Genomic DNA, 72,089 nt, shown 5'->3' with positions numbered 1-72,089 from the left:
CAACCATAAAGTCCCGCTTCTCACAGTCTTCTCTGGACAGTTGATGTTCAGATGTGTCTGCTACTTGATACCTGTGCATAATTTATGAGGTGCTGTTAGTTTGCAGTTTTGAGGCTGCTGACTCTGATGAACTTATCCTCTGCAGCAGTGGTCTTTCTTGGTTTTCTTTAACAGGGTGGTCCTCATAAGAGCCAATTTCATCAAAGCAATTTGATGATTTTCATAACTGCACTTGACGATATCTTCAAGGTTTTAGCAATTATCCGAATTGACTGAACTGTCTGCATTAAATTAATTATAGACTCTCGTTTCTCTTTATTTTGTTAAGTAGTTCTTGCCATATTCTAGCTTAGAAAAGTTGTGAAAGCGCTCAGCACTGTATGGAGCAGTGTACCAACACTGCCTCAGCAAAACACACCTGATGGTCACAAACACTTTATGAAGGCCGGCGATTCCACATATGAACATCCTAGCGGATGTATGGAATGTAACTGCTTGAAAGAATACCAAAGGTATGTAAAGCTGCCATCAAAGAGAATCTAAGGTTTAATACACTTTCTGGTTTGTTTTATGTTTTTTACTCCTTGGGTCTAATTCATAATTTGCCATTTATTAAAGTCACTTTTCTTTTTTTGTCTTTTGGTATTCGCTGACTTTGTTTTGCTCCAAGTTCTTCAAAATAGCACGCGTGGTTCATGAATTTGGCACAAAATAAAAAAAAGCCTCTTTATTTTTGTCTTTGAACATTTTTTGCGACTTTTTAACACCAAAAGTTGCAAATCTTTTAAAAAGTTGCAAAAATATGCCAATTTGAAAACTCCAGAAACCTTTCTCTAGTTATGGACTCAAATAAGATGCGCTAAAAAAATGTGACATTTGGTAAAAGATTCATTTCATGAATCTGTCTATAACATCTGGTTAAGCAAAGTTTTTGAGGATAAATTAAAAGAAGACTTAAATTAAAGAGAGACAACTTAAAAAGTGGCCCAAAACTTTTAGAGAATAAGGTGCAAATACTAAAGATACTAATAAGGAGCAAATTGCTCCAGAAAAATGAAGACACAGCAATGATGGATCGGGGACATTGTCTCTCATATGGAAGGCTCTGCTTGATCAAGTGACAAATCCACTTGTTCGAATTTCTTACCACCTACTATCTTTTCAGATCACCTCAGTAAGGTCAATGGTGTAAATATTTTTTATCTCCTACTTGTTTCTTGTGACTAAATCCTGTGCTGTGTAGGGTCCATTATTTAAGTGACTTGAGAGTTTTTCCTTGCTGATATATGAGGCTTCTCTGAGCGAAGTGTATGTAATGATGAAATGTTCTCCGGCTATATGCGATCATGCCGCTGAAGCATCTGCTTATTTGAATTCTACAGCAATTTCTCAGATGAGATAAAATTTGATAACAAACAGAATATTTTGCATCTTTTTGCGTAATTTACAGAATGTGCAATTTATCAGGAAAATCTGATGGAGTTGAAGAGAGATCAGGCGACAGTATCCAAATGAGTGACATTTATGGTGGAGATTAGTCATAGAGATGGCTCCGGAGATTATAAGTAGCTGCTGCCAGGCTCTGACCTACAGATTAGTAAATAAAATCCACGTGAGTGGAATGCAGAATAGACTCGGACATATCAATTCTGGACACCGGCAATCATTTACCCTCTGTCTTCACTATAAAATATAAGTAATATACAGTGATAGAGAAGCTTGCTTTCTCCTGTGCCCCATTCTAGCCACGGTGAGGGGAGTACCGCTGGAGCACTTTGATCATCCCCTTAGGTTATAAAGGTAAATTTACACTGCATGATTATCGTGAGTGCGTACTACTAGGAACACTCGTTTCACGGTGATTGAACAGTGTAAACAAGCTGCCAATCAACCGACGAACAAACTAAATGCTCGTTCATCAGAGAAATGATTTCTCGGATGGCTTAAAATATCTTCATTTTCAAAAGCACATCTTAGGGATATGCATTGCAGAGAACAGTGGCAGCTAATGTGCAGAGAAAGATCTATGAATGATCAGTCTATCTTTAAAGAGAACCTGTCATCAGGATAATAATAATAATTTTATTTTTATAGCGCCAACATATTCCGCAGCGCTTTACAAATTATAGAGGGGATTTGTACAGACAATAGATATTACAGCATAACAAAAATCACAGTTCAAAATAGAGGAGTGAGGGCCCTGCTCGCAAGCTTACAAATCTATAGGAAAAAGGGAGACACGAGAGGTGCATGGTAACAATTGCTTTCGTTGTTCGGACCAGCCATAGTGTAAGGATCGAGTGTTCATGTAAAGCTGCATGAACCAGTTAACAGCCTAAGTATGTAGCAGTACAGACACAGAGGGCTATTAACTGCATGAAATATATGAGAACATCATGTGAAGAACATGATTAAGGTTTTTTTTTTGAATGGGCCACACAGGGATAGTTAGGTTAATGCGTTGAGGCGGTAGGCCAGTCTGAACAAATGCGTTCTTAGGGCACGCTTAAAACTGTGGGGATTGGGGATTAATCTTATTAAACTGGGTAGTGCATTCCAAAGAATTGGCGAAGCACGTGAAAAGTCTTGGAGATGGGAGTGGGAGGTTCTGATTATTGAGGATGTTAACCTCAGGTCATTAGCAGAATGGAGGTAGGGTGGTAGACTGAGACCAGGGAGGAGATGTAGAGTGGTGCTGAGCCATGGAGTGCTTTGTGGATGAGGGTTATAGTTTGGCACTGGATTCTTGAGTGGATGGGTAACCAGTGTAATGACTGGCACAGGGTAGAGGCATCGGTGTAATGGTTGGTGAGGAATATAATCCTGGCAGCAGCATTCAGGACAGATTGGAGCGAGGAGAGTTTGGTAAGAGGGAGGCCAATTAAGAGAGTTACAATAGTCCAGACGAGAATGAATGAGTGAAACAGTAAGGCTGCCATCACACTAGCAGTATTTGGTCAGTATTTTACATCAGTATTTGTAAGCCAAAACCAGGAGTGGAACAATTGGAGGAAAAGTGTAATAGAAACATATGCACCACTTCTGCATTTATCACCCACTCCTCGTTTTGGCTTACAAATACTGATGTAAAATACTGACCAAATACTGCTAGTGTGACGGCAGCCTAAGAGTTTTCACAGTGTCGAAAGTAAGAAAAGGGTGAATTCTAGAAATGTTTTTGAGATGCAGATAAGAAGAGCGAGCCAATGATCGGATGTCGGGGGTGAAGGAAAGCTCAGAATCAAGGATGACCCCAAGGCAGCGGGCATGTTGCTTGGGAGTAATGGTGGAACCACACACAGAGATGGCAATGTCAGGCAAAGGTAGATTAGTAGAGGGAGAGAACACGAGGAGTTCAGTTTTTGACAGGTTCAGTTTCAGATAGAGTGAGGAAATGATGTTAGAGACGGCGGTAAGACAATCGCGTGTTTTCTAAAAAGGCAGGCGTGATATCAGGAGAAGAAGTGTATAATTGGGTGTCATCAGCATAGAGATGGTACTGGAAACCAAATCTACTGATTGTTTGTCCAATAGGGGCAGTATACAAAGAGAAGAGGAGGGGGCTTAGGACTGATCCTAGAGGAACCCCAACAGTAAGGGGAAGGTGAGAGGAGGAGGAACCAGCAAAAGATACAGTGAAGGAGCGGTCAGAGAGGCCGATGGAGCGGAGCATAGTGAGGAGGAGCTGATGATCCACAGTATCAAATGCTGCAGAGAGATCCAAGAGAATTAGCATGGAGTAGTGACCATTAGATTTAGCTGTTAGTAGATCATTAGAGATTTTAGTGAGGGCAGTTTCAGTGGAGTGTAAAGAGCAGAAACCAGATTGAAGAGGGTCGAGAAGAGAGTTATCTGAGAGATAGCGGATTAGACGGGAATGGACCAGGCATTCGAGGAGTTTAGAGATGAAGGGAATATTAGAGACAGGTCTATAATTAGCGGCGCAGTTTTGATCGAGGGATGGTTTTTTAAGTAATGGGTGTATGATGGCATGCTTAAATGAGGAGGGAAAAATACCGGAAGAGAGAGAAAGGTTGAATATTTTTGTTAGGTGAGAGGTGACTGCCGGGGAAAGGGACTGGAGGAGATGTGATCACTGGTGCAAGTGGTCGGGCGAGAAGATGCAAGGAGCTTGATTACTTCTTCTTCTGTAACTGGTTCAAAGTCAGAGAGTGAACTGGATGCAGTGGGGGAGGGAGGACAGTGCATGGTATGAAGGGATTGGGAGATAATTTCCTGTCGAATGTGGTCAATTTTTTCTTTGAAGTAATTGGCCAGATCGTCAGCGCGGAGATCCATGGTTGGGGCCTGCACTCTTGGGTTGAGTAGGGAGTGGAAAGTGTCAAAGAGACGTTTAGGGTTATTGGACAGCGAGGTGATGAGGGTGTTAAAATAGGTTTGTTTGGAGAGGTGAAGGGCAGAGTTGTATGTTTTAAGCATAAACTTATAATGGATGAAATCTTCGGGTAGATAAAATTTTCTCCACAGACGTTCGGCGCACCTGGAGCACCGCTGTAGGAAACGTGTTTGCAGCGTGTGCCATGGTTGTCGCCATTTGTGCCAAGTTGTTCTATGTATAGGAGGTGCAATTTCATCCAGGGCACTTTGGAGGGTTTCATTGTAATGCTTCAGTGCAGAATATAGGATTATATATACATATACATATTAGTATGTTAAAATAAAGGTATTGATAATGGCGCTGTTATACTGAATTAATTGATACCTGCAGTGAAGAATCCCATAGCCTGGTTGTCGTTTAATCATTAGAAGCTTTTAGTGCATTGGGATGGGACTGTGGACCAGGACTGTCTGTCAGGACTAGGGTAGGGTCTTCGGCTCTGCTCCGGCCCCTCTGCTGCCTCTGGTGTCTGTATCTTTTTACTGTTTTAAATTTTGCGCCAGCACCATTCTATTCACAGACGGCGCTTGCACAGATTCATCACGTGAAGGGCTTCAATAAATTGGTGCCAGTGGCGGCACATGCTCACTTAGACTTCCGATAGTCTTCACTAAAATTGCGCCAATGGCGGCACATGCGCAGATTGAATAATAAATAATAATGGGCCTAACTTTTATGTGCTCTTTAGACTCACCTCACATCCATCCATCCATCCATCCATCCATCCATCCATCCATCCGAAAACTCTTTTAATTGATGTGTTTATCATGTTTAATCTAGAAGAAAACATAGTCACACAAATTTCTATCATTTTCTGTTGAGGTGAGATATGCAACCTTTCTACTTATCTTTTATATTTTAAGTCCTAAGCAAAATGTTTTTAATAATTTTCCATAATTTTGTAAATGTGTTTTTTCTGATGTTTGTATTATAAGATGTGTATGAGAATCAAGTGTTGATAATGAGGAGCGCAGGCTCCGTGTCCCCAGTACTATCCCAGCAATATGTATTTATACCTTTCATATGTATTTTTAGATCAAACCTTTTAGTGGCATAGACATTTGTTTCTATAGAAACAGCCACAGATTTTACTTCTGCACTTAGTGCCTAAAATTTGAGTATTTGTTGCTATGAATTAGAAATTTTAAGTAAATCCACCTACTCACATATGCTCTGGATGAAACTGGAGAATACACTGGGAATTCAGAATATAGCCATATGTTTGGGAGAACGTAATATGACTGAAATGTGACAAAGAGGAAGCATTACAGAACTTACAGTGTATTTGTAGTGTATGAGGAAGCGACGTCAGATGTACGGATGTTAGCTGTATGTTTGTTAGAATCGGGTCAAAAACAAACCTATATAAATGACGGCACCAGTAGGTATCAGTATACTAATAACAGCTGTGTGCAATAGCGTTTCCTTATTGTTGTTACAGAGTTACTATTTTACTTTTTACTTTATGTTAATGTACATAAAAAGATACTATTCGTAATCAGTACACGATAAATAATGTAAAGTACTGTATGTAGACAGTGACTTCACCAGCAGAATAGTGAGTGCAGCTCTATAATACAGTATGTAATTCAGGATCAGTACAGGATAAGTAATGTAATGTATGCACACAGTGACTGCACCAGCAGAATAGTGAGTGCAGCTCTGGAGCATAATCAGGGGCGGATTATAATAGGGTCAATCTGGGCGGTAGCCCAGGGCCCAGCTGTGTGGGGGGGCCCTTGGCTACGGCTCAGATTGCCCGCCGCCAGTCAGGGCATTACTGCCCTGACTGGCGTATGGGCCTGGTGGGCAGAGGGGGCCCGCATCGGTCTCATCTGCTCACCGGGCCCCTACCGGCGCTGCGGCAGTTTCACCTATTGACGTGCGGGCGCGCGCCCGCACGTCAATAGCTAACAGCCGCCAGCCAATTGGAGGCTGGCAGCTGAAGCTGGCTGCAGGTGCAGCACGCACGTCGCCGGCGTCTGACGTCATTGTCAGTCGCCGGCGAGTGCGAGCTGCTGGAGGGAGCTCGCCGCTGGAGCGCACAGGTCAGGTGAGGAGAACTCAGTTTTTTTTTTCTTTGCGAACGGCCAGATTGCTGGACACAATGGGGGCAATGCTGGAGAGGAGACACTGGGGCAGATTGCTGGACAGACTGGGGGCAATATTGGAGACACTGGGGCAGATTGCTGGATCATGCACTGTGGGCAATTTGCTGGACAGACTGGGGGCAATATGCTGCAGACACTGGGGCAGAATGCTGGACACACTGGGGCAGATTGCTGGACAGACTGGGGCAGAATGCTGGACACACTGGGGCAGAATGCTGGACACACTGGGGCAGATTGCTGGACACACTGGGGGCAATATGCTGGACATGCTGGGGGCAATATGATGGCGACACTGGGGCAGATTGCTGGACACACAGGGGGCAATATGCTGGAAAGACTGGGGCAGATTGCTGGACACACTGGGGCAGAATGCTGAACACACTGGGGCAGAATGCTGGACACACTGGGGGCAATATGCTGGAGACACTGGAGCAGAATGCTGGAAGCACTGGGGCAGATTGCTGGGCAGAATGCTGGACACACTGGGGCAATATGCTGGAGACACTGGGGGCAATATGCTGGACACACTTGGGCAGAATGCTGGACACACTAAGGCAGATTACTGGACACACTGGGGGCAATGCTGGAGAGGAGACACTGGGGCAGATTGCTGGACACACTGGGGGCAATATGCTGGACACACTGGGGGCAATATGCTGGACACACTGGGGGCAATATGCTGGACACACTGGGGCAGAATGCTGGACACACTGGGGCAGAATGCTGGAGACACTGGGGCAGATTGCTGAACACACTAGGGCAGATTGCTGAACACACTGGGGCAGAATGCTGGACACACTAAGGCAGATTACTGGACACACTGGGGGCAATGCTGGAGAGGAGACACTGGGACAGATTGCTGGACAGACTGGGGGCAATATTGGAGACACTGGGGCAGAATGCTGGACACACTGGGGGCAATATGCTGGACACACTGTGGCAGATTGCTGGACACACTGGGGCAATATGCTGGACACACTGGGGGCAATATGCTGGACACACTGGGGCAGAATGCTGGACACACTGGGGCAGAATGCTGGAGACACTGGGGCAGAATGCTGGAGACACTGGGGCAGATTGCTGGAGACACTGGGGGCAATATGCTGGAGACACTGGGGCAGAATGCTGGACACACTGGGGCAGATTGCTGGACAGACTGGGGGCAATATTGGAGACACTGGGGCAATATGCTGGAGACACCGGGGCAGATTGCTGGACACACTGGGGGCAATATGCTGGACACACTGGGGACAATATGCTGGACACACTGGGGGCAATATGCTGGACAGACTGGGGCAGAATGCTGGACACACTGGGGCAGAATGCTGGACACACTGGAGCAGAATGCTGGGGGCAATATGCTAGAGACACTGGGGCATATTGCTGGACAGATTGGGGGCAATATTGGAGACACTGGGGCAGAATGCTGGACACACTGGGGCAGATTGCTGGGCACACTGGGGGCAATATGCTGGACACACTGGGGGCAGGACTGGAGGCATGGGCAGAATGTAGATACGGGGCATGATTGGAGACACAGGGCAGAATGAAAGATATGGGGCAGGATAGGATCATGGGGCAGGATGGATACGATGGAGACAGATGGGGCAGGATGGGGAGACACTGGGGCAGATTGCTGGACAGACTGGGGGCAATATTGGAGACACTGGGGCAGATTGCTGGATCATGCACTGTGGGCAATTTGCTGGACAGACTGGGGGCAGAATGCTGGACACACTGGGGCAGAATGCTGGACACACTGGCGCAGATTGCTGGACACACTGGGGGAAATATGCTGGACACACTGGGGGCAATATGCTGGACATGCTGGGGACAACATGATGGCGACACTGGGGCAGATTGCTGGACACACAGGGGGCAATATGCTGGACAGATTGGGGCAGATTGCTGGACACACTGGGGCAGAATGCTGAACACACTGAGGCAGAATGCTGGACACACTGGGGGCAATATGCTGGAGACACTGGAGCAGAATGCTGGACACACTGGGGCAGATTGCTGGACAGACTGGGGGCAATATTGGAGACACTGGGGCAGAATGCTGGACACACTGGGGCAATATGCTGGAGACACTGGGGGCAATATGCTGGACACACTGGGGCAGATTGCTGAACACACTGGGGGCAATATGCTGGACACACTGGGGGCAATATGCTGGACACACTGGGGCAGAATGCTGGACACACTGGGGCAGAATGCTGGAGACACTGGGGAAGATTGCTGAAAACACTGGGGCAGAATGCTGGACACACTAAGGCAGATTACTGGACACACTGGGGGCAATGCTGGAGATGAGACACTGGGGCAGATTGCTGGACAGACTGGGGGCAATATTGGAGACACTGGGGCAGAATGCTGGACACACTGGGGGCAATATGCTGGACACACTGGGGCAGATTGCTGGACACACTGGGGGCAATATGCTGGACACACTGGGGGCAATATGCTGGACACACTGGGGCAGAATGCTGGACACACTGGGGCAGAATGCTGGAGACACTGGGGAAGATTGCTGAACACACTGGGGCAGAATGCTGGACACACTAAGGCAGATTACTGGACACACTGGGACAATGCTGGAGAGGAGACACTGGGGCAGATTGCTGGACAGACTGGGGGCAATATTGGAGACACTGGGGCAGAATGCTGGACACACTGGGGGCAATATGCTGGACACACTGGGGCAGATTGCTGGACACACTGGGGGCAATATGCTGGACACACTGGTGGCAATATGCTGGACATGCTGGGGACAATATGATGGCGACACTGGGGCAGATTGCTGGACACACAGGGGGCAATATGCTGGACAGATTGGGGCAGATTGCTGGACACACTGGGGCAGAATGCTGAACACACTGAGGCAGAATGCTGGACACACTGGGGGCAATATGCTGGAGACACTGGAGCAGAATGCTTGACACACTGGGGCAGATTGCTGGACAGACTGGGGGCAATATTGGAGACACTGGGGCAGAATGCTGGACACACTGGGCAATATGCTGGAGACACTGGGGGCAATATGCTGGACACACTGGGGCAGAATGCTGGACACAATAAGGCAGATTACTGGACACACTGGGGGAAATGCTGGAGAGGAGACACTGGGGCAGATTGCTGGACAGACTGGGGGCAATATTGGAGACACTGGGGCAGAATGCTGGACACACTGGGGGCAGAATGCTGGACACACTGGGGCAGATTGCTGGACACACTGGGGGCAATATGCTGGACACACTGGGGCAGAATGCTGGAGACACTGGGGAAGATTGCTGAACACACTGGGGCAGAATGCTGGACACAATAAGGCAGATTACTGGACACACTGGGGGCAATGCTGGAGAGGAGACACTGGGGCAGATTGCTGGACAGACTGGGGGCAATATTGGAGACACTGGGGCAGAATGCTGGACACACTGGGGGCAATATGCTGGACACACTGGGGCAGATTGCTGGACACACTGGGGGCAATATGCTGGACACACTGGGGGCAATATGCTGGACACACTGGGGCAGAATGCTGGACACACTGGGGCAGAATGCTGGAGACACTGGGGAAGATTGCTGAACACACTGGGGCAGAATGCTGGACACACTAAGGCAGATTACTGGACACACTGGGACAATGCTGGAGAGGAGACACTGGGGCAGATTGCTGGACAGACTGAGGGCAATATTGGAGACACTGGGGCAGAATGCTGGACACACTGGGGGCAATATGCTGGACACACTGGGGCAGATTGCTGGACACACTGGGGGCAATATGCTGGACACACTGGGGGCAATATGCTGGACATGCTGGGGGCAATATGATGGCGACACTGGGGCAGATTGCTGGACACACAGGGGGCAATATGCTGGACAGACTGGGGCAGATTGCTGGACACACTGGGGCAGAATGCTGAACACACTGAGGCAGAATGCTGGACACACTGGGGGCAATATGCTGGAGACACTGGAGCAGAATGCTGGACACAGTGGGGCAGATTGCTGGACAGACTGGGGGCAATATTGGAGACACTGGGGCAGAATGCTGGACACACTGGGGTAATATGCTGGAGACACTGGGGGCAATATGCTGGACACACTGGGGCAGAATGCTGGACACACTAAGGCAGATTACTGGACACACTGGGGGCAATGCTGGAGAGGAGACACTGGGGCAGATTGCTGGACAGACTGGGGGCAATATTGGAGACACTGGATAAGAATGCTGGACACACTGGGGGCAATATGCTGGACACACTGGGGGCAATATGCTGGACACACTGGGGGCAATATGCTGGACACACTGGGGGCAATATGCTGGACACACTGGGGCAGAATGCTGGACACACTGGGGCAGAATGCTGGAGACACTGGGGAAGATTTCTGAACACACTAAGGCAGATTACTGGACACACTGGGACAATGCTGGAGAGGAGACACTGGGGCAGATTGCTGGACAGACTGGGGGCAATATTGGAGACACTGGGGCAGAATGCTGGACACACTGGGGGCAATATGCTGGACACACTGGGGCAGATTGCTGGACACACTGGGGGCAATATGCTGGACACACTGGGAGCAATATGCTGGACACACTGGGGCAGAATGCTGGACACACTGGGGCAGAATGCTGGAGACACTGGGGCAGAATGCTGGAGACACTGGGGCAGATTGCTGGAGACACTGGGGGCAATATGCTGGAGACACTGGGGCAGAATGCTGGACACACTGGGGCAGATTGCTGGACAGACTGGGGGCAATATTGGAGACACTGGGGCAATATGCTGGAGACACTGGGGCAGATTGCTGGACACACTGGGGAAAATATGCTGGACACACTGGGGGCAATATGCTGGACACACTGGGGGCAATATGCTGGACCGACTGGGGCAGAATGCTGGACACACTGGGGCAGAATGCTGGACACACTGGAGCAGAATGCTGGGGGCAATATGCTATAGACACTGGGGCATATTGCTGGACAGATTGGGGGCAATATTGGAGACACTGGGGCAGAATGCTGGACACACTGGGGCAGATTGCTGGGCACACTGGGGGCAATATGCTGGACACACTGGGGGCAGGACTGGAGGCATGGGCAGAATGTAGATACGGAGCATGATTGGAGACACAGGGCAGAATGAAAGACATGGGGCAGGATAGGATCATAGGGCAGGATGGATACGATGGAGACAGATGGGGCAGGATGGGGAGATCATATGGGGTAGAATGGATACTCGTGAGGGCAGGATGCGAGAACATATGGCTGGAGCCAGGAATGAGATACACGGGGCAGGATGGGGAATATTATTACCATAGGGGCTAATTAAGGGATATTATTACTGCAGTGATGTATTTATTTTATTTTTTGAGTATATTGTCTTAAATGGGGGGGCGGTCCTGTTACTGTGCAGAGTGACACTATATCGCATTTTTTTCTTCATGTGGTGTAATGTAGAAGTTGGGAAAAATTAAGTAATGTGTTCTGCAAGCGGAGCTCGAGATAAACTGTGTTATTTCCTGCAGAAATGAGCCCTGGCTGGAAGAAATTATGGCGGTCTGTGCTGGATGAAGGACTTCACCTAGAGACGTCAGTGGTGAGTCAGTGTTACCTATACACTGAAACTATACACTGTATACTATATACAGAGGTCCTGTGTATAATGTCACCACTCACCAGTGATCACTGTATAACCTCTACACAGACACTGCATACTAAGTACAGATCTCCTGTGAATACTGTCACTTATGGTGATAGTATTGTGTTTTTTTGTTTTTTTTTATCACTGATCAGTATTGTAGTATTCAGTCGCTATGTGGTGGTAATATGTGGTATGGAAATGGTGTAGCGGTATTTGTTCCTTGTATGTGATATTATTCGATCACTGTGGTTGTAATTTGTGGTCTGGTCATAGTGCGGTGGTATTTGTTCCTTGTATGTGATATTATTGGTCATTTTAAAAATTGAAAAATAAATCATAATATACCTAAATTGTATTGCATATTTTAACAAATATTTAATAGGTTACAGTAGAGTAGGGCCTGGCCAAAAGTGTCTACCGTGTTATGGTGGCGGCTTACAAAATCTGTGTCACATGACCCCATCACATGACCCCGTCACATGACCGGGGGGGGGCCACAGTGTCTGAACAGCCCGGGGCCCTGGCTACCCTTAATCCACCCCTGAGTATAATACAGGATGTAACTCAGGATCAGTACAGGATAAGTAATGTAATGTATGTACACAGTGACTCTGCCAGCAGAACAGTGAGTGCAGCTCTGGGGTATAATACAGGATGTAACTCAGGATCAGTACAAGATAAGTAATGTAATGTATGTACACAGTGACTTCACCAGCAGAATAGTGAGTGCAGCTCTGGAGTATAATACAGGATGTAACCCAGGATCAGTACTGGATAAGTAATGTAATGTATGTACACAGTGACTCCACCAGCAGAATAGTGAGTGCAGCTCTGGGGTATAATACAGGATGTAACTCAGGATCAGTACAGGATAAGTAATGTAATGTATGTACACAGTGACTCCACCAGCAGAATAGTGAGTGCAGCTCTGGGGTATAATACAGGATGTAACTCAGGATCAGTACAGGATAAGTAGTGTAATGTATGTACACAGTGACTGCACCAGCAGAATAGTGAGTGCAGCTCGCATAATACAATAATGTAAAGGCTTTATTTTCTGAGCACATGTCTAATCTTTCTGCTTCAGCTACTCAGAATCATGTAGATAAGTGTAACTACTAGTGATGAGCGAGTGTACTCATTGCTCGGGTTTTCCTGAGCACGCTCGGGTGACCTCCGAGTATTTGTTAATGTTCGGAGATTTCGTTTTCATCACCTCAGCTGAATGATTTACAGCTATTAGCCAGGCTGAGTACATGTGGGGGTTGCCTGGTTGCTAGGGAATCCTCACATGTAATCAAGCTGGCTAATAGCTGTAAATAATTCAGCTGCGTGATGAAAACTTAAATTATCTCCGAACACTAACAAATACTCGGGGGTCACCCGAGCATGCTCGGGAAAACCCGAGCAAGGAGTACATTCGCTCATCACTAGTAACTACTTTTCAGTGCAACAAGCTTCCTTTTATAACGTACTGTTATCCCCTCCTTCAGCTCTGAGACCGCTACATTTGTAAATAATAGGATACATTATTGCGACAGATCATTTTTTTGTTATGTGAAATTATTCTTTTTTCACTCTATCTTGTTCTTTGAAAAGTGAAAATGTTCTCCTTGCTGTCCCACACAGCCAATATTTCTTGCCAGCTGCTATTTGCGGCATGCAGGCCCATGGCATTCTTAGCTGTTCTGTAATAAACAAAGCAGAAGCCATGGCACGTAGGGGTAGTAAAAGTTGACTAGAAACTGTCACTGGAATAATTTTTTAATAAATTATAGTAACAAGTGTCTGGTGTTTTCATTGTACTTTACCTGCAGACTTCGATGCACCACCTGACGTTACCTATAGTATATTTGCGTGTATCCCTCCCTCACTTAGTGTGTTGTAGGGCAAATGTGTGACAGGTCTCATTGCTCAGGTAGAAATTAAAATAGCAGCCTAATGGCTTCCTGTTATCTCCATTGACCCCGCATTCACCCGCTCATATCATGAAATGCTGTATTTGAATGTATTATTGCCTTTAAATGTCAATGGAAGGAAGATGTATGAATAACACTCATTGTGAATGCTAAGTGCTTCCACCAGCGCTGAGTGCCCTTCCAATCTGAGCCATACATGACATTATCTGACTGAAGCTTCATCAGTCCAAGAAAAGTGGCTTTATAGACAACAAACGATGAGTAAATACTGGTTTTGTTATTTGGAGGAATATTTCACCGACTGTTCCTGAAGCTGCAGGTCTTGTGGATTCCTTGATGTAAATCCAACTTCAGTTGCAGAGCAATTTACAGCAAAATATAATAGACCGGGCATGCTACTTTGGCCTAAATGCCCCATTAAGACCAGATGATAATCGAGAATAAGTGTTTGTTAGAAAACTCGTTTGCTGATTATTGGTTTGTGTAAACATCCCGGTAATCACCCGACAAACGAACATAATTCTTGTTTGTTGGGTGATTGAATTGTTCTTCTATTCATTAAAATCATCATTATTAGCACTCATGCACATGGCCGTATTTGTGGACTGAGTACGATCTGACAAAAACATTAGATCAGACACACACGGACCAATGTTATTCTGTTGAGTCGTACACATTTCTGATATTTTTTCATCAGTCTGGCTCTTTCAGAACATGTCTGAGTTTTATCCGATATTTAGATTGCACAATCGGCAATGCAAGTCAATGAGTCCATTAAAAACTCAGATGACCTCTGTGTGCAGCTCGATTTCCACGAGCTGATAGAATGGAGAAGAAGGAGACATTTTTCTCTCCATCTTCTCCTTATCTGAGAGAATCAGATCACACTATGAGTTTAATCAGATTTTGATTTGCAAAATTGACCCGATTCTCTTGGATGAGAGAATATACAGTTGTGTGATCCTAGCCTTAGTAGCATAGATTATCATGTTACGGGTGGCACAAAAAATGATTAAACAGGACAATCTGACTGAACATGACACTGAACAAAGAATTGAACACCTCACCAGTTATCTGAATAAATATATTTCTAAAGTTGTTATTGACATGAAATTCTCACCATATGTCGGTAACAACTAGTGTTGAGTGATACCTTCCTATACTTCCGATACTTGAAAGTATCGGTATCGGATAGTATCGGCCGATACCCGAAAAATATCGGATATCGCCGATACCGATACCCAATACCAATACAAGCCAATGGGACTCAAGTATCGGAAGGTATCCTGGATGGTTCCCAGGGTCTGAAGGAGAGGAAACTCTCCTTCAGGCCCTGGGATCCATATTCATGTAAAAAATAAAGAATTAAAATAAAAAATATGGATATACTCACCCGTCCGGGGGCCCCTGGACCTTACCGATTGTAACCGGCAGCCTCCGTTCCTAAGAATGAGCAGTTTAAGACCTTCGATGATGTCGTGGCTTGTGATTGGTCGCGTGCCGCTCATGTGACCGCTCACGTGACCAATCACAGGCCGCGATGTCATCGCAGGCCCTAAACTGAGGAGTTTAGGACCTGCGATGATGTCGCGGCCTGTGATTGGTCGTGTGAGCAGTCACATGAGTGGCACGCGACCAATCACAAGCCGCGACGTCATCGAAGGCCCTTCACGCGCTCATTCTTAGGAACGGAGGCTGCTGGTTACAGCGGTAAGGTCCAGGGGCCGCTGGAGAGGTGAGTATATCCATATTTTTTATTTTAATTCTTTATTTTTTACATGAATATGGATCCGATTCCGATTTCCGATATCACAAAAGTATCAGAACTCGGTATCGGAATTCCGATACCGCAAGTATCGGCCGATACCCGATACTTGCGGTATCGGGATGCTCAACACTAGTAACAACCCATCCAATCCACACAAGCAAATAAATTAAATCATAGATATCCATAAATTAAGTTATGTGTAATAATTATAAATGACAAAGGAAAAAGTATTGAACACATGAAGAAAGAGAGGTGAAAAAAGCCATGGAAAGTCATGACACCAGCTGAACTCTATGGCCATGTTCACACGCTGCGGTTTTTACCGCGGAACCGCCGCGATTTTGATGCTGCGGGTCCGCAGCAGTTTCCATAGCGTTTACATTAACATGTAAACCCTATGGAAACCGCAAACCGCAGTGCACATGCTGCGGGAAAAACCGCGCAGAAACGCAGCGGTTTACAACCCGCAGCATGTCACTTCTTTGTGCAGAATCGCTGCGATTCTGCACCCATAGAAATGCATTGAACCGCTTACTTCCCGCATGGGGCTGTGCCCACGTTGCGGGAAGTAAGCGGATAATGTGCGGGTGGTACCCGGGGTGGAGGAGAGGAGACTCTCCTCCAGGCCCTGGGAACCATAAAATAGTGTAAAAAAAAGAATTAAAATAAAAAATGAAGCTATACTCACCTATCAGCGCTGCCCGCGGCCGTCCGGTCTCAGTTGCTGTGCCGAACAGGACCTGTGGTGACGTCGCGGTCACATGACCGTGATGACGCCGCGGTCACATGACCGTGACGTCACGAAGGTCCTTGTCGGCACAGCCGCTTGCAGCGCCGGGGAGATCGCGACGTCAGAGGGTGAGTATAGCCAATTTTTATTATTTTTTACATTACTATTGATGCTGCATATTGCTGCATATGCAGCATCAATAGTACAGCAGTAATCCCGCAGCGGAAACCGCGGAACAAGCCGCGATAAATCTGCAGGGATAACCACAGCGGTTTTGCCCTGCAGATTTTCAATTCCGCTGCGGGATTAACCCGCAGAGGAACCCGCAGCGTGTGAACATGGCCTAACATTAGAAAGCAATCCTTCAACTTAGGGAAAAATAATATCTGCTGGTTCAACTGATAAATAGGTGTCTCATTACCAAGGTGACACACAAGAAACATCTCATGATGGGTAAAACCAGTGAGCTGTCTCAACGCCTTAGCAACCTTATTGTTGCAAAACATACTGTCATGCTGCTGCAATCCTGGTAGATGCAGGCTTCACTAGATTGCAATAGAGAGGAAGCAGGTCTGCACCTAAACAGAGCTAACCTGCAGTGCAACAGTGAGGCTACAAAAGGTGGCAGAAAAATAGTCAAAACAGGCAGGGTCAAATCCTAGACTATAGCACAATATAAAAAGAATAAGCAAACTCGCAGTTAGAGACAAGCCAGCGGGTCAGTAACAGTCAGGAGCGGATAAGTCAAAAGACAAATGGCAGAAACCGGTCAGGATACACGCCAAGTCAAAACCAGTGAGTCTGCACACTAAATGGAAACACTGAGTCAAGACGGAAATGGGAAAACAGAGACACGGGTTCAGACAAGCAAACACAGCAGGACAAATCGGAGCAATCAGAGTCAGCTTACAGCAGCACTAGGCAGAAACTATAACTGACATGATCTGCAGGACACAGTGAGGCTAAATAGCAAACTTGAGACCAGACTGACGCTGAGAAAAGTTAACCCCTGACATGATCAGAGCGGGAAAAGGGGAGACAGGACTCAAAACACAGTCTGGATCATGACAGTACCCTCCTCTCAAGGGGGGCCACCGGACCCCCAGGTTTCCCAGATAAACACATATGAAGCGCCCGAACCAATCGATCAGCATGGACAGATCGCACTGGAACCCAAGATCGATCCTCAGGACCGTAACCCCTCCAATGGGCCAAATACTGAAGTGAATTGCCAACCATGAGAGAATCCACAATCCGCTCAACTTCATACTCTTTCTGACCATCCACAGAGCCAGGAGGCGGAGGGGATGGAGATCCAGCAGAGGAAGGTACAAATGTCTTAAGAAGGGACTTATGGAACACATTGGGGATCCGAAGTGACGGAGGTAGGTGTAAGCGAAAGGCAACTGGATTGACCATCTCAATGATCTCGTAAGGACCAATAAACCTGGGCCCTAGCTTAGTAGAAGGAACTTGCAGACGAATGTTCTTGGTAGACAACCACACTTTATCTCCTATCAGGAATATAGGTCCTATCGACTGTTGCTTGTCAGCAAAATGTTTACGTTTGCTCTGAGCCTCCCAAATGTTCTTCTGGATCTCCCCCCACACCTCCCCAACCGTTGAACTGCCATATCAGCCCCTGGACATCCTGAATCCAGCCTAGAAAATTCACCAAAATGGGGGCGAAAGCCGTAACTACAAAAGAACGGAGAGGTGCCAGTAGAATGGTTAATCTGATTATTACATGCAAACTCAGCCACTGGCAATGAAGAACATCAATCATCCTGATGAGACGTAGCAAGACACTGCAAAATCTGTTCAAGTGACTGATTGGTCCTCTCCGTCTGACCGTTGGTCTCGGGATGGTAGGCAGAGGAGAAGGTCAAACAAATACCCAAATTTTTACAAAATGCCCTCCAAAATGTGGAAACAAGTTGTACCCCTCTATCAGAAACCACACTCAAGGGCAATCCTGCCAGAGGTACAAAATGCACCTGTTTACTGAATATCAGTTCATTGCATAAGAAAGGAAGGAGGGCACTCACCGATCTGAAGCTTGACTTTGCTTTATTAAATGTGCATTAAAACATCATGACCGAAGGGCATGACCAAATTTTCATACAGCCTCTCGGAGGTGAGAAATGCTGTTTTCCAATCATCTCCTTCCCGAATGCGCATAAGGTTATATGTTCCCCTTAGATCGAGTTTGGAAAACCACTTAGCCCCAGACAATTGGTTATAAAGATCTGGAATGAGTGGGAGAGGTTAGGTATTTCTCACCGTAATTTTATTTAGTTCCTGGAAATCGAGGTACAGGCATAAACCACAATCTTTTTTCTTAACAAAAAAGAATCCAGCGGTCACAGGTGAAAAAGAAGGATGGATGTGACCTTTACGTAGACTATCAGAGATATAATTTTTCATACCGGTACATTCCGGGCCAGAAAGATTGTACAAATGAGCTTTGGGCAATTTAAAACTCAGAATAAGATTAATAGTACAATCATATGGACAATGTGGTGGCACAACCTCAGCCTCTTTTTACCCTCCAGATTAATGGCAGACACAAAACAGCAGAAAGACAACCATTGGAACAATTAGGACCCCATTTAACAATATCTTGAGATCCCCAGTGTATAACAGGATTATGCCTCTGTAACTAGGGAAACCCCAACACCACTCCCACAGGAAGATTATTCATAACATAACATGAGATTTGTTCCTGGTGCAAGGAACCCACCTTGAGGAGGAACTCCTCAGGTACAAACTTAATAACATTTTGAGCCAATGGTGTCTTATCAATGGCAATGGAATGGATGGGTGTCTCTAGCCTAACTGTCCCAAACTTTAACTTGGACACCAGACTAGAGTCATTGAAGTTCATGGAAGATCCACAGTCCACAAAAGCTGAATTGGATATGTAACCACCTCCATAACACAGTTCCACCTCTAACAACACTTTTTGAAATGATGAAAATGGTACCTGAGCGTCTGGGTGACTTCCTCGACAATCACCTAGACTCGGAAGCTTGTTAATCAATGGACAAGAGGGGCAGTCCTTTTTCCAATGTCCTGAATCTCCACAGTAAAAACATAATTTCCCATCATGTTGTCGCTTTCTCTCCTTCTCCTTGGAGTTGGTGGCCCCCACCTCCATAGATTCAAATGGTGGCAAAATAACAGGATTAGCAGGGAGCAACAGAACCTCTCGCTGTGTAACACTTCTTTCCTGCAGCCTCCAATCCATAGTCATAGCCTCCTCCAAAGAGCTGGGTGGTGGATGGAAAGCCAGAGCATCCTTCAGGTGATCCGACAGTTCTCTTCTCAACTGACATCTCAGCGCAGAATCATCCCAGGACACCTCAGTGGACCATTGATAGAACTCGAAACTATACCATTCAGCCACTAGCTTAGGCTGATTTCACACTTGCGTTTTGATCTGCAGCGTTTTAGCGCTAAAAAACGCATGCGTTTTTTTTTCTATACTTAACATTAAAAACGCATGCTTTTTTAGCGTGCGTTTTGACGCGTTTTCGGCAACGCATGCGTTTTTTGACGCGTGCGTTCATTTGCAGAAATGCAACCTGTAGTAATTTCTAGCGGCATTTTTTTGCCGCAAAAAAACGCATGCGTTTATTCGCGGCAAAAAAATGCATTGCTGTCTATATAAACGCATGCGTTTTTAAGCACATGCGTTTGCTTGCATTAAAAATGCATGCGTTTTTATAGAAAAACACAAGTAAAAACAAGAAAAAAAAAGAAAAAACAAGAAAACCCTAACCCTAACCCTAACCCTAAACACAAGAAAAAACAAGAAAACCCTAACCCTAGAGTTACTAGGGATCCTAACCCTAACCCTAAGGTTAGGATCCCTAGTAACCCTAGGGATCCTAACCCTAGGGATCCTAACCCTAACCCTTAGGGTTAGGGTTACGATCCTAACCCTTAGGGTTAGGGTTAGGGTTAGGATCCCTAGGGTTAGGGTTAGGGTTAGGATCCCTAGGGCTACTAGGGATCCTAACCCTAACCCTAGCTATTTCTGTTTTTAGTGGGTTTTCTAGTTGATTTTGATGATTGGCAGCTGTCACACACTTCTCAGCATACGTTTAAAAAATGCATACGCAGGAAAAAACGCATGTAAACGCCACAAAACGCTGCATTTTTTTTCTGCATGCAAAAACGCATGCGTCTAAAAAACGCGGCGTTTTGCGGCTGGTTTCACACTTGCGTTTTTGTCTGCAGCGTTTTCTGCACAAAAAACGCATGCGTTTTCCCCCTATATTTAACATTGAAAACGCATGCGTTTTTTTGTTTGCGTTTGGTCGCGTTTTCAAACGCATGCGTTTTTTTTCTGCATGCGTTGATTTTCAAAAATGCAACCTGTAGTATTTTTTTGCGCGTTTTTTTTTGCCGCGAAAAAACGCATGCGTTTTTTCGCGGCAAAAAAATGCATTGCTGTCTATGTAAACGCATGCGTTTTTAAGCACATGCGTTTGTTTGCGTTAAAAACGCATGCGTTTTTATAGAAAAAACCCAGAAAACAGACTGAAAAGCCACCCACCACCAAGGTGATAAAAGGGATCCAAACCCTAACCCTAACTCTACCCCTAACCTCACCCCTAACCGTTTAATGAACATTTTCTGACAGTCATAGTGCCACGTATTTAAGTGCCACGTATTTAAGTGCCACGTACCACGTATTTCAGTGCCACGTATTTCAGTGCAACGTACCACGTATTTCAGTGCCACGTATTTCAGTGCCACGTACCACGTATTTCAGTGCCACGTATTTCAGTGCCACGTACTTCAGTGCCACGTACCACATATTTCAGTGCCACGTACCACGTATTTCAGTGCCACGTACCACATATTTCAGTGCCACGTATTTCAGTGCCACGTACCACGTATTTCAGTGCCACGTATTTCAGTGCCACGTACCACGTATTTCAGTGCCACGTACTTCAGTGCCACGTATTTCAGTGCCACATATTTCAGTGCCACGTACCACGTATTTCAGTGCCACGTATTTCAGTGCCACGTACCACGTATTTCAGTGCCACGTATTTCAGTGCCACGTATTTCAGTGCCACGTACCACGTATTTCAGTGCCACGTACCACGTATTTCAGTGCCACGTACCACATAGTTCAGTGCCACGTACCACGTATTTCAGTGCCACGTATTTCAGTGCCACGTACCACGTATTTCAGTGCCACGTATTTCAGTGCCACGTATTTCAGTGCCACGTATTTCAGTGCCACGTACCACGTATTTCAGTGCCACGTATTTCAGTGCCACGTATTTCAGTGCCACGTACCACGTATTTCAGTGCCACGTATTTCAGTGCCACGTATTTCAGTGCCACGTATTTCAGTGCCACGTACCACGTATTTCAGTGCCACGTATTTCAGTGCCACGTACCACGTATTTCAGTGCCACGTATTTCAGTGCCACGTATTTCAGTGCCACGTACCACGTATTTCAGTGCCACGTACTTCAGTGCCACGTATTTCAGTGCCACGTATTTCAGTTACGTTTAGGGGTTAGGGTTAGGGTTACGGTGACCAGGACATTCTTCTAATAAAAAGTTACCCCTAACCCTAACCCTAGTTAATTCTACTATTAGTGGATTTTCTAGTTGATTTTTTCATGGGAAAAAAAAAAAACGCATGCGTCTAAAAAACGCGGCGTTTTGCCGCGATTACATGCGTTTTTTCACACATGCGTTTTTTAAAAAACGCATGCAGATAAAAACGCAAGTGTGAAACCAGCCTTACATGCGTTTTTTCACCACATGCGTTTTTTTTAAAAACGCTGCAGATCAAAATGCAAGTGTGAAACCAGCCTTACCCTGAAAGAGACTCATGATTGTGTCCTCTGCCACTTTGACCCAGTCAGGCTCGTCAAAAATAAGTCCTAAGGTCTCAAAGAACTTATTAACAGACATGCGTTCAGGTGCAGTAACAGGTAAAGAGAAAGGCCACAATTGAGGTCCCTCCCAAAGTAAAGAAATGATTATCCCCACTCGCTGACTCTCATCTCCAGAAGATCGGGGTCTAAGAGAAAACAACAACTTGCAGTTCTCCTTGAACATATGGAACTTCTCCTTTTCCCGTGAGAAGGTATCTGGGAGCCTGACTGTAGGTTCAGGAGAGTGCAATGAAGCATCAACAATGTCAGAGTTCTTACAAAACTCTTACAAAAGATCCCTGAAAAGACCTTACTGTGTCAGAAAGCTCTTTTTTCAGTTGGTTATGAGACGTGGTCAAGGCCCTATATTCCTCAGGCAGATCCTGCATCATTTGTGGCAAACTAGCCATTTAATCCGCCAAGGTACAGAGCGGATCCATAGAAAGCAGAGTAGAGAGAAAAAAACTGTTTCCGGTCAGTTATAATGTCATGCTGCTGCAATGCAGGTAGATCGACAACCAAAAGATGAGTACAAAATACTCACAGACCACTACAATACTCCAAAATCTAAAATCAATAAAGTTTATTGAACATTAATTATTAAAAAATTACATCATATCATATGAGGATCTCAGATGATCAAGCAAAAAATTCATGTGCAGTGGTGGTAAGACATATAGCATTGTATCATATACGTATGTTACTCTACTCCCACATAAGCTTCACTTCACAATGCAGGTAGGTGCAGGCTTCGTTAGATGGCAATAGAGAGGAAGCAGGTCTGCACCTAAACAGAGCTAACCTGCAGTGCAACAGTGAGGCTACCAAAGGTGGCAGCAGAATAGTCAAAACAAGCAGGGTCAAATCCTAGACTGTAGCACAGTACAAAAGGAATAAGCAAACTCGCGGTCAGAGACAAACCAGGGGGTCAGTAATTCAGGAGCGGATAAGCCAAAAGACAAATGACAGAAACAGGTCAGGATACACGCCAATTCAAAACCAGGGAGTCTGCACACTAAAGGGAAACACTGAGTCAAGACGGGAACAGGGGAAAACAGAGACACGGGTTCAGACAGCAAATGCAACAGGACAAATCGGAGCAATCAGAGTCAGCTTACAGCAGCATTAGGCAGAAACTATAACTGACGTGATCTGCAGGACACAGCGAGGCTAAATAGCAAACCTGAGACCAGACAGAGGCTGAGAAAAGTTAATCCCTGACATGATCAGACCGGAAAAGGGGAGACAGGACTCAAAACACAGTCTGCATTATAACAATACTGATGGCATTGGTTACAGGAGAATTTCTAAACTACTGGAGGTTCCAGTGAACACTGTATGAGGTAAATTGCAAGGTCGATTGTTTTAAAAAGCAATTTTACCCATGGATAACACCTCTTTAAGTTTCACTCCTGTTCGGTCGTCTCTTTGATTTCGGCTTACAAATACTGATGAAACACCGAACCAAAAAACTGATGTGAATAAATTCTTCAGTGTTTCACCTCCACACATTTCATCCATACTCTTGCACCACCATTATTGCCATGCATATTCCATTACATTTTCAGTTCCAGGAATTTTTTTACTATGATGTTAAAGGGAAGCTATCATAAGAAAATGACCAATTGTTAAAATCGTGTTTTTGTGTTACAAGTCTAGATTTTAAAATTTTGGTTAATATTTTATAGCTTGCTGTGAATATGATTTAAACAATTTATATATATACATACAGCTTTAATATCTGTGTGTTTTTGTATGCTCAGTATAAGTTTTGCTTTTAAAAGAAATAAGACAGGATACAGGTTTGCTGATTGTGAGAAACAGCTTAAGCTGTGCGTTATGGAACGGCTATCATATATTCTCCTTTACTCACATTAGATATAACCATTTCCTTAGATTTCACAAGACTTGTGTAATGTAAGAAGCAAGAGAACCCATTGTCTTATAGTAAACTGATTCAAGGTTTAGAACCACCACATAGGCAGAAATTATTTCCATCTCCATTATTTCCATTTCCATCCATCAAAGCAGAAGGTGGCTACTTTGAAGAACCTAGAATATAAGACATAATTTCAGTTGTTTCACACTTTTTTGTTAAGTATATAATTCCACATGTGTTAATTCATAGTTTTGATGCCTTCAGTGTGAATGTACAATTTTCATAGTCATGAAAATACAGAAAAATCTTTAAATGAGAAGGTGTGTCCAAACTTTTGGTCTATACTGTATATGTAGGGAAAATAATGTGTATACTCGAGTATAAGCTGACCCAAGTATAAGCTGAGGCACCTAATTTTGCCACGAAATACTGGGAAAGCTTATTGACTTGAGTATAAGCCGGGTATGCATTGTCTGATCATCCCCATCCTGGTATGCATGGCTCCCCATTACTGTCATTGCATGCATGGCTCCCCCGTCCCTTTCATTGTCTGCATGGCTCCCCTGTCCCTATCGTATGCATGGCTCCCCCATCCCTGTCATTGTATGCATGGTTCCCCCATCCCTGTCATTGTAAGCATGGCCCCCCGACGCTGTCCTGGTATGCATGGCTCCCATCCCTGTCATTGTATGCATGGCTCCCCCGTCCCTGTCATTGTATGCATGGCTCCCCTGTCCCTGTCATTGTATGCATGGCTCCCCATCCCTGTCATTGTATGCATGGCTCTCCTGTCCCTGTCATTGTATGCGTGGCTCCCCCATCCCTGTCATTGTATGCATGGTTCTCCCATCCCTGTCATTGTATGCATGGCCCCCCGACGCTGTCCTGGTATGCATAGCTCCCATCCCTGTCATTGTATGCATGGCTCCCCATTAGTGTTGAGCGATACCTTCCGATATCGGAAAGTATCGGTATCGGAAAGTATCGGCCGATACCGTCAAAGTATCGGATCTCGCCGATTCCGATACCCGATCCCAATGCAAGTCAATGGGACGAAAATATCGGAATTAAAATAAACCCTTTCTTTCCTTGTAGGTTCATTCTACATGAAGGAAAACAACTAAGAATAATGTAGGATGTATTGGGGGAGGTGGCGGAGACATTAAAGGCATAGAGGTTTAGCCCAATCAAATAGAATAGCAGGAATTTTAATTTTTTTTAAAGACGTTCGGAGTTACAAAGATATTGACTATGTTAAGATTTTTTTTATTTTGTCAGATATTGATGTTTCACTACTTCCACGCCCTTCACCCTCTTTTTTACTTCTCCCACACTTTCTTCTTCATCATCATCAGCATCTTTGACATCAACTTCTTCTTCACCTTATTCATCTTCTTCATCTTCTACCTATAATTTTTTTTTTTTACATTGTTCATATTCTTTTTATTTAACTATTATTCTTCTTCATATTCAACTTCTTCATCATATTCTTATTTGTGACAGGCATTCCCGTAGTTGTTATCTATAAAAGTTTGAAGATTACACCTTCCGTTCTGCCTGTCACAAAAGAGTTACATTTGTCTGCGTTCAGTTTGGCCTGCAGCATCAGGCTTTATCCAAGGGCACCACGAGGAGGAACGGACTCACCCCCATACACTGCTTAGTCTTCTTCTGCTTATAATTTAGATAATATCTTTTGCTCTGATATTTAGTGTTATGCTTAATGTTCTTCTGCTCTTTGTTCTGCAGCCTCTTGTTCTTCTGCTTCTCGGTCTCCCATGTCGTCGTCGTCTCCAGGGTCATCGTCTCCAGGGTCGTCGTCATCTCAGTGGTTGTCGTCTCTGGTGTCGTCGTCATCTTAGGGGTGGTCTTCCGGGTCGTCGTCTTTAGGGTCTTGAACTTGGAAATGTAGCAGAAGGTACAAGAAGGCTGAGAAAATGCCGAGAAACAGCTGATGGAACTGGAACTCGGATGGCTACCCGAAGGTCCAAGAGCCAATGGAACTACCGAGGACCAGCTGACGTTACTGGAACCCGGTTACTAAGCAGGAGGTACCCGTGCCTGAAAGCACTACCAAGGACCACCTGACGTTGGTGGAACTCGGATACCCAGAGGGAGGCACCTAAGCCAAAGGCTCTGCCCGGAACCAGCTGACGGTACTGGAACCAGGATGGGGAGCAGAAGGTACAAGAGCAAAAGACACTGCCGAGAACCAGCTGACGGTACTGGAACCCGGATGGGTAGCCGAAGGTCCAAGAGCCAATGGAACTACCGAGGACCAGCTGACGTTACTGGAACCCGGTTACTAAGCAGGAGGTACCCGTGCCTGAAAGCACTACCAAGGACCACCTGACGTTGGTGGAACTCGGATACCCAGAGGGAGGCACCTAAGCCAAAGGCTCTGCCCTAAACCAGCTGACGGTGCTGGAACCAGGATGGGGACCTATTCAAGCTTGTCTTCCTAGAGCCCCAACTAGCGGTGTTGGAGCAAAGGGTCAGCAGGGGGAGCAGAGTGTAGGCCGAAGCCTGCACTGGAGGCATTTGTAGGTCTGTTGTGTCTGCGTGGCGTTTGCAGGACACGTTGCCGGCTACACAGCAGGGGAACAGCTGGCGGTGCTGAACCCCATTGACACATTGGCGGGTGTTTTTCTCTTTGCAACCAGCACTTCGGGGCACCAACTGGTGGTGTTAGAGCCCAGGCTCTGCAGGGGGAGCAGAGTGTAGGCCGAAGCCTAATTGAACCAATTTTAAAGGTAATCTTTAACCCCCCCTCAGGTGTTACAAACTAGAAGAGCCACACCTTATGCAGCAGTAGTGCTGCACAAGTCAAAGGTTGCTCTTTTAATTTTGTTCCTTGCACAAGCTGAATGAAACACGTACAACATTTTGGCCCTTATACAGCGCAGCACAGCTGGCAAAAATACCACCTTGGTGCTTGGCGCGGCCTCCTGAGCATCGCATTTTGCTGTACAGGAGTCTGCGTTGTTGCGTTATCCCTTGGCCATGCGCTGCCCGTCTTCTGACATCATTTCATGTCGGCTGGTGCGGTTCGCGATGCCCATGAATCCCAGCCCCGCAGTGCCTTTACAGTGTTTCACACTGCGGGGCTGGGATTCATGGCCTGGCGCAGTACATATGTTCGCCTCTCGCTCGTGTCCTTACACCTGCTACAGAATATGCGGCGTCAGCTGATCCCTTATCGCATGCCACGGCCATGAAGCCGCACAGTCTGAAGAAGGCGGAAGGAGCTGAGTGACAGCCTGGCGAAGATATGCACTGCTCATGCCCGTCAATCACACCCTCGCAGTCAAAATAAATAAGACACCGAGGGGCGTTGTGCCGGGCAGGGCGGCCGCAGAGGCACAGCCAGCCAAACAATGATGTCAGAAGAAGGGCTGTGCTACCAAGGGGGTTGTTGCGTGTCATTACAAAGGAAAGTCACACCTCAGGGACGTTTTAATGGTCTCAGGGGACACATTGTAGACGTGTTCTGTTCCACATGTGCAAGGAGAATAAGTTTATGAGCCACCTTGCACACATGCAGCATTACTGCTGTACAAGGTGGCTGTAAAACACACAAACACCTGGGGGAGGGGGGAAAGGTTCCCTTCAATTTCAGTTTTTGTGTCTGCGTGGCTTTTGCAGGATACGATGCCGGCTACACAGCAGGGGAACAGCTGGCGGTATTGAACCCCACTGACACATTGGCTGGTGTCTTGCTCTGTGCAGCTAGCACTTCGGGGCACCAACTGGCGGTGTTAGACCCAGGGTCAGCAGGAGGAGAGGGAGCAGAGTGTAGGCCGAATCCTGCACTGGCGGCAGCTTTGTGTCTGCGTGGCTTTTGCAGGACACGATGCCGGCTACACAGCAGGGGAACAGCTGGCGGTACTGAACCCCACTGACACATTGGCTGGTGTTTTGCTCGGTGCAGCTAGCACGTCGGGGCACCAACTGGCGGTGTTAGAGCCCAGGGTCAGCAGGAGGAGAGGGAGCAGAGTGTAGGCCGAAGCCTGCACTGGCGGCAGCTTTGTGTCTGCGTGGCTTTTGCAGGACATGTTGCCGGCTACACAGCAGGGGAACAGCTGGCGGTGCTGAACCCCACTGACACATTGGCGGGTGTTTTGCTCTGTGCAGCTAGCACTTCCGGGCGCCAACTGGTGGTGTTAGAGCCCAGGGTCAGCAGGAGGAGCAGAGTGTAGGCCGAAGCCTGCACTGGAGCAAGTTGAAAGGGAACCTTTAACCCCCCCCAAGGCGTTTGTAGCTGAAAGAGCCATCTTGTACAGCACTAATGCTGAAAAAGGTAAACTTAGCTCTTTTAATTATGGTCCTTGCAAATGCTGAACTTGACACTTCTGAAATGTGTCCCCTCACACCGTTAAACCGTCCGGTAGGGGGAACTTTCATTTGTCATGTGACGCAGCACAGCCGTCATTCTTACCCCCTTGGCGCCGTGCGCCGCCTCCTCAGCGTTGTTTGAATCTGTCCCGGAGCCTGCGCTGTTATGTTAGCCGTTGGCCATGCACACATTTTGCGCTGCCCGTCTTCTGACATCATTTGGTGTCAGTCTGGCTGCGCCTGTGCGGCCGCGCTGGCCGAGAGCCCGCCTCGCAGTGTCGTCTAATGTAATCCCACCGCGGGCCTGGGATCCGTGGCCATGCGCAGTGCATATCCTCGCCTCTCACTCCCCTCCCTACGGCTTCTTCAGACTGTGCGGCGTCACGGCCGTGGCTTGCTATTAGGGATCAGCTGACGGCGCACAGTCTGAAGAAGGCATAGGGAGATGAGTGAGAGGCGGAGGTTAAGATATGCACTGCGCATGTCCATGGATCACAGGCCCGCAGTGGGATTAAATCAGAAGACACTACGAGGCGGGATCCCGTCCAGCGCGGCCGCACAGGCGCAGCCAGAATGACACCAAATAATGTCAGAAGACGGGCAGCGCAAAATGTGTACATGGCCAAGGGCTAACATAACAGCGCAGGCTCCGGGACAGATTCAAACAACGCTGAGGAGGCGGCACACGGCGCCAAGGGGGTAGGAATGACGGCTGTGCTGCGTCACATGACAAATGAAAGTTCCACCTACCGGACGGTTTAACGGTGTGAGGGGACACATTTCATAAGTGTTAGGTTCAGCATGTGCAAGGAGCACCACGAAAAGAGGCACTTTTTCCTTTTGCATCATTACTGCTGCACAAGGTGGCTCTTTCAGTAAGAAACGCCTGGGGGGGGACAGGTTCCCTTAAATTTAAGTTGTTGTGCCTGCGTGGCGGTCGCATGACACGTTGCCGTATACACAGCAGGGGAGCAGCAGGCATTACTGAACCCCACTAACACATTGGCGAGGTGTTTGGCTCTGTGCGGACAGCACTTCCGGACAACAACTAGCGGTGTTTTGGTGCCCATGGACAGCAGGAGGAGGAGGTGGAGGAGATAGGAGAGATTGCCACACACACAGCTGGGGAACAGCTGACGTTACTGAACCCCAATAACAGAGGAGCGACTGTTGACTGTGCGGACAGCACTGCCAGGCAACAACTAGCGGTGTTGGAGCCCAGGGACAGCAGGAGGAGGAGGTGGAGGAGATAGGAGGGATTGCCACACACACAGCTGGGGAACAGCTGACGTTACTGAACCCCAATAACATAGGAGCGACTGTTGACTGTGCGGACAGCACTACCAGGCAACAACTAGCGGTGTTGGAGCCCAGGGACAGCAGGAGGAGGAGGTGGAGGAGATAGGAGGGATGGCCACACACACAGCTGGGGAACAGCTGACGTTACTGAACCCCAATAACAGAGGAGCGACTGTTGACTGTGCGGACAGCACTACCAGGCAACAACTAGCGGTGTTGGAGCCCAGGGACAGCAGGAGGAGGAGGTGGAGGAGATAGGAGGGATTGCCACACACACAGCTGGGGAACAGCTGACGTTACTGAACCCCAATAACAGAGGAGCGACTGTTGACTGTGCGGAAAGCACTTCCAGGCAACAACTAGCGGTGTTGGAGCCCAGGGACAGCAGGAGGAGGAGGTGGAGGAGATAGGAGGGATGGCCACACACACAGCCGGGGAACAGCTGACGTTACTGAACCCCAATAACACGGCAGCAAGTGTTGACTGTGCGGACAGCACTTCCAGGCAACAACTAGCGGTGATGAAGCCCAGGGAGGAGGAGCAGAAGAACACAGTGTAGGCCGAAGCCTGATTGGAGAAAGTCGAAAGGGAACCTTTAACCCCCCCAAGGCATTTGTAGCTGAAAGAGCCAGCTTGTGCAGTACAAAGGATGCAAAAGGAAAAGGTGGCTCTTTTCATTATGCTCCTTGCAAACACAGAACTAAACACTTATAAAATGTGTCCCCTGATACCGTGAGACCGTCCCGGAGGTGGGACTTTCCTTCGTAATATGACGCAGCACAGCCGTCATTCCTACCCCCTTGGTGCCGTGCGCCGCCTCCTCAGCGTTGTTTGATTCCGTCCCGGAGCCTGCACTGTTATGTTATCCCTTGGCCAGGCACACTTAGCGCTGCCCATCTTCTGACATCATTTGGTGTCAGTCTGGCTGCGCCTGTGCGGCCGCGCTGGCCGAGAGTCCGCCTCGCAGTGTCGTCTAATGTAATCCCACCGCGGGCCTGGGATCCGTGGCCATGCGCAGTGCATATCCTCGCCTCTCACTCCCCTCCCTCCGGCTTCTTCAGACTGTGCGGTGTCACGGCCGTGGCATGCTATTAGGGATCAGCTGACGGCGCACAGTCTGAAGAAGGCGAAGGGAGATGAGTGAGAGGCGGAGGTTAAGATATGCACTGCGCATGTCCATGGATCCCAGGCCCGCAGTGTGATTAAATCAAAAGTCACTGCGAGGCAGGATCTCGGCCAGCGCGGACGCACAGGCGCAGTCAGCCTGACACCAAATGATGTCAGAAGAGGGGCAGCGCTAAGTGTATCCAGTGGATACTGTAGACAGTCACCTAATTATTTAATCAGGAAGAGGAGTGGTAAATTCCTGCGAGATCCAGGCCTGGTTCATTTTCAGGAAAGTAAGCCAGTCAACGTTATCGGAGGATAGTCGCATGCGACGGTCAGTTAGTACCCCACCTGCAGCACTAAAGACGCGTTCCGATAATACACTAGCCGCAGGGCAAGCCAGCACCTCCAATGCATACTGGCTTAGCTCTGGCCATGTATCCAGCTTTGAGACCCAAAACTTGAAAGGGGAAGAGCCGTCTGGGAGTACAGCAAGAGGGCAAGACATGTAGTCTGACACCATCTGACGGAACCGTTGCCTCCTTCTGACTGGAGCCGTCTGTGATGGTGTAGACTTTTGTGGCGGGCACACAAAACTGTGCCACAGTTGGGCCATACTGGTCTTGCCTTGGGCAGAGGCACTGCTTCTGCTCCCTCTTTGTGCAGAGCCTCCTCCACTGCCTGGACGCACTGAGCTGCTTTGTAATGCACTAGCAGCACTTCTCTCAGTTGGACTGGAGAAGATGATGGAATTCACCAGTGTGTCTTGGTACTCCCGCATTTTTCGCTCCCGGTTCAACGGTGTGATGAGGCTTTCTACGTTGTCCCGGTAGCGAGGATCGAGGAGGGTGAACACCCAATAATCAGACATGTTGAGAATGTGGGCGATGCGGCGGTCGTTTCTCAGGCACTGCAGCATGTAATCCACCATGTGCTGCAGACTGCCAACTGCCCAAGAAACGCTGTCCCCTGCTTGAGGCGTGATCTCTGCCCGCTCGTCATCACCCCACCCTCGCCTGTACACACTGACTACTGGACAATTGTGTAACTCCCTCCTCTGGATGGATGTCTTCCTCCTCCATTGACTCCTCCTCATCCTCCTCACAAAGTGTCCCCTGCCTACGCGTTTGTGAGGAACCACGTGGCGCTGACTGTCCAGAAGATGATGGAAATGGTGAATCCTCATCCTCTACCTCTTCCACAACATCATCCCTTAGCGCTTGCAGTGATTTTTCAAGCAGGCAGATAAGGGGGACAGTCATGCTGACTAGTGCATCATCTGCACTCGCCATCCACGTGGAATAATCGAAGGGACGCAAAACCTGGCAGACGTCCTTCATAGTGGCCCACTCTGTGGTTGTGAAGTCTGAACGGCGCGGAGTGCGACTTCTTTGCGCCTGATGCAGCTGGTACTCCATTACTGCTTGCTGCTGCTCACACAACCGCTCCAACATATGTAACGTGGAATTCCACCTGGTAGGTAGGTCATATATGATGCGATGTTCCGGAAGGCGGAATCGGCGCTGCAGAGCCGCAATGCGCGATTTTGCCGTGCTGGAACGCTGCAAGTGAGCACACTCTAGGCGGACCTTGTGCAGCAGTGCATCAAGATTCGGATAGTCCCTCAAAAAACTCTGCACGACCAAATTGAGCACATGTGCCAGACATGGGATGTGAGTGAGGATGCCGAGGCCCAGAGCTGCCACCAGATTTCAGCCATTATCACACACTACCATGCCTGGCTGGAGATTCGCTGCCACAAACCACACATCGCTCTCCTGCTTGATGGCATTCCAGAGCTCCTGCGCTCTGTGGCTTTGATTCCCCAAAGAAATTAATTTCAAGACGGCCTGTTGACGTTTGTCCACGGCTGTGCTCATGTCGGTCGTAACAGGTAAACGTTAACGGGTCCATGTGGAGGTGGACTGTGACGTCTCCTGCAGCGATGATTCTGAGGAACTTGTGTAAGAGGAGGAGTCAATGCGTACAGACTGGATTCCTGCAATCCTTGGAGTGGGCAGGACACGTCCTGCGCCACTCGCACGATCTGTACCCGGCTCAACAACAATAACCCAATGGGCAGTGAGGGAAAGGTATCGCCCCTGTCCATGTTGACTGGTCCACGCATCGGTGGTGAGGTGGACCTTGCTACTGACGGCGTTCAGTAGCGCGTGTTTTATGTGTCCCTCCACATGCTTGTGCAGGGCAGGGATGGCTTGCCTGCTGAAATAAAAGCGGCTGGGCACATTGTACTGTGGGACTGCCAATGACATCAAGTCACGGAAGCTGTCAGTCTCCACCAGCCTGAATGACAGCATTTCCAGTGACAGAAGTTTGGCAATGCCTGCAGTCAGAGCCTGTGCTCGTGGGTGGTTTGATGAGAAAGGCCGCCTTTTCTCCCATGCTTGTACTACCGATGGCTGTAGACTGGGCTGGGAGTGTGAGGATATCTGGGAACGTGGTGCTGCGGGTGGAATTACAGTGGGTCTCTGGACAACAGGGCCAGAGGTTCTTCCACGGCGATCCTGGGAGGAAGCCGAACCAGCTGCGTGTGAGCTGGAGGAAGAGGCAACACGAGCTGAAGAGGTGGTAGCTGCCGCTGTTGGTTGGCCTAACTCTTCAGTGTGTTTCTGTAACTCCGCCGCGTGCCTGTTCTGCACATGTTTCCACATGTTGGAGGTATTGAGGTATTGCTGATATTTCTCCCTCTTTTGACTTTGTGATGACACACCTTGCATTTGACATAGCAAATGTCATCTGCAACTGTGTCAAAAAAGGACCAGGCACTGCAAGTCTTGGGAGCGCCCTTTTTGGCTTTTGGAAGAGACACGCTCCTGTTGTGAAATTGGATTTTGGGCTCCCCCGGTGGCCACTGGTGGAATTGAACTTGTGTGCATCATCCCCTCTGTTCACCTGTTCCCATCAGGATGTGGGAGTCGCTATTTAACCTTGCTCCTCTGTCACTTCCATGCCGGTCAACATTGTAATCAGAAGCCTTTCTGTGCATGTTCCTGCTACCAGACAACTTCCAGCTAAGTCGGACTTTTGTCCTTGTTTGTTTTTTGCATTTTGTTCCAGTTCACAGCTGCAGTTTCGTTTCTGTGTCTGGAAAGCTCTTGTGATCTGAAATTGCCACTCTGATGTTATGAGTTAATACTAGAGTCTTAAAGTAATTTCAGGATGGTGTATTGATAGGGTTTTCAGCTGACCATGAAAGTACCCTTTCTGTCTTCCTGCTATCTAGTAAGCGGACCTCGATTTTGCTAAACCTATTTTCATACTACGTTTGTCATTTTCATCTTAAATCACCGCCAATATATGTGGGGGCCTCTGTCTGCCTTTCGGGGAAATTTCTCTAGAGGTGAGCCAGGACTATATTTTCCTCTGCCAGGATTAGTTAGTCCTCCGGCCGGCGCTGGGCGTCTAGGGATAAAACGCAGGCTACGCTACCCGGCTACTGTTAGTTGTGCGGCAGGTTTAGTTCATGGTCAGTTTAAGTTTCCATCCTTCCAAGAGCTAGTTCCTATGTATGCTGGGCTATGTTCTCTTGCCATTGAGAACCATAACAGTTTGACCGGCCTCAAAGGGTTAAATTAATTGGCAGAGAAAGGAGAGAAAAAAGAAGTCTGCTGAAAAATTTTTTTTATTTTTTTTCCTTCAGTTCTGAGTGTGCTTTCAATTGAATCACTTGCAAGTCTGCCTATATTGCAGCCTTCCTCTCTCTCTCTCCTTCTAATCCTGGAATGGCTCTGTGTTCACTTGTTTAAAATGGATATTCAGAGTTTAGCTGCAGGTTTGAATAATCTCACCACGAAAGTTCAAAATTTACAAGATTTTGTTGTTCATGTTCCTATATCTGAACCTAGAATTCCTTTGCCTGAATTTTTCTCGGGGAATAGATCTTGCTTTCAAAATTTCAAAAATAATTGCAAGTTGTTTTTGTCCCTGAAATCTCGCTCTGCTGGAGATCCTGCTCAGCAGGTCAGGATTGTGATTTCCTTGCTCCGGGGCGACCCTCAAGATTGGGCTTTTGCATTGGCTCCAGGGGATCCTGCGTTGCTCAATGTGGATGCGTTTTTTCTGGCCTTGGGGTTGCTTTATGAGGAACCTCATTTAGAGCTTCAGGCGGAAAAAGCCTTGATGTCCCTATCTCAGGGGCAAGATGAAGTTGAAATATACTGCCAAAAATTCCGTAAATGGTCTGTGCTTACTCAGTGGAATGAGTGCGCCCTGGCGGCGAATTTCAGAGAGGGTCTCTCTGATGCCGTTAAGGATGTTATGGTGGGGTTCCCTGTGCCTGCGGGTCTGAATGAGTCCATGACAATGGCTATCCAGATCGATAGACGTCTGCGGGAGCGCAAACCTGTGCACCATTTGGCGGTGTCTACTGAGAAGACGCCAGAGAATATGCAATGTGATAGAATTCTGTCCAGAAGCGAACGGCAGAATTTTAGACGAAAAAATGGGTTGTGCTTTTATTGTGGTGATTCAACTCATGTTATATCAGCATGCTCTAAGCGTACTAAGAAGCTTGATAAGTCAGTTTCAATTGGCACTTTTCAGTCTAAGTTTATTCTATCTGTGACCCTGATTTGTTCTTTATCATCTATTACCGCGGATGCCTATGTCGACTCTGGCGCCGCTTTGAGTCTTATGGATTGGTCCTTTGCCAAACGCTGTGGGTATGATTTAGAGCCTCTTGAAACTCCTATACCTCTGAAGGGGATTGACTCCACCCCATTGGCTAGTAATAAACCACAATACTGGACACAAGTAACTATGCGAATTAATCCGGATCATCAGGAGATTATTCGCTTTCTTGTGCTGTATAATCTACATGATGTGTTGGTGCTTGGATTGCCATGGCTGCAATCTCATAACCCAGTCCTCGACTGGAACGCTATGTCTGTGTTAAGCTGGGGATGTAAGGGGATGCATGGGGACGTACCTTTGGTTTCCATTTCGTCATCTATTCCCTCTGAGATTCCTGAATTCTTGTCTGACTATCGTGACGTTTTTGAAGAACCTAAGCTTGGTTCATTACCTCCGCACCGGGAGTGCGATTGTGCCATAGATTTGATTCCGGGTAGTAAATACCCTAAGGGTCGTTTATTTAATCTGTCTGTGCCTGAACATGCTGCTATGCGAGAATATATAAAGGAGTCCTTGGAAAAGGGACATATTCGTCCTTCGTCATCTCCCTTAGGAGCCGGTTTTTTCTTTGTGTCTAAGAAAGATGGCTCTTTGAGGCCGTGTATTGATTATCGGCTTTTGAATAAAATCACGGTTAAATATCAATATCCGTTGCCACTGCTGACTGATTTGTTTGCTCGCATAAAGGGGGCCAAGTGGTTCTCTAAGATAGATCTCCGTGGGGCGTATAATTTGGTGCGAATTAAGCAGGGGGATGAGTGGAAAACCGCATTTAATACGCCCGAGGGCCACTTTGAGTATTTGGTGATGCCTTTTGGCCTTTCAAATGCCCCTTCAGTCTTTCAGTCCTTTATGCATGACATTTTCCGTGATTATTTGGATAAATTTATGATCGTGTATCTGGATGATATTCTGATTTTTTCGGATGACTGGGACTCTCATGTCCAGCAGGTCAGGAGGGTTTTTCAGGTTTTGCGGTCTAATTCCTTGTGTGTGAAGGGTTCTAAGTGCGTTTTTGGGGTTCAAAAGATTTCCTTCTTGGGATACATTTTTTCCCCCTCTTCCATCGAGATGGATCCTGTCAAGGTTCGGGCTATTTGTGATTGGACGCAACCCTCTTCTCTTAAGAGTCTTCAGAAATTTTTGGGCTTTGCTAACTTTTATCGTCGATTTATTGCTGGTTTTTCTGATGTTGTTAAACCATTGACTGATTTGACTAAGAAGGGTGCTGATGTTGCTGATTGGTCCCCTGCTGCTGTGGAGGCCTTTCGGGAGCTTAAGCGCCGCTTTTCTTCCGCCCCTGTGTTGCGTCAGCCTGATGTTGCTCTTCCTTTTCAGGTTGAGGTCGACGCTTCTGAAATCGGAGCTGGGGCGGTTTTGTCGCAAAGAAGTTCCGACTGCTCCGTGATGAAACCTTGTGCTTTTTTTTCTCGTAAATTTTCGCCCGCCGAGCGGAATTATGATATTGGGAATCGGGAGCTTTTGGCCATGAAGTGGGCTTTTGAGGAGTGGCGTCATTGGCTTGAGGGGGCTAGACATCAGGTGGTGGTATTGACCGACCACAAAAATTTAATTTATCTTGAGTCCGCCAGACGCCTGAATCCTAGACAGGCGCGCTGGTCGTTGTTTTTCTCTCGGTTTAATTTTGTGGTGTCATACCTACCGGGTTCTAAGAATGTTAAGGCGGATGCCCTTTCTAGGAGTTTTGAGCCTGACTCCCCTGGTAATTCTGAACCTACAGGTATCCTTAAGGATGGAGTGATATTGTCTGCCGTTTCTCCAGACCTGCGGCGGGCCTTGCAGGATTTTCAGGCGGATAGACCTGATCGTTGCCCACCTGGTAGACTGTTTGTTCCTGATGATTGGACCAGTAAAGTCATTTCTGAGGTTCATTCTTCTGCGTTGGCAGGTCATCCTGGAATCTTTGGTACCAGGGATTTGGTGGCAAGGTCCTTCTGGTGGCCTTCCCTGTCACGAGATGTACGAGGCTTTGTGCAGTCTTGTGACGTTTGTGCTCGGGCCAAGCCTTGTTGTTCTCGGGCTAGTGGATTGTTGTTGCCCTTGCCTATCCCGAAGAGGCCTTGGACGCACATCTCGATGGATTTTATTTCGGATCTTCCTGTTTCTCAGAAGATGTCTGTCATCTGGGTGGTGTGTGACCGTTTCTCTAAGATGGTCCATTTGGTTCCCCTGCCTAAGTTGCCTTCTTCTTCCGAGTTGGTTCCTCTGTTTTTTCAAAATGTGGTTCGTTTGCATGGTATTCCGGAGAATATCGTTTCTGACAGAGGAACCCAATTCGTGTCTAGATTTTGGCGGGCATTCTGTGCTAGGATGGGCATAGATTTGTCTTTCTCGTCTGCTTTCCATCCTCAGACTAATGGCCAGACCGAGCGGACGAATCAGACTTTGGAGACATATTTGAGGTGTTTTGTGTCTGCAGATCAGGATGATTGGGTTGCTTTTTTGCCTTTAGCGGAGTTTGCCCTCAATAATCGGGCCAGCTCTGCCACCTTGGTGTCTCCTTTTTTCTGTAATTCGGGGTTTCATCCTCGATTTTCCTCCGGTCAGGTGGAATCTTCGGATTGTCCTGGAGTGGATGCTGTGGTGGAGAGGTTGCATCAGATTTGGGGGCAGGTGGTGGACAATTTGAAGTTGTCCCAGGAGAAGACTCAGCTTTTTGCCAACCGCCGGCGTCGGGTTGGTCCTCGGCTTTGTGTCGGGGACTTGGTGTGGTTGTCTTCTCGTTTTGTCCCTATGAGGGTTTCTTCTCCTAAGTTTAAGCCTCGGTTCATCGGCCCGTACAAGATATTGGAGATTCTTAACCCTGTGTCCTTCCGTTTGGACCTCCCTGCATCTTTTTCTATTCATAATGTTTTTCATCGGTCATTGTTGCGCAGGTATGAGGTACCGGTTGTGCCTTCCGTTGAGCCTCCTGCTCCGGTGTTGGTTGAGGGCGAGTTGGAGTACGTTGTGGAAAAAATCTTGGACTCCCGTGTTTCCAGACGGAAACTCCAGTATCTGGTCAAATGGAAGGGATACGGTCAGGAGGATAATTCTTGGGTGACTGCCTCTGATGTTCATGCCTCCGATCTGGTCCGTGCCTTTCATAGGGCTCATCCTGATCGCCCTGGTGGTTCTGGTGAGGGTTCGGTGCCCCCTCCTTGAGGGGGGGGTACTGTTGTGAAATTGGATTTTGGGCTCCCCCGGTGGCCACTGGTGGAATTGAACTTGTGTGCATCATCCCCTCTGTTCACCTGTTCCCATCAGGATGTGGGAGTCGCTATTTAACCTTGCTCCTCTGTCACTTCCATGCCGGTCAACATTGTAATCAGAAGCCTTTCTGTGCATGTTCCTGCTACCAGACAACTTCCAGCTAAGTCGGACTTTTGTCCTTGTTTGTTTTTTGCATTTTGTTCCAGTTCACAGCTGCAGTTTCGTTTCTGTGTCTGGAAAGCTCTTGTGATCTGAAATTGCCACTCTGATGTTATGAGTTAATACTAGAGTCTTAAAGTAATTTCAGGATGGTGTATTGATAGGGTTTTCAGCTGACCATGAAAGTACCCTTTCTGTCTTCCTGCTATCTAGTAAGCGGACCTCGATTTTGCTAAACCTATTTTCATACTACGTTTGTCATTTTCATCTTAAATCACCGCCAATATATGTGGGGGCCTCTGTCTGCCTTTCAGGGAAATTTCTCTAGAGGTGAGCCAGGACTATATTTTCCTCTGCCAGGATTAGTTAGTCCTCCGGCCGGCGCTGGGCGTCTAGGGATAAAACGCAGGCTACGCTACCCGGCTACTGTTAGTTGTGCGGCAGGTTTAGTTCATGGTCAGTTTAAGTTTCCATCCTTCCAAGAGCTAGTTCCTATGTATGCTGGGCTATGTTCTCTTGCCATTGAGAACCATAACACTCTCCTAACGGCTGCCAAAGTGGAGGCTACAGGATCCGCAGTCTTCCCCCTCCCTCTCCCTCTTTGTCCCGTTTGGGGAATCTCTTCCTCAGAGCTGCTCCCACCACCTTCCTGTCCCTCACGCCACGATGGGTCAAGGACCTCATCATCTACACTACCCTCTGCCACCAACTGCTCCTCCTGGGTAGTCTCAGCAGCAGAGCACGCACCAGAAAGTGGCACTTGAGTGTCATCAGCGGATGCGTTCTGCGGTGTGGTGACCGGAGGCACTGGCCCACCTGCCTCTACAGACTCAGAGAGAAAAAGCTGTTGGGCATCACTGCACACTGCCTCTTCTTCCATTTCTCCAATGCTACATGGCTGGCCCCCTGTTTCCAAGCCAAGAGATTCAGAGAACAGAAGTAGAGACGGCTCCTGTCCTGGGCTCTCTGTCTGCCTGGGCAATTTGGCAGGTGGTGAAGAGACAGATGGGTGCTCTCCAGTGCTCTGTGTCTGAGAGGATGTGGCACTAATTGAAGTCGATGCGTTAGCTGCCATCCATCTGACAACGGCTTCAATTTGGTCTTCACGCAGCAGCGGTGTACGGCGCTCTCCGACAAAGCTGCGCATGAAGGACTCTTCCCTGCTGAAACTGGGTGATGATGAGTCACCGGTGACCGCAGCAGGCACAGAATCCCCACGTCCTCTCTGCCTTCTTCATCTTGGTTGACTGATAAAGATAAGCAGAAAAGTACTAACGGCTTTGTGTGCTTATTCCTGAACAGCTCCTAACAGGTATAAGAAACAATGATTTTCTAAAGTGTGGACTAGACTTTAATATCAGCTAATGTGGCCTACACAACTGTAAAGTGGTGTGTTTGGTGAACTTTATTATTTATTTATTTTTTGGGGGCTGAACTGACAACAGGGCAAGCTGCAGTCACACGGAGACCGTGCAGACAGCCGTAAACGGCGCTGCAAGGCCCCAAAAACCTCCTCTACGTTATCCTATGTAGTGTTTTTCCACAATTTAGCTGGATACGGGTGGAAAGACACTAATAGGAATTTTTTGAAAAAATGTGCAGCAGCCTGCACTACTTAGAAAAAAGGAAATTGGATTTTACGGTATGACGCAGTGATTTACCCTGAGCTGGATACAACCGGCTATGGCTGCACACAGACTACAGGGCGAGCTGCAGTCACACGGAGACCGTGCAGACAGCCGTAAACGGCGCTGCAAGGCCCAAAAACACTCCTCTACGTTATCCTATCTAGTGTTTTTTCCACAATTTAGCTGGATACGGGTGGAAAGACACTAATAGGAATTATTAGAAAAAATGTGCAGCAGCCTGCACTACTTAGAAAAAAGGAAATTGGATTTTACGGTATGACGCAGTGATTTACCCTGAGCTGGATACAACTGGCTATGGCTGCACACAGACTACAGGGCGAGCTGCAGTCACACGGAGACCGTGCAGACAGCCGTAAACGGCGCTGCAAGGCCCAAAAACACTCCTCTACGTTATCCTATCTAGTGTTTTTTCCACAATTTAGCTGGATACGGGTGGAAAGACACTAATAGGAATTATTAGAAAAAATGTGCAGCAGCCTGCACTACTTAGAAAAAAGGAAATTGGATTTTACGGTATGACGCAGTGATTTACCCTGAGCTGGATACAACTGGCTATGGCTGCACACAGACTACAGGGCGAGCTGCAGTCACACGGAGACCGTGCAGACAGCCGTAAACGGCGCTGCAAGGCCCAAAAACACTCCTCTACGTTATCCTATCTAGTGTTTTTCCACAATTTAGCTGGATACGGGTGGAAAGACACTAATAGGAATTATTAGAAAAAATGTGCAGCAGCCTGCACTACTTGAAAAAGAAAAGAAAAAATAGAACAGTATGAGGCAGTGAACCACCCTCCCTGAACTGAATACAACCAGCTATGGCCTATGGCTGCACACAGACTAGAGAGTGGGCTGCACACACACACACACACACACACACACACACACACACACACAGACCTTGCAGATCGCTGTGAAAACAGCGCTGCAAGGCAAAAGCAAGGTTATTAGTAGGTGAACACAGCGGTTGCTAAATTAGCCTTGGAAAAGAACAATAAAGCAAATTGCTATCTCAACTGGCCCTCAGTCAGCAAACAGCATCCTGTCACTAACTGAATTCACAGCAGATTGAGCGCAAAATGGCGCCAGCGACTTTTAAACTGCAGCATGACATCATTTCAGCAGCCAATCACAGCCTTGCCAGTAGTTTCATGCCCACCATGCTGAACAGGATGTGCCCACACTCAGAATCATTCCTCATTGGCTGAATTCGTGCAGTTTGAATCCTGGGAACTTCCGATTCCGGTATCTGATACGCGGCAAGTATCGGATCTCGGTATCGGAATTCCGATACCGCAAGTATCGGCCGATACCCGATACTTGCGGTATCGGAATGCTCAACACTACTCCCCATCCCTGTCATTATATGCATGGCTTCCCCGTTCCTGTCATTGTATGTATGGCTCCTCTGTCCCTGTCATTGTATGCATGGCTCCCCTGTCCCTGTCATTGTATGCATGGCTCCCCATCCCTGTCCTTGTATGCATGGCTCTCCTGTCCCTGTCATTGTATGCGTGGCTCCCCCATCCCTTTCATTGTATGCATGGTTCTCCCATCCCTGTCATTGTATGCATGGCTCCCCCGATGCTGTCCTGGTATACATGGCTCCTTATCCCCTATCCTTGTATGCATGGCTCCCCCGTCCCTGTCATTGTATGCATGGCTCCCCCATTCCTGTCATTGTATGTATGGCTCCTCCGTCCCTGTCATTGTATGCCTGGCTCCCCCGTCCTGTCCTTGTATGCCTGGCTCCTTATTCCCTATACTTGTATGTATGGATATTTACCCCCTCTCCTTGTATGCATGATTTCTGTTAAAAAAAACAGAAAAACATCCTATTCACCTGCCTGCGCTCCCTTGGTGGCACTGCATCTCATTCGTTCCGGCGCCAGCAGCTCTTCCTTCCGAGCGATCACGTGGCCCCGCTCTTTAAGGTAATGAATATGCACTCTATGCTTATGGGATTGGAGAGGCATGCATATTCATTACCTTAATGAGCGGTGCCACGTGATCGTTCGACCTGAAGAGCTCCTGGCACCAGAATGAACGAGATGCAGTGCCAGCAAGGGACGCGCCGAAAGGTGAGTAGGATATGTACTGGAAGCTGGCGGCTGCGGCTGGCACTGTGCGCAATTACAGCAGCTGCACAGACTTTAGCCACAGTCGCCGGCTCCTGCCACTGTGACCCGCTGCTCTGCCTCTCCCCCTCCCCCGCCAGCCCTCTGGGACAATTGACTTGTGTATAAGGTGGGGCATTTTCAGCACAAAAAAAAGTGCTGAAAAACTCGGCTTATATACAAGTCTATACGCTAAGTATTTGATACACTGCAGATTTTGCAACTGTTCTCACCTACAAAGAATGGAGAGGTCTGTAATTTTTATTATAGGTACACTACAACTTTGAGAGACAGAATCTAAAAATAAAATCACAAAAACCACAGCGTATGATTTTTACATAATTAATTTGCATTTTATTACATGGAATAAGTATTTGATACAATAGAAAAACAGAAATATTTGGTACAGAAATCTTTGTTAGCATTTACAGAGGACAGATATTTCCAGTAGTTCTTGACCAAGTTTGCACACACTGCAGCAGGGATTTTGGTCCACTCCTCCATACAGATCTTCTCCTTTATATATATATATATATATATATATATATATATATATATATATATATATATATATATATATATATATATATATATATATATATATATATATATATATATATAATATATACAGGTCCTTCTCAAAAAATTAGCATATAGTGTTAAATTTCATTATTTACCATAATGTAATGATTACAATTAAACTTTCATATATTATAGATTCATTATCCACCAACTGAAATTTGTCAGGTCTTTTATTGTTTTAATACTGATGATTTTGGCATACAACTCCTGATAACCCAAAAAACCTGTCTCAATAAATTAGCATATCAAGAAAAGGTTCTCTAAACGACCTATTACCCTAATCTTCTGAATCAACTAATTAACTCTAAACACATGCAAAAGATACCTGAGGCTTTTAAAAACTCCCTGCCTGGTTCATTACTCAAAACCCCCATCATGGGTAAGACTAGCGACCTGACAGATGTCAAGAAGGCCATCATTGACACCCTCAAGCAAGAGGGTAAGACCCAGAAAGAAATTTCTCAACAAATAGGCTGTTCCCAGAGTGCTGTATCAAGGCACCTCAATGGTAAGTCTGTTGGAAGGAAACAATGTGGAGAAGGACCGATTCCAGACCTTGGGGAACCTGAGGAAGCAGTGGACTGAGTCTGGTGTGGAAACTGTTATGACCCCAGTGGACAGGGTGTCAGAGGAACGTGTAAGTCTGCGAGATTCAAAAATCCAGCTCATAGGGCTGTGGTAACTGGGTTGACCAAATAGCTACTCCTAACGCCAACACTAGAAGTAGCCGGGGATCATGCCTACGGTGATCGCTAGATGACTCGCGCTAGCCGGAGAATCTAACTACCCCTAGGAGAAGAAAACAAGACCTCTCTTGCCTCCAGAGAAAGGGACCCCAAAGCAAGATACAAGCCCCCCACAAATAATAACGGTGAGGTAAGAGGAAATGACAAACACAGAAATGAACCAGGTTCAGCAAAGAGAGGCCAGCTTACTAATAGCAGAATATAGCAAGATAACTTATCTGGTCAACAAAAACCCTATAAAAATCCACGCTGGAGATTCAAGAACCCCCGAACCGTCTAACGGTCCGGGGGGAGAACACCAGCCCCCTAGAGCTTCCAGCAAAGGTCAGGATACAGATTGGAACAAGCTGGACAAAAATACCAAACAAAACAAAAGCAAAAAGCAAAGAAGAAGACTTAGCTTGAAATACAGGAACCAGGATCATAGGACAAGAGCACAACAGATTAGCTCTGATTTCAACGATGCCAGGCATTGAACTGAAGGTCCAGGGAGCTTATATAGCAACGCCCCTGAACTAACGGCCCAGGTGAGGATATAGGAAAAAAGACAGAAGCTCCAGAGTCAAATCACTAATGACCACTAGAGGGAGCAAAAAGCAAAATCACAACAGTACCCCCCCCTTAGTGAGGGGTCACCAAACCCTCACCACGACCACCAGGGCGATCAGGACGAGCGGCGTGAAAGGCACGAACTAAATCGGCCGCATGAACATCAGAGGCGACCACCCAGAATTATCTTCCTGACCATAGCCCTTCCACTTGACCAGGTACTGAAGCCTCCGCCTGGAGAGACGAGAATCCAAGATCTTCTCCACCACGTACTCCAACTCGCCCTCAACCAACACCGGAGCAGGAGGCTCAGCAGAAGGAACCACAGGCACAACGTACCGCCGCAACAAGGACCTATGAAACACGTTGTGGATAGCAAACGACACAGGAAGATCCAGGCGAAAGGATACAGGATTAAGGATTTCCAATATCTTATAAGGACCAATAAAACGAGGTTTAAATTTGGGAGAGGAAACCTTCATAGGAACAAAGCGGGAAGAAAGCCACACCAAATCCCCAACACGTAGTCGGGGACCCACACCGCGGCGGCGGTTGGCAAAGCGCTGAGCCCTCTCCTGTGACAACTTCAAGTTGTCCACCACAAGATTCCAGATCCGCTGCAACCTATCCACCACAGAATCCACCCCAGGGCAGTCAGAAGGTTCCACATGACCCGAAGAAAAACGAGGGTGGAAACCAGAGTTGCAGAAAAACGGCGAAACCAAGGTGGCGGAACTAGCCCGATTATTAAGGGCAAACTCAGCCAACGGCAAGAAGGTCACCCAATCGTCCTGATCAGCAGAGACAAAACACCTCAAATAAGCCTCCAAAGTCTGATTAGTTCGCTCCGTCTGTCCATTAGTCTGAGGATGGAAAGCAGACGAAAACGACAAGTCAATGCCCATCCTACTACAAAAGGATCGCCAGAATCTGGAAACGAACTGGGATCCTCTGTCTGACACAATATTCTCAGGGATGCCGTGCAAACGAACCACGTTCTGGAAAAACACAGGAACCAGATCGGAAGAGGAAGGCAGCTTAGGCAAAGGAACCAAATGGACCATCTTGGAGAAGCGATCACATATCACCCAGATAACAGACATGCCTTGAGACACCGGAAGATCAGAAATGAAATCCATGGAGATATGTGTCCAAGGTCTCTTAGGGACAGGCAAGGGCAAGAGCAACCCGCTGGCACGAGAACAGCAAGGCTTAGCTCGAGCACAAGTCCCACAGGACTGTACAAATGACCGCACATCCCTAGACAAGGAAGGCCACCAAAAGGATCTGGCCACCAGATCTCTGGTGCCAAAAATTCCTGGGTGACCTGCCAACACCGAGGAATGAACCTCGGAAATGACTCTGCTGGTCCACTTATCAGGCACAAACAGTCTGTCAGGTGGACAAGAATCAGGCCTATCAGCCTGAAATCTCTGCAACACACGTCGCAGATCTGGAGAAATAGCTGACAAGATAATACCATCCTTAAGAATACCAACAGGTTCAGCGACTCCAGGAGCATCAGGCACAAAGCTCCTGGAAAGAGCATTGGCCTTCACATTTTTTGAACCTGGTAAATACGAGACAACAAAGTCAAAACGGGAGAAAAACAATGACCAGCGGGCCTGTCTAGGATTCAGGCGTTTAGCAGACTCGAGATACATCAGATTTTTGTGATCAGTCAAGACCACCACACGATGCTTAGCACCCTCGAGCCAATGACGCCACTCCTCAAATGCCCATTTCATGGCCAACAACTCCCGATTGCCCACATCATAATTTCGCTCCGCAGGCGAAAACTTCCTAGAGAAAAAGGCGCAAGGTCTCATAACAGAGCAACCAGGGCCTCTCTGCGACAAAACGGCCCCTGCTCCAATCTCTGAAGCATCCACCTCAACCTGAAAGGGAAGCGAGACATCAGGCTGGCACAAAACAGGCGCCGAAGTAAACCGACGTTTCAACTCCTGGAAAGCCTCCACGGCAGCAGGAGCCCAATTAACCACATCGGAGCCCTTCTTGGTCATATCCGTCAAAGGTTTCACAATGCTAGAAAAGTTAGCGATAAAACGACGGTAGAAGTTAGCGAAACCCAAGAACTTCTGAAGACTCTTAACTGACGAGGGCTGAGTCCAATCAAGAATAGCTCGGACCTTGACTGGGTCCATCTCCACAGCAGAAGGGGAAAAAATGAACCCCAAAAAGGGAACCTTCTGTACACCAAAAAGACACTTTGAGCCCTTGACAAACAAAGAATTTTCACGCAAAATTTTAAAGACCATCCTGACCTGCTCCACATGCGAGTCCCAATTATCAGAAAAAAACAGAATATCATCCAGATAAACGATCAAAAATTTATCCAGATAGTTCCGGAAAATGTCATGCATAAAGGACTGAAAAACTGAAGGGGCATTAGAGAGCCCAAAAGGCATCACCAAGTACTCAAAATGACCTTCGGGCGTATTGAATGCGGTTTTCCATTCATCCCCTTGCTTAATGCGCACAAGGTTGTACGCACCACGAAGGTCTATCTTGGTAAACCACTTGGCACCTTTAATCCGGGCAAACAAGTCAGACAACAGCGGCAAAGGATACTGAAATTTGACAGTGATCTTATTTAAAAGCCGATAGTCAATACAAGGCCTCAAAGATCCGTCCTTTTTAGCCACAAAAAAGAATCCCGCACCAAGAGGGGAAGAAGACGGACGGATGTGTCCTTTCTCCAGAGACTCCTTGATATATGAACGCATAGCGGTATGTTCAGGTATCGACAGATTAAACAGTCTTCCCTTAGGAAATTTACTGCCTGGAATCAAATCTATTACACAGTCACATTCCCTATGAGGAGGCAATGCACTGGACCTGGACTCGCTAAAGACATCCTGATAATCAGACAAATACTCCGGAACTTCCGAAGGCGTAGAAGAAGCAATAGACACAGGCAGGGAATCCTCATGAATACCACGACAGCCCCAACTAGACACTGACATAGCCTTCCAGTCAAGGACTGGATTATGGGTCTGTAACCATGGCAGCCCCAAAACAACCAAATCATGCATTTTATGTAGAACGAGAAAACGTATCACCTCGCGGTGTTCAGGAGTCATGCACATGGTAACCTGTGTCCAATACTGCGGTTTATTTTCTGCTAATGGCGTAGCATCAATACCCCTAAGAGGGATAGGATTTTCTAATGGTTCAAGAATAAAACCACAGCGCTTAGCAAATGAGAGATCCATAAGACTCAGGGCAGCACCTGAATCTACAAACGCCATGACAGGATAAGATGACAGTGAGCAAATCAAAGTTACAGACAGAATAAACTTAGGATGCAAATTACCAACGGTGACAGGACTAACAACCTTAGATATACGTTTAGAGCATGCTGAGATAACATGTGTAGAATCACCACAGTAGTAGCACAAGCCATTCCGGCGTCTATGAATTTTCCTCTCATTTCTAGTCAGGATTCTATCACATTGCATCAAATCAGGTGTCCGTTCAGACAACACCATGAGGGAATTTGCGGTTTTTCTATCACATTGCATCACATCAGGTGTCTGTTCAGACAACAACATGAGGGAATTTGCGGTTTTGCGCTCCCGCAACCGCCGGTCAATTTGAATAGCCAGGGACATGGTATCATTCAGACCTGTGGGAATGGGAAAACCCACCATAACATTCTTAATGGCCTCAGAAAGGCCATTTCTAAAATTAGCGGCCAGTGCACACTCGTTCCAATGTGTCAGCACGGACCATTTCCGAAATTTTTGGCAATACACCTCAGCCTCGTCCTGGCCCTGAGACATAGCCAGCAAGGCTTTCTCTGCCTGAATCTCAAGATTGGGTTCCTCATAAAGTAAACCGAGCGCCAGAAAAAACGCATCAATATCAGCCAATGCCGGATCTCCTGGCGCCAACGAAAAAGCCCAATCTTGAGGGTCACCCCGTAAGAATGAAATAACAATTTTTACTTGTTGAGCAGAGTCTCCAGACGAACAAGGTTTCAGGGACAAAAACAATTTACAATTATTCCTGAAATTCCTAAACTTAAATCGGTCTCCTGAAAACAGTTCAGGAATCGGAATCTTGGGTTCAGACCTAGGATTTCTGGTAACATAATCTTGTATACCCTGCACACGAGCGGCAAGCTGGTCCACACTTGTAATTAAGGTCTGGACATTCATGTCTGCAGCAAGCTTAAGCCACTCTGAGGTAAAGGGGAAAAGAAAAAAAAAAAAAAAAAATGAGAGAGGGAAAAAAAAACCCTCAAAATTTTCTTTCTTATAATCCCACTTCTGCAATGCATTAAACATTTAATACTGGCCTGGCATACTGTTATGACCCCAGTGGACAGGGTCTCAGAGGAACGTGTAAGTCTGCGAGATTCAAAAATCCAGCTCATAGGGCTGTGGTAACTGGGTTGACCAAATAGCTACTCCTAACGCCAACACTAGAAGTAGCCGGGGATCATGCCTACGGTGATCGCTAGATGACTCGCGCCAGCCGGAGAATCTAACTACCCCTAGGAGAAGAAAACAAGACCTCTCTTGCCTCCAGAGAAAGGGACCCCAAAGCAAGATACAAGCCCCCCACAAATAATAACGGTGAGGTAAGAGGAAATGACAAACACAGAAATGAACCAGGTTCAGCAAAGAGAGGCCAGCTTACTAATAGCAGAATATAGCAAGATAACTTATCTGGTCAACAAAAACCCTATAAAAATCCACGCTGGAGATTCAAGAACCCCCGAACCGTCTAACGGTCCGGGGGGAGAACACCAGCCCCCTAGAGCTTCCAGCAAAGGTCAGGATACAGATTGGAACAAGCTGGACAAAAATACCAAACAAAACAAAAGCAAAAAGCAAAGAAGAAGACTTAGCTTGAAATACAGGAACCAGGATCATAGGACAAGAGCACAACAGATTAGCTCTGATTTCAACGATGCCAGGCATTGAACTGAAGGTCCAGGGAGCTTATATAGCAACGCCCCTGAACTAACGGCCCAGGTGAGGATATAGGAAAAAAGACAGAAGCTCCAGAGTCAAATCACTAATGACCACTAGAGGGAGCAAAAAGCAAAATCACAACAGGAAACATCCAGAGCCACCGTGCACAGGCGTGTGCAGGAAATGGGCTACAGGTGCCGCATTCCCCAGGTAAAGCCACTTTTGAACCATAAACAGCGGCAGAAGCGCCTGACCTGGGCTACAGAGAAGCAGCACTGGACTGTTGCTAAGTGGTCCCAAGTACTTTTTTCTGATGAAAGCAAATTTTGCATGTCATTCGGAAATCAAGGTGCCAGAGTCTGGAGGAAGACTGGGGAGAAGGAAATGCCAAAATGCCTGAAGTCCAGTGTCAAGTACCCACAGTCAGTGATGGTGTGGGGTGCCATGTCAGCTGCTGGTGTTGGTCCACTGTGTTTCATCAAGGGCAGGGTCAATGCAGCTAGCTATCAGGAGATTTTGGAGCACTTCATGCTTCCATCGGCTGAAATGCTTTATGGAGATGAAGATTTCATTTTTCAGCACGACCTGGCATCTGCTCACAGTGCCAAAACCACTGGTAAATTGTTTACTGACCATGGTATTACTGTGCTCAATTGGCCTGCCAACTCTCCTGACCTGAACCCCATAGAGAATCTGTGGGATATTGTGAAGAGAAAGTTGAGAGACGCAAGACCCAACACTCTGGATGAGCTTAAGGCCGCTATTGAAGCATCCTGGGCCTCCATAACATCTCAGCAGTGTCACAGGCTGATTGCCTCCATGCCACGCCGCATTGAAGCAGTCATTTCTGCCAAAGGATTCCCGACCAAGTATTGAGTGCATAACTGAACATTATTATTTGATGTTTTTTTTGTTTGTTATTAAAAAACACTTTTATTTGATTGGACGGGTGAAATATGCTAATTTATTGAGACAGGTTTTTTTGGTTTTCAGGAGTTGTATGCCAAAATCATCAGTATTAAAACAATAAAAGACCTGACAAATTTCAGTTGGTGGATAATGAATCTATAATATATGAAAGTTTAATTGTAATCATTACATTATGGTAAATAATGAAATTTAACACTATATGCTAATTTTTTGAGAAGGACCTGTATATATATATATATATATATATATATATATATATATATATATATATATATATATATATATATATATATATATATATATATATATATATATATATATATATATATTCACAGTTCTGTGCAAAAGTTTTAGGAATGTGTGAAAAAAGTGCAGTAAAGTAAGAATGCTTTTAACAATAGAATGCCCATCTCATCAAAGATACAACCAATGTCATTAAGAATTATGTTTAGTGCAAGAAGAATTCATGTCATCCAGTCTGTCTGGGATTATATGTAGAGACAGATAGATTTGCACAAGTGATGTCCACAGAAGATCTGTGGTTCTTCTCCAAGGTGTTTGGAACAACCTCCCTGTGAGTTTTTTCAGTTTTTCTATTAGTGTACCTAGAAGAACTGATGAAGGCAAAGGTCGGTCACACCAAATACTGATTTAGATTTCTCGTTTGTTAATTCACTTTGCATTTTGTTAATGCATGCAAATAAACTATTAACACTTCTATTTTTGAGAGCATTCTTACTTTTACTCTGCAGCAGTTTCTCCAAACCTGCATAAAACTTTTTCACAGTATTGTATTTCTGCTTTTTTTCCTCCCCACCAAACCACGGCTGCTCTTTCTCATCCTGTATAGCCTTGTCCATTTCAGCTACTTTTTGGCTTTTTAGCCTTCACACATAGGAAACAGAAATGTTGAAAAGAATGGTGCCTCTTGACAAATAGAATGTATTAAGTAAACATGTGCCCAGAGGCTCCATGATCCAGAGCTGGAGACTGCACACCATACTAATCATTCATGTTCCTCCTCAGGTTGAGTGTGATGATGAATGCTCGTGGTATGTGCAACTGTGGCCATCTGGAGAGGAAGAGGAGAGGCCAACAATAAGCCATCAACACGAGCTGCAGGCAACAGAAAGCAAAGGCGGCAAACATTATTTCATTTTCATGTTCATAAGATGCCACAGGCCAGCAGAAAGAAGCTTCACAGCACATGGGGCCCAAGATGAAAATACCAGCTGAAAAATGACATGAAAAGCCATTATTGTAATAATAAACTCTAATTGTGAAGGATTGGGGAGCAGCTGGTCTGTGTCTGGTCATTGGGGTCTTCGGACTCCAACTGTATATGAATTTTGCTGCTATCAATCTGTTGTTTTGCAGACTCTTGTGGCCTCTTTCCTGCATTCTGGGGTCTCTAACCCAGTTATAAAATAAACTCCTCACACCACTGATCATTCTGATAACCTGAGATCTCATCCATTACTATATAATCTGTTCATCTGTCATCATTTTATACTCATTCTATAATTTCTCCCACCGGGGAGAACGTAGACAGAACTAAGCAGAGATAAGGCATAAAGATGAACTTTAAGTTGTAGAAAAACATTATAAATAATCTAAAAGGGAACTTGTCATCAGACCAACCCCATTACAATTAGATAATTATAGTAATTTGCTTCAGCCGGTAATTGTTGATGTTCAAAGGTGGGTCTATTCCAAAAGGCAGGAAATATACTCACCGTAGTATTTGGAGGATCAATAATCCAATTTTCTAATTATTATAGAAGTCTAATACCCTGTATATTAAAACATATATACAGTTAGGTTCAGAAATATTTGGACAGTGACACAGGTATTGGCATTTTATTTATTTAGCAAAACATATTCAAGATACAGTTATATAATCAATATGGGGTTAAAGTGCAGACTCCCCGCTTTAATTTGAGGGTATTTACATCCAAATTGGAGTAAGAGATTAGGAATTACAGCTCTTTAATATCCAACTGCCTCTTTGTAATGGGACCAAAAGTAATGAAAAATGATCTCAAAAGCTCTTTATTGGGCTGCATGAGTTATTCCTCCATTAATTCATCATAAATTATGCAGTTAAAAGGTCTGGAGCTGACTCCAGGTGTAACATTTGCACTTGGAAGTTGTTGTTGTGAACACACAATATGCGGTCAAAGGAGCTCTCAATGGAAGAGAAAAAGACTATCATTAGGATGAAAAATTAGGAGTGGTCAAATCAACAGATTAGCAGCTGCTCTCTTAGGGTATGTGCACACGCTGCGGATTCCATTGCGGAATTTTCCGCAGCGGAATTGATAAATCCGCAGTGCAAAACCGCTGCGTTTTTACTGCGGATTTATCACGGTTTCTAGTGCGGTTTCCGCTACGGGTTTACACCTGCAGTTTTCTATTGGAGCAGGTGTAAACCCGCAGCAGAATCCGCACAAAGAATTGACATGCTGCGGAATATAAACCTGCTGCGTTTCCGCACGTTTTTTTCCGTAGCATGTGCACTGCGGATTTTGTTTCCCATAGGTTTACATTGTACTGTAAACTCATGGGAAACCGCTGCGGACCCGCAGCTGCGGAAACGCTGCGGTTCCACAGCGAAATCCGCAGTGTGTGCACAAGCCCTTAGGCTATGTGCACATGTTGTGGATTTACTGCGGATCTGCAGCATTTTTTCCATGCAGAAACGCTGCAGAACTGCATGTGATTTACAGTACAAAGTAAATGAATGGTAAAATAAAAATGCTGTGCTAATGGAGCGGAAAATTCCTCACGGAATCTGCAGCGGATTAAAAAAAGGACCATGTCAATTCTTTGTGCGTTTCTGCAGCGTTTCTGCACCCATTCCATTATAGGAAAACACAGGGGTAAAAACACATAAAATCCACAGCAATTCTACAGGAAAAATCACAAAATCCGCATAAAAAAGTGCAGATTTTGACCTGCGCTTTCTGTGAAGAGATGCAGAATCCGCATGGAAAATTCCACAGGCATATCCACAACATGTGCACATAGCCTTAACCTGATGAATTTGTCTAGCAGAAATCTTCCATCTGCATGAACCCATCCATCCATGCACTGTATCAGTCGCAAATCTCTTCACAGTATGATGATCACACTTAAATATTCATGAAATATCTAATGTTTTCATATCTTGTCCAAGGCTTTCCACAATTTAATGCTTTTTGGTAGCAGAGATATCATTTTACTTTCCCATATTGCTTGAAACCTGTGGCTGATTAATAATGTGGAACGTCCTTCTTAAGTAGATTTCCTTTCATTGGGCTCTTAGAAATATCAAAGGAAGGGAATGGTGAATGTATAGACACACAAATATCTGAGTCAAATTAATAAGTTACTAATAGACAAAGTGTAAAAAGTATATACGTATATACTGTACAGACCAAAAGTTTGGACACACCTTCTCATTTAAAGATTTATCTGTATTTTCATGACTATGAGAATTGTACATTCACACTGAAGCTCATCAAGAGAATGCCAAGAGTGTGCAAAGCAGTCATCAAAGCAATAGGTGGCTACTTTGAAGAACCTAGAATATAAGACATAATTTCAGTTGTTTCACACTTTTTTGTTAAGTGTATAATTCCACATTTGTTAATTCATAGTTTTGATGCCTTCAGTGAGAATGTACAATTTTCATAGTCATGAAAATACAGAAAAATCTTTAAATGAGAAGGTGTGTCCAAACTTTTGGTCTGTACTGTATGTTCTATAATTAGCATATAAATGCTGAATTGTGAAGCAGAGTAGATCAGTCAGTAAGGAAACACAAAAACAAAAAGCAAAGTAAAAACTGATAATAAAGTTAATAAATGGTTAAATGAAAAAAGTTGTAAACTTTATTAATCAGGCATGATGTTGTGTAGTGGACATACAGTGGGGAAAAAAGTATTTAGTCAGCCACCAATTGTGCAACTTCTCCCACTTAAGAAGATGAGAGAGGCCTGAAATTTACAGCATAGGTAGACCACAACTATGAGAGTCAAAACAGAAAACAAATCCAGAAAATCACCTTGTCTGATTTGCCAAGACTAGTGATGAGCGAACGTGTTCACTCGAACCTGGTGTTCGATCGGACATTAGGGCGTTCGAAGGTGTTCGGTATTCGGCCGAACATCTCGCGGTACTCGAGTGAAATCTCGTTTTTGTTTTTCTCATTTTTGGCGGTTTTTCAAGGAGCCAATCATGTTAGGTGAGCCTTCTAAGCTACTAGCATGACGTAGGGACATGTACAAGACGAGAGCAGTGAGTGGCTGGCCAGATCAGGTGACCTGACCAGCCAATAGACTGCTTTCATTATGTTCGGTGCTTTCAGCCATTTGCAGTGTGAAAGAGCATAGGGACAGACGTGCTGGGGGGACTGGGAATTGATAGGGACTAGAGCAGGGACAAAGACCAGAATTAATCAGGCAGGCAGGGTGCAGAAATCAACAGCCCTTGTCAGGGCTAATCTACGTTTACTACTACTAGTCCTCTCTTGTATTTGCTGGCTAGCTGTGTGGCAGCTGGGACCAGGAGTGCAGCGGCCGCCATCTTAGCTGCGCACTCACTGTCTCAGTGCCAAGTCTCAATCTCAGTCTCCAAGTCAATCTTTATAGGCATTAGGCAGGGATCGTGTGTGCATTAGGCTGGGCTTTATAGTGCGGCGTCCGCCATTTTGGGCGAACGCCGCACTATTAGAATATCGGCTGCTGGATGTTCCTCAGACTCCATTTAGCCTCCAGCACACGCTGTCTGTAACCTCATTTGTGCTGCTGTCTGGGACTTGTAGTGCCTCAGACTCTAGCACACGCTGTAACCTCATTTGTGCTGCTGTCTGGGACTTGTAGTGCCTCAGACTCCAGCACACGCTGTAACCTCATTTGTGCTGCTGTCTGGGACTTGTAGTGCCTCAGACTCCGTAGAGTGGTACAGCACACGCTGTCACCTCATTTAATAATAATAATATTAATTAATAACAATAATTAATAAATTAAAAAAGGAAATATTTGCGGCCTAAAAATAAAACCGCATAAGATATAAAAATGCATTTTTGAGTGATACAGATATACCACACCTGGCCCAAAAATATTTGTTTAGCGTACACATAAGCACAGTGTACAGAATACGCAATTCTGCCACATATATAGTATATATATATATAGTATAGAATACCCTACATTCTAATCCAAGGTTTTGTGTGTCCAAAAAACCGCATTAGATAAAAATTGCATTTTTATAGCACGCCATATCTAATAGTTAAAGAAATAAAGGGTATTTGATGTGAAGAAATACCACAAATATAAACACAGTTTTATATCTGTTACTGGTACCCAAGTTTTGTGGTTCAAAAATACGCTCTGTATTTAGTGACTAGGCCTGTTGCCAGATTTGTGCACGCCATATCTAATAGTTAAAGAAATAAAGGGTATTTGATGTGAAGAAATACCACAAATATAAACACAGTTTTATATCTGTTACTGGTACCCAAGTTTTGTGGTTCAAAAATACGCTCTGTATTTAGTGACTAGGCCTGTTGCCAGATTTGTGCACGCCATATCTAATAGTTAAAGAAATAAAGGGTATTTGATGTGAAGAAATACCACAAATATAAACACAGTTTTATATCTGTTACTGGTACCCAAGTTTTGTGGTTCAAAAATACGCTCTGTATTTAGTGACTAGGCCTGTTGCCAGATTTGTGCACGCCATATCTAATAGTTAAAGAAATAAAGGGTATTTGATGTGAAGAAATACCACAAATATAAACACAGTTTTATATCTGTTACTGGTACCCAAGTTTTGTGGTTCAAAAATACGCTCTGTATTTAGTGACTAGGCCTGTTGCCAGATTTGTGCACGCCATATCTAATAGTTAAAGAAATAAAGGGTATTTGATGTGAAGAAATACCACAAATATAAACACAGTTTTATATCTGTTACTGGTACCCAAGTTTTGTGGTCCAAAAATAAGCTCTGTATTTAGTGACTAGGCCTGTGGCCAGTTTTGTGCACGCCATATCTAATAGTTACATAAAGAAGGGGTATTTGATCTGAAGAAATACCACAAATATAAAACACAGTTTTATATCTGTTACTGATACACATCAGTTTGCTGTAAACCAAGGTTTGGTTGTATAAAATACGCTCTTTACCGAATAGTCCTTTTTGCAACACGCAATATATCCTCTGTTTGGACAAATAGAGTGTATTTCACCTTCATAACTAGCTTTTCTAGCATAACCTTTACAATGGTGAACCCCAGGGGTAAGGGACGAGGACGAGGACGTGGTCGTGGGCGTCAAAGTGAGGTTGCAGGCAGAGGCCGTAGTCCTGGGCAGGGTGACACAGTACCTGCTTCTGATGGAGCACTGGAACGCCGCAGAGTACCCTTTTCTAGCTTCCTGTCCCAATTTACAGTGTCACGTGGCACACCCCTATTGGATCCCCAGCAGTGCGAACAGGTGATCAACTGGATAGCGGATAATGCATCCAGTAGTTTATCCACCGCCCAGTCTTCCACGCAGTCCACCAACGCTAGCCAAGGGAGTGGACCTCAGGATCTTTCAGCTCAACCTCCTCCCGCCCAGCCTGGCCCCTCCTTGGAAATTAGTGATTCAAATCCTGCATACTCCCAGGAACTGTTTTCCCAACCCTTCCTAGATTCACAAAGCACTGCTGAGCAGCAACCTGACCAGTGGGTCTGTCCCGATGCCCAAAATAGAGAGCTTTCCCAGTCTGTGGGTGATGAAAGTGGGGATTTACAAATAGTCTGTGGAGAGGTGTCTGAGGATGAGACACGGGTGTCAGACAGTGAGGTGCTTGTCAGTGCAGTAATTCCCAGGGGGGAGCAGGCTGATGAATGGGAGGAGGAGGAGCCGGTGGATGATGAGGTGACTGACCCCAGCTGGGTTGTTAGGCCTAGTCAAGAGAGTGCTTCGGAGGGGGAGGCAAGTGTAACATCAGAAAACGTTGCAAGAGGTAGACGTGCGACCAGAGGGAGAGGCAGGGCCAGAGTAATTTCATCAGACAGAGGTTCAACAAGTGAACCAGTTTGGTCGAGGCCTCGGTGTTCTAAAGTCTGGAGCTTCTTTAAAGAAAGTGAGGAGGACCGACGGACTGTGTTGTGCAACCTGTGCCACACCAAGCTCAGTAGGGGAGCCACCACTAGCAACCTAAGCACTACCAGCATGCGCAGGCATATGAGTGCTAAACACCCAACTCATTGGAATCAAGGCCGTTCACCTCCTTCTGGTCGCACCGCTGCTCCTTCCCCTGTGTCACATGCTGGCTCTGCCAGTAACTCCCCAGCCCAGGAGCCCGGCACCAGCGACTCCCGCCATGCAACCACCCCTGCACCTTCACCATCCCCCCCACAATCCACCAATGTGTCCCAGCGCAGTGTTCAGCTGTCTTTGCATGAAACATTTGAGCGCAAGCGCAAATATGCCTCCACCCACCCACATGCACAGGCCTTAAATGTCCACGTCTCCAAACTCCTGAGTTTGGAGATGCTGCCCTACAGGCTGGTGGAGACGGAGGCATTCCGCAACCTGATGGCGGTGGCTGCCCCTCGCTACTCCGTCCCAAGCCGCCACTATTTTTCTCGATGTGCCGTCCCAGCACTACACCAGCACGTGTCTCAGAACATCAACCGTGCCCTGACCAACGCGGTTACAGAAAAGGTCCACTTAACCACGGACACGTGGACCAGTGCTGGGGGGCAGGGACACTATATCTCCCTGACGGCACATTGGATTAATTTGGTTGAGGCTGGGACAGAGTCTGAACCGGGGTCAGCTCATGTGTTGCCCACACCCAGGATTGCGGGGCCTACCTCGGTGACTGTTTCCCAGGATTACTATACTTCTCCCCCCTCCTCCTCCTCCTCCTCCTCCTCCTCCACAAACACCACTTGTAAATTTCCATCCGTGGACACGCCACCTTCAGTCGGCAGCTGCAGTCGCAGCAGGACCGCAGTGGGCAAGCGCCAGCAGGCGGTGCTAAAACTGCTGAGCTTAGGTGACAAGAGGCACACTGCCCAGGAGCTGTTACAGGGCATGACGGCTCAGACGGATCTTTGGCTGGCGCCGCTGAACCTGAAAGCAGGCATGGTCGTGTGTGACAACGGGCGTAATCTGGTGGCGGCTCTGCAACTGGGCAGACTCACACACGTTCCATGCCTTGCCCACGTGTTCAATCTGGTGGTTCAGCGGTTCCTCAAGACCTACCCCAATCTGTCAGATTTGCTCACCAAGGTGAGACGCATCTGTGCCCATTTCCGCAAATCCACCACTGATGCTGCCACCCTGAGGGCAGTGCAACGGCGCTTACAACTGCCAGCTCACCGACTGTTGTGCGACGTGCCAACGAGATGGAATTCCACCCTACACATGTTAAACAGGGTTTACCAGCAGCGCAGAGCCATTGTAGACTGTCAGATGACCACTTCCACCAGAACCGGTAGTCAAGTTAGTCAGCTTCCTCAAATCTACAATGAGGAGTGGACGTGGATGTCTGATATATGTAAGGTGTTAAGCCACTTTGACGAGTCAACACTGATGGTCAGCGGGGATGACGCCATAATCAGCGTCACCATCCCGCTGCTTTGTCTGCTGAAAAAATCATTGCTCAGCATGAAGTCTGAGGCGCATCGATTGTCACAGGAGATGGGGGAAGAAGAGTTGACTGAGAGCCAGAACACCAGCCAGTCTGTTTCTCAGAGTGTAACTGAGGAGGGGGAGGAGGAAGATGAGGATGAAGAGGAGGAGACTGTGGGCGAGACTGAAGACGGTACCCATTCCCTCTTCTCAGTTCAGCGTGTTTGGGCTGAGGAGGAGGAGTTGGAGGAGGAGGAGGAGGAGGAAATGGAGAGTCGGCCTGTTGCGGAGGGGGAATTCTTACGTGTTGGGACTCTGGCGCACATGGCTGACTTCATGTTAGGCTGCCTTTCCCGTGACCCTCGCGTGAGAAAAATATTTTCCACCAGCGATTACTGGGTGTTCACCCTCTTGGACCCCCGGTACAAGCACAACTTTTCCACTCTAATTCCTATAGAGGAAAGGAGTATGAGACTGCATCAATACCAACTGGCCCTGGTGCACAAGCTGAAAATAGCCTTCCCATCTGACACCGCTAGCGGCAGAGGACGTGGTTCTGAGGGCCAACAAGCGAGGGAGAGGAGGGGAGCAGGCAGCTTGTCAAGCGCTGGCAGAGGATCAATCTCCAAGGCCTTTGCCAGTTTTATGTCACCCATGCAAGAGTATGCCACCAATCCACAGTCTAGACAGAGTAGAGGCGAGATTTACAGAAAGATGGTGAAGGACTACCTAGGTGACCATACCAACGTCCTGCATGATCACTCTGCTCCATACAACTACTGGGTTTCAAAGCTGGACACGTGGCCAGAACTGGCACTGTACGCCTTGGAGGTGCTGGCTTGCCCTGCCGCTAGCGTGTTGTCAGAGCGGGTCTTCAGTGCAGCTGGTGGCATCATCACCGATAAGCGTACACGCCTGTCAACTGACAGCGCTGACAGGCTGACGCTTATCAAGATGAATAAAGCATGGATTTCTACAGATTTCCACTCGCCACCGTGTTAAAGCAGCTCAAACTGAAGTCTGTCATGTCACCGTGCCACTCTCCGTGCTGACGCTGCTGACGCCTCCACATGCTGGGTCTTCGCTACCTCCAAACTATGTAATTGTGCCACTCTGTGGCCTCAATGTGTAAGGAATGATGCTGCTGCCGCCTCCTCAAGGGTCCGTCACCGTGCCACTCTCCGTGCTGACGCCTCCACATGCTGGGTCTTCGCTACCTCCAAACTATGTAAATGTGCCACTCTGTGGCCTCAATGTGAAAGGAATGATGCTGCTGCCGCCTCCTCAAGGGTCCGTCACCGTGCCACTCTCCGTGCTGACGCCTCCACATGCTGGGTCTTCGCTACCTCCAAACTATGTAATTGTGCCACTCTGTGGCCTCAATGTGTAAGGATTAAGGAATGATGCTGCTGCCGCCTCCTCAAGGGTCCGTCACCGTGCCACTCTCCGTGCTGACGCCTCCACATGCTGGGTCTTCGCTACCTCCAAACTATGTAATTGTGCCACTCTGTGGCCTCAATGTGTAAGGAATGATGCTGCTGCCGCCTCCTCAAGGGTCCGTCACTGTGCCGCTCTCCGGCCTGATGCTGCCTCCGCATGCCGTGCCCATAGCTGCCATGCTGTGTCAGGCTCAATTTCGGTGTGTTTCACCTGCTACCTCATCAAAGTGGGTCACTCTGTCACCACAAAGCTGTTGGCCATAATTTGGCGTAATGGTGCATTTGGGCAGCCTCAGAGGCAACTATGCATGCTGCCCCTGCTGTTTCCTGTCCATTCCAGTGTTGTTTCCATCATTTTCTGAGCTTCCCAGGTTTTTAGGCGACCTTCCCTGTGCAGAGCTTTGGTCCCGCTGAAAAATGTTCGAGTCTCCCATTGACTACAATGGGGTTCGTTATTCGAAACGAACACTCGAACATCGGGAGATGTTCGACTCGAACAACGAGCACCCGAACATTTTAGTGTTCGCTCATCACTAGCCAAGACTTATTTTGCAAATATTGGTGGAAAATAAGTATTTGGTCACATAAAAACATGCAAGATTTCTGGCTCTCATAGACCTGTAACTTCTTCTTTAAGATGCTCCTCTGTCCTCCACTCATTACCTGTAGTAATGGCACCTGTTTGAACTTGTTGGCAGTAAAAAAGACACCTGTCCACAACCTCAAACAGTCACACTCCAAACTCCACTATGGTGAAGACCAAAGAGCTGTAAAAGGACACCAGAAACATAATTGTAGCCCTGCACCAGGCTGGAAAGACAGATTATGCAATAGGCAACAACTTGCTGTGATGAAATCAACTGTGGGAGCAATAATAAGAAAATGGAAGACATACAAGGTCCACTGATAATCTCCCTTGATCTGGGGCTCCAAGCAAGATCTCACCCCATGGGGTCAAAATGATCACAAGAACAGTGAGTAAAAATCCCAGAACCACACGGGAGGACCTAGTGAATGACCAGCATAGAGCTGGGACCACCTTAACAAAGGCTACCATCAGTAACACACTACGCCACCAGGGACTCAGATCCTGCAGTGCCAGACATGTCCCCCTGCTTAAGCCAGTACATGTCTGGGTCCGTCTGACATTTGCTAGAGAGCATTTGGATTATCCAGAAGAGTATTGGGAGAATGTCATATGGTCTGATGAAATCAAAGTAAAACTGTTTGGTAGAAACAAAATTTGCCATGTTTGGAGGAGACAGAATGCTGAGTTGCATCTAAAGAACACCATACCTACTGTGACGCACGGGGATGGCAGCATCATGCTTTGGGGCTGGTTCTCTGCAAAGGGACCAGGACGACTGATCTGTGTACATGAAAGAATGAATGGGGCCATGTATCATGAGATTTTGAGTGCAAACCTCCTTCCATAAGCAAGGGCATTGAAGATGAAATGTGGATGGGTCTTTCAGCATGATAATGATGCCAAGCACACTGCGAGGGCAATGAAGGAGTGGCTTTGTAAGAAGCATATGGAGGTCCTGGAGTGGCCTAGCCAGTCTCCAGATCTCCACCCCATAGAAAACCTTTGGAGAGAGTTGAAAGTCCGTGCTGCCCAGCGACAGGCCCAAAACATCACTGTTCTAGAGGAGATCTGCATGGATGAACGGGCCAACATACCACCAACAGCGTGTGCCAACCTTGTGAAGACTTACAGAAAATGTTTGACCCCTGTCATTGCCATTTGCCAACAAAGGATATATAACAAAATATTGAGATGAACTTTTGTTAATGACCAAATACTTATTTTCCACCATAATTTGCAAAATAAATCTTGTCAAATCAGACAAGGTGATTTTCTGGATTTGTTTTCTCATTTTGACTCTCATAGTTTTGGTCTACCTGTGATGTCAATTACAGGCCTCTCTCATCTTTTTAAGTGGGAGAACTTGCACAATTGGTCGCTGACTAAATACTTTTTTTCCCCACTGTATATATCATGCATGAAACAGGTAACTGCATTCTCTTCAACATATTTATTAACGATCTGGTAGACGGTAAAATATTGATATTTGCAGATGATACAAAATTATGTAAATCAGTCAATACAAGAGAAGATAGTATTCTGCTACAGATGGATCTGGATAATTTGGAAACTTGGGCCAAGAAGTGGCAGATGCGGTTTAACAATGATAAATGTAAGGTTATACACATGGGAAGAGGGAAACAATGTCACCATTACACACTGAAGGTTTTGCTTCAGGTTTTGCACCAAATCTGCATTGTGTGCACGAAGCCTAACATTTTTAACAAGTTATTTGAGACTAATATAGCAATGAACTGAACCCAAGAAGATGTAATACCCTACGGATGAGCAACATAATACCGATAAATTTTGAACAAGTTTCTTGAGGGTTATATACCAATGAAATGTACTCCAGACCATGGAGTAGTCTATAGGTGAGCAAAATAATACCGATATATTTTTTAACAAGTTGTTTTAGGCTTATATAGCAACTAAATCTAACCAAGAATATGTAAAAGTCTATGGATGAGCAATATATTATACCAATCAATTTTTTAACAAGTTTTGAGGGTTACATACCAAAGAAATGTACACAAGAACACGTATTACTGTATGGATGGGTAATATAATACCGATACATTTTTGAATTTTTTTTAGAAGTTTAGATAGCAAAGAAATGCACCCAAGAAGACATAATACCCTATGGGTGAGCAATATAATACCGAATGTACCCAAGAAAACGTAATACTGTATGGCTTAGAAATGTAACATACCAAAATTGTGAAACTTTTTTTTGAGTGTTATATATCACAAAAATGTACAGCAGAACACGGAATAGTGTATGGGTAAGAAATGTAAACAAGCTAAGTTTTAAAAATGTGACAGAAAGCAGATAATACTCTATGGATGAGTAATCTAATCCAGAAATATATTTTTACACTTAATGTAAGTTTTACATACCACCATAATGTAACAAGAACCATGTTAAACTGTATAGATGAGTCACTAATTCCATTAAAAAAGTTTGAAAGTAAATGTTTTGAAAGTCTACTATAAGTACTTATACACTTATAAAGGCTTTGTAGAAAGTGCAAAGGTAGAGAAAAATAATAAGGAGGGTCATACATAGACCTCTGAAAGGAAACAACTGGAAGGACTCATTCAAAAATGTTATCCCCTTAATAACCAGAGTTATTTTTGGTTTTGCGTTTTCATTTTTTGCCCCCTTCTTCCCAGAGCCATAACTTTTCTATTTAATTGCCATGTGAGGGCTTGTTTTTTGCTAGACGAGTTGTACTTTTGAACAAAACCATTGGTTTTAACATATCGTATACTGGAAAACGGGAAAAATTCCAAGTGCGGTGAAATAGCAAAAAAAGTGCAATCCCACAGTTGTTTTTTGTTTTGTTTTTTACCATGTTCACTAAATGCTAAAACTGACCTGCCATTATGATTCTCCAGGTAATTATGAGTCCATAAACATGCATAGGTTCTTTTTTAGTTAAGTGGTGAAAAAAATTCCAAAGTTTGTTAAAAAAAAGACAGAAATAAAAGTGCCATTTTCCAATACCCGTAGCGTCTCTATTTTTTGTGATCTCAGGTTGGGTGAGGGCTTATTTTTTGCATGCCAACTGTTTTTAATGATGCCATTTTGGTGCAGATACAATCTTTTGATGCATTTTAATGCAATATTGCCGTGACCAAAAAAGGTAGTTCTGAAGTTTTGACTTTTTTTCTCTTTACGCCATTTAGCGATCGGATTAATTATTTTTTATATTGATAGATCGGGTGATTCTGAATGCGGCGATACCAAATATGTATATGTTTGATTTTATTGTTTTATTTTGAATGGGGTGAAAGGGGGGTGATTTGAACTTTTAGATTTTTTAAATTTTTTAAATATTTTTAAAAACATTTTTTTTAATTTTTGGCATGATTCAATACTCTACATGGGAGACTAGAAGCTGCCATAGCCCATCGCCTCTGCTACATACAGGCGATTATATTATCAGATCGCTTGTATGTAGCAGAATTGCTCACTTGCTATGAGTGCCGACCACCGATAGGCGCTCATAGCAATCCGGCAATTAAGACAATAGAGGTCTGCTGGAGACCTCTACTTGTCATGCCAACCAATCGGTGACCTGTGATCACGTGATGGGTCAGCCGGGCAGAATTTCTGGCTTGTCGGAAGCGTGCGATAAATGCTGCTGTCAGAGTTTGACAGCGGCATTTAACTAGTTAAGCGTTGCAGGTGGATCGCGATTAGAGGCACATGTCAACTGTTCAAAACAGCTGACATGTTCCGGGAAACATGTGGGCTTAGAGCTGGAGCCCACATCAAAGGGAGGGAGTCTGATATTGGCGTACATTTACGCCCAATGTTGGAAAGGTTTTAAAAGTGTGCGTGTTGTACTCCTACACTCATAAAGGCTTTGCACAAAGTACAAAGCCAGGAAACAATTATAAGCAAGGTAATACATTAATCCTCTTCAAGTGTCCGCTTCTTCTTCTCCTTCTTTTTGAGGCTGGGGGGACTGCCTCCACCTGCTTTCTGGAGCTCAATTTCAAGGAGCCTGAGCTGAAAGTGAGCCAACCTCAGGTAGTGCTGGAGCCCCCAACATATAGAAATTAGCAACAGTCCCCTGTGTCACTTTCACCTGAGAAATGTAGTGCAGCCAATTTTTTTTAAGGCTGTTTTGTAGTGTTCAAAAATATCACAGAAACTTACTCCAGACCACGCAATAGCGTATGAGAAATGTAATGCAGGTAACCTTTTAACTCTTTTTTGGAGTCTTAGATATCACAGAAATGTATCACAGAGCACGTGAAACTGTATGGCTAAGAAATTTAAGACTGCAACATTTTTTAATGCTTTTTTCAGTTTTATAGATCACAGGACATGTACCACAGGCCACAGAATACTGTATGGATGAGAACTGTAATCCAGCCAATTTTTTTAATGCTTTTTTGTAGTGTTAGATAATATCACAGATATTTACCCCAGATTATGGAATAGTGTATGGGTGAAAAATGTAATGCAGGTATTTTTTTAAATGCTTTTTGGAGTGTTAGATATGTACCACAGAACACATGACCTGTGATCACTACTCATAGGAGGGTGGATAAGGTACTCAAAACAGAGTGAGTGCAGGGCGCAGGTGCGAGATTATGGCACCACAATAGCACGTCACAGGGTAGTATGACTTATATGGGCAGTGGGTGGTATTATAGTGAACACCAGAGGCAGAGATGTCTTCCAGGAACTGCACGTCTCAGAGCCTGGAAGAAATCATTAACATAAAACATGAAAATTTTATTTCTCTACAAAATTAGACCGCAGCTATGAGGCATACAGGTTGGATTATTTTAACTTTCTATCACAATGCCCATAGTAATTGCTTAAAAGTGTCCAGGGGATGACAAATTCCCTTTAATTGGGCTCACATGGCAAACTAATTATCACAGGTGTTTGAAGCCGATTTCAGTGATCCAGTGAACCCTGAGACAGCCCCATCCATGAGTTTAATTGAAAAACAAAAAAATTACATTTTTATGACAGTTAAATCCAGTTTGTATAATAATTTGGAACTCGGTGTATAGTCATTTTTTTATCCTTAAATTGAAGCTAAAAAAATTCTCATATCCTCCCAACTCAGGAAGGGTAGGCACCCTGGGTTGGCACCCAGATACAAAAGCTAAAGACTATAACAACTTATCTTGAAACGATAAACCCTTACATGAAAACATAACTTTTAATTAGGTATACATATAAAATCTTAATACTAACCAGCAGAGATACGCAAATACATGTAAAGGGAACCTATCACTAGGTTTGGCCAATACGAGTTACGGCCATTGCCTTTCAGTGCTTATATACAGCATTCTATAATGCTGTATATAAGCCCCCGATACAACCTGTAAGAGAAGAAAAATAACTTTTATTATGCTCACCAGCAGGGCGGTCTTGTCCGATGTGTGTTGCTCTTCTTGGTCCTGCGCCTCCCATCTTCTAACGATCCCCGTCCTCCTGCTTGCTTCATGTGGATGACGTGTCCCTGCGTCATCCTCACAGGCTCCCTGGAATCACATTCCTGTGCAGACGTACTTATCTGCTCTGTTGAGGGAAGAGCAAAGTCAAGCAGTGCGCAGGCGCTGGGCCTCTCTGACCTTTCCTGGCGCCTGCACACTGCAGTACTTTGTCGTCCTGGTTTCACGTTCCACCAAGGACGACAGCTGCAAGGAGTTTGTATGTTCTCCCCGTGTTTGCGTGGGTTTCCTCCAGGTTCTCCATCTTCCTCCCACACTTCAAAGACTTACTAATAGGGAATTTAGATTGTGAGCCCCAATGGGGACAGTGAAGATAATGTCTGTAAACTGCTGGGGAAATTAACAGCGCTACTTAAGTGATTTAAATAAATAAAGATTAGAGAATAGTTTACTTGACATATGGATCACTTGATGGTCCCATGTCTTTCCTCAACTTATATAGCTATGTAACTGCTAAGAAGACAAATGTTTATTATTCGCTCACAGAAGGACGGATGTACATAGCACATCTCCAGGAGTGGAAATGAATACTGCTGAATAAAGCATAAGCCAGCGAATGATATATTCATGTAATAATGTGAGAATACAGACCCCCCTTCTATTGCTCCACCTACGCTGAGGAATACAGTTTTTCGCTCTCTTTTGCGGGATTGCCACAATGTTACCTTTCTGTTTCAATTGAATGACAAAACTGTACAATGGAATAAATGTTTCTACCATCTGCTCTGTCTTACATATCATCAATGGGCATTTGGACTTTGTAAATCACTTGACCTTTACAGGTCAGATAAATCACAAAAGGGAATTCTAGCTTTTGTCATTGGATTACCAGAATATTCAAGATATTTACGATAGATTTGTAAAGGGGTATCACTTGTGTTTCTCATTTCGTCTTCATTTTATACTATTTGATCACTGTTTTTTCTCTTTTTATGCCTGGTGAAATTGCAGAAGTCTTTACAGCAGCTACCTGGCGTTCAGTGCTGCTTTGTTTAATCAATATAATAAATAAGTTTCTTGTTCTGTTATCCCCATTTGTAATCTAGTTATTTTAGACTATTACTATAACCTTGGTGAATTATTTCTCAGAATTTCAATTTCGGTGTGCGGTTTATGAGTACAGGCAACAGCTCGCTGAGGTCTTTCAGTAATGCTATTATGAGGAAAGTGTTAGTGCATTGAGCTCTGAAGGTGTCAACTCGAATTCTGACATTACTGAGGCCTGAATAAACAGGGAAAGGTTGAGCAGAGCAGCCTTGTTCAGAGAGATATAAACCAGACAGGTTAACTGTGCACAATCTACAGTTATATGAAAAAGTTTGGGCACCCCTATTAATCTTAAGCTTAATGTTTTATAAAAATAGTTTTTTTTGCAACAGCTATTTCAGTTTCATATATCTAATAACTGTTGGACACAGCAATGTTTCTGCCTTGAAATGAGGTTTATTGTACTAACAGAAAATGTGCAATCTGCATTCAAACAAAATTTGACAGGTGCATAAGTATGGGCACCCTTATCATTTTCTTGTTTTAAATACTCCTACCTACTTTTTACTGACTTACTAAAGCACTTTTTTTGGTTTTGTAACCTCATTGAGCTTTGAACTTCATAGCTAGGTGCATGCAATCATGAGAAAAGCTACTTAAAGTGGCCACTTGCAAGTTGTTCTCCTGTTTGAATCTCCTCTGAGGAGTGGCATCATGGGCTCCTCAAAACAACTGTCAAATGATCTGAAAACAAAGATTATTCAACATAGTTGTTCAGGGGAAGGATACAAAAAGCTGTCCTAGAGATTTAACCTGTCAATTTCCACTGTGAGGAACATAGTAAGGAAATGGAAGAACACAGGTACAGTTCTTGTTAAGGCCAGAAGTGGCAGGCCAAGAAAAACATCAGAAAGGCAGAGAAGAAGAATGGTGAGATCAGTCAAGGACAATCCTCAGACCATCTCCAGAGAGCTGCAGCATCAACTTGCTGCAGATGGTGTCACTGTGCATCGGTCAACTATACAACGCACTTTGCACAAGGAGAAGCTGTATGGGAGAGTGATGCGAAAGAAGCCGCTTCTGCAAGCACGCCACAAACAGAGTCGGCTGAGGTATGCAAAAGCACATTTGGAGAGCCAATTTATTTTTGGAAGAAGGTCCTGTGGACTGATGAAACTAATATTGAGTTGTTTGGTCATACAAAAAGGCGTTATGCATGGCAGCAAAAAAACACAGTGCGTTGTATAGTTGACCGATGCACAGTGACACCATCTGCAGCAAGTTGATGCTGCAGCTCTCTGGAGATGGTCTGAGGATTGTCCTTGACTGATCTCACCATTCTTCTTCTCTGCCTTTCTGATGTTTTTCTTGGCCTGCCACTTCTGGCCTTAACAAGAACTGTATCTGTGTTCTTCCATTTCCTTACTATGTTCCTCACAGTGGAAATTGACAGGTTAAATCTCTGAGACAGGTTTTTGTATCCTTCCCCTGAACAACTATGTTGAATAATCTTTGTTTTCAGATCATTTGACAGTTGTTTTGAAGAGACCATGATGCCACTCTTCAGAGGAGATTCAAACAGGAGAACAACTTGCAAATGGCCACTTTAAGTAGCTTTTCTCATGATTGCATACACCTAGCTATGAAGTTCAAAGCTCTATGAGGTTACAAAACCAAAAAAAGTGCTTTAGTAAGTCAGTAAAAAGTAGCTAGGAGTATTTAAAACAAGAAAATGATAAGGGTGCCCATACTTATGCACCTGTCAAATTTTGTTTGAATGCAGATTACACATTTTCTGTTAGTACAATAAACCTCATTTCAAGGCAGAAACATTACTGTGTCCAACAGTTATTAGATATCTGAAACTGAAATAGCTGTTGCAAAAAAAAACAATTTTTATAAAACATTAAGCTTAAGATTAATAGGGGTGCCCAAACTTTTTCATATGACTGTACATGTCGGACCAGTCAGTCTTCCCCAGGGAGTGAATATGTGTAACACCCCAGGTAACCGGTTGTTACAGTGATGTTGCCCTCCTTTCGGGGAGGGCGATATCATGCTTGGAGGCAAGGAGGATTCCCTTTACCAGGTAATGCACCCGCATTCAACACATTCTGAATCCAGGCCACAAGGGGGAGCTCAGGACCCGTATTCAGGGGAGCTTCCCCAGCTTTAAGTGTTCTGGTCTGAAGGAGGAGTTCGAATAGTTGGTGAGAGAGAGAGTGGACAGAGAAGGAAGTCTGGAACAGAGAGCAGACAACGGAGCTGTGCAGCCAGGACTGAGCTGCAGCTCCTGGGAAGGAAGAGAACTCGGGTTGAGAATTTTGGAGCTATTGAGGAAAGGAGCACAGTGGGGAAAGCAAGGAGCTCAGAGGGGAACTGTGACCGGGCACCCTCAGAGCCGAAGCGCAGGTACCGGGCACCGGGAGCCCGAGGTTGTGTTGTACTCTAGGACACATAGCAGAACTGAAGGGCATAGGACTGTATGTGATTTGCCCACAGCACGCCTGGAGGAGAAGCAGCACCTGAAGAGCCTGAGTTGTGATAGAGACGCAATAAAATGGCTCAAGCTGCCCACCATACAGGTACCTGTCTCAGGACAAGAGGGAGAGGACTTTGCCAGCAAGCTACAGGCAGCAGGGACCACACATACTAGCACGAGTAGGAAGGCTTACGGACCTCACCTGGGAGAGGGATCTACTATTGCCTCCAGGCCGACTGGACCACATCACCACCTGTGCTTGGTACCCTAGACTGTGGACTGCTACCACCAGTAAACCAGGTAAAGACTTTACAACTCTGTGTCCTCCATTTATTTGCCGACACATACCATCCTTGCCATACACCTTGGGAGCCCTGGAGACCCCGCTTCACCTGTGGGAAGCATCACCATCTTGCTGCAACAACATCACCCCAGAAGACCCCTTGGGTTGGCGTCATGAATAGACTTTATTACCAAATTCCCTTTAAAGACTTTTCCCCCTTTTATTGAGTGCCCAGGGCCACGGACCGGGTCGCAGCCACCGTGACATCCCCTTTAACCCCTTCATGACCCAGCCTATTTTGGACTTAATGACCTTGCCATTTTTTGCAATTCTGACCAGTGTCCCTTTATGAGGTAATAACTCAGGAACGCTTCAACGGATCCTTGCGGTTCTGAGATTGTTTTTCCGTGACATATTGGGCTTCATGTTAGTGGTAAATTTAGGTCGATAATTTCTGAGTTTATTTGTGAAAAAAACTGAAATTTGGCAAAAATTTTGAAAATTTTGCAATTTTCACATTTTGAATTTTTATTCTGTTAAACCAGAGAGTTATGTAACACAAAATAGTTAATAAATAACATTTCCCACATGTCTACTTTACATCAGCACAATTTTGGAAAGAAATTTTTTTTTGCTAGGAAGTTATAAGGGTTAAAATTTGACCAGTGATTTCTAATTTTTACAACAAAATTTACAAAACCATTTTTTTTAGGGACCACCTCACATTTGAAGTCAGTTTGAGGGTTCTATATGGCTGAAAATACCCAAAAGTGACACCATTCTAAAAACTGCACCCCTCAAGGTGCTCAAAACCACATTCAAGAAGTTTATTAACCCTTCAGGTGTTTCACAGCAGCAGAAGCAACAAGGAGGGGAAAAATTAACATTTAACTTTTTAGTCACAAAAATGATCTTTTCGCAACAATTTTTTTATTTTCCCAAGGGTAAAAGGAGAAACTGGACCACGAATGTTGTTGTCCAATTTGTCCTGAGTACGTTAATGCCTCATATGTGGGGGTAAACCACTGTTTGGGCGCACGGCAGGGCTCGGAAGGGAAGGAGCGCCATTTGACCTTTTGAATGAAAAATTGTCTCCAATCTTTAGCGGACACCATGTCGCGTTTGGAGAGCCCCCGTGTGCCTAAACATTGGAGCTCCCCCACAATTGACCCCATTTTGGAAACTAGACCCCCCAAGGAACTTATCTAGAAGCATAGTGAGCACTTTAAACCCCTAGGTGCTTCACAAATTAATCCGTAAAAATGAAAAAGTACTTTTTTTTCACACAAATTTTCTTTTAGCCTCAATTTTTTCATTTTCACACAGGCAACAGAATAAAATGGATCCTAAAATTTGTTGGGCAATTTCTCCTGAGTACGCCAATACCTCATATGTGGGGGTAAACTACTGTTTGGGCACATGGTAAGGCTCGGAAGGGAAGGAGCGCCATTTGACTTTTTGAATGAAAAATTGGCTCCAATCTTTAGCGGACACCATGTCAGGTTTGGAGAGCCCCTGTGTGCCTAGACATTGGAGCTCCCCCACAAGTGA

At 45.8% G+C, this 72,089-nt stretch overlaps 1 long non-coding RNA gene across 1 annotated transcript; it reads right to left on the bottom strand.

Annotated features, from left to right (window-relative positions):
• Positions 1–23,160: 23,160 nt before the first annotated feature.
• LOC143769213 (uncharacterized) lies at positions 23,161–66,721 on the bottom strand. The gene is made up of 3 exons (XR_013214270.1): positions 66,691–66,721; positions 52,390–52,446; positions 23,161–24,542 (listed from the first exon to the last, which is right to left on the bottom strand). It is a non-coding gene; the product is annotated as an uncharacterized LOC143769213 (long non-coding RNA).
• Positions 66,722–72,089: the final 5,368 nt, after the last annotated feature.

Source organism: Ranitomeya variabilis, chromosome 4 (assembly GCF_051348905.1).
Source record: "Ranitomeya variabilis isolate aRanVar5 chromosome 4, aRanVar5.hap1, whole genome shotgun sequence".
Classification (NCBI taxonomy): domain Eukaryota; kingdom Metazoa; phylum Chordata; class Amphibia; order Anura; family Dendrobatidae; genus Ranitomeya; species Ranitomeya variabilis.
Note: the sequence above shows the minus strand (reverse complement) of the source record. Positions and strands in the feature narration are given on the sequence as shown.